This window comes from Cricetulus griseus, chromosome 9 (assembly GCF_003668045.3).
Source record: "Cricetulus griseus strain 17A/GY chromosome 9, alternate assembly CriGri-PICRH-1.0, whole genome shotgun sequence".
NCBI classification, from domain to species: Eukaryota; Metazoa; Chordata; class Mammalia; order Rodentia; family Cricetidae; genus Cricetulus; species Cricetulus griseus.
The window spans coordinates 5637695-5708514 of NC_048602.1; the positions used below are offsets into that span (position 1 = coordinate 5637695).

The window sequence follows — 70820 nt, forward strand, 5'->3', positions numbered from 1 at the left end:
TATATGTGTTGTCAGACTTTTTCGTTGGGACCGTTGGCTCCCCAATAATGACGCATGAGACTTGTTATTAATGGTTAGTAAAAGCTCAGTTGATAGCTTAGGCTTGTTTCTAACTAGTGCTTATAACTTAAATGAACCCATTTCTATTCATCTACATGCTGCCATGTGGATTGTGGCTTTTACCTCTCCTCCTGCATGGAAGGACTCTGCCTTCTTCCCATCGTTCTCTCTTCTCTGAAAATCCTGCTGACCATTTAGCTGTTTATTAAACCAAGCACAGTGACATAGCTTCACACAGTGTAAAAGAGCAGCTGTATTCACCACGCACATTCCTCGCCCACTTCTCTTCTGGAAGGTGTCCAGTGATTCTCACAGTCCTTCCTGAGTAATAAACTAGACAGACAGTAAGGCTATTCCACAACATTTATGATACTGCCCTTTTTTGTTGTTGTTGTTGTTTTGTTTTGAGACAGGGTTTCTCTCTGTGGCGTTGGATCTGTCCTAGAACTCACTTTGAAGACCAGGCTGGCCTTGAACTCACAGAGATCTGCCTGGCTCTGCCTCCCGATGCTGGAATTAAAGGCGTGCGCCACCACTGCCCGGCCGATGCTGCACTTTTTTTTTTTTTTTAAATAAACTTGCTTGACATAAGTTTTCATCAGTTCGTGCAAGACCTCTTGGTCCCAGCTGTTGTTTCTGTCCTTTTTTATTTTTTGTCTTCTTTATTTCTCATTGCCAGTCCTCCCACTCAGCACCTCACTGGTTGGAACCCCTGTTCCTGCCACTTCAGGTCGCATTGGCCAATCTTAACCACATATTTGGGACTATGGTAGTTCTGAAAATAGGGAGGGACTGCATTGTTAGCTGTCTCTGTCTGCTGCTTGTCTCCCTCTCCTTACACAGAGGGTGTAACCCCATGCTTTGCTGGTTAATTTTTGTCCACTTGACACAAGCTAGGGATACCTGGGAAGAGTTCCAGAAACTCAGTAGAGAACATGCTTCTGTTCCTTTGGAGCCTCCAGCCTGCCTGCGTGATGTGGAATTCCCCATTTCTCTTCTCTCTCCCTCCCCCCCTCTCTCTCAACCCTGCCCTCTCAGAGGATTGCCAACAAAGAAAAGGCACCAAAAAGTCCAAATTTCTGGCAACTACTGCAGCTTCCTCCCCTGTTGCCACCAAGCAGCCCAAGTCCCCACCTAAGCACTCAGCTTTTGACCATACTGGGGCACAAACCCAACGTGTGGTGGACAGGTCATTACTCCTCACCTACAGGCTATACAACCTTCCTGCTTTAGTTTGGGTGCTTGACTTCTCCGGCCTCCATCTCTGGGACTGGAGAACCCACCCGGGATTTGCTTTGCTCAAATAAACTTGTTCTACTTTTTCAATTCTGCTTGATCTGGCTTACTGCGTCAGCCGAGAAATCTGTTATTGGGGTATAATGTACTGGGCACTCCCACATTTATTATTATTATTATTATTATTATTATTATTATTATTATTCAAAAACAGGGTTTCTCTGTGGCTTTGGAGACTGTCCTGGAACTAGCTCTTGTAGACCAGGCTGGTCTCGGACTCACAGAGATCCTCCTGCCTCTGCCTCCCGAGTGCTGGGATTAAAGACGTGCGCTACCAACGCCCCGCATGGTTTTTTTTTTTTTTTTTTTTTTTTTTTGAGACAGGGTTTCTCTATGTAGCTTTGGAGCTTATCCTGGCACTCGCTCTGGAGACCAGGCTGAGTTTAGTTATTATTCAATAAATATGTGTTCAAGGAATAAAGGATGAAAAAAAAAACTTCTGCTGCTTTTAGATGATAGAATATTATACACACAGTGAAACAAACACTGCAACAGAACTCAGAATGATAGCAGAGTCAGTGCAATAGAATTCTACTTCTTTCTTCCACAGCAGCTAAAGCTTCAGCACCCTGGGACTGATGTTGAGGCTACTAGGCACCCAGCACTCAGACAGCTTCTGCCGATGGCCCTCCTACTCCAAGGCAGCAGCCTGGCCTGTGAGATCCAAGATGGCCCCACCACATCTGTGTTAGCTAGTGGGGGAAGAAAAAGGGCAGAGACACTGGCTTTGTTCCTCCTTCACAGCAAGCCGAAGGGAGAGATGAAGTCTTAGCCTTACTGTCTGTCTAGTTTATTACGCACGAAGGACTGTGAGAATCACTGGACACCTTCCAGAAGAGAAGTGGGCGAGGAATGTGCGTGGTGAATACAGCTGCTCTTTCTGGGGTAATAAAACATGCAAAAGACCATGGGCAGAATCAACATTTGCATTTTGAAGAGACCAGCCGGATGGCTCCTGGGTGCCAGGAGGACAAACTGAGTTCAGTCCTCAGATCTCGGAAGGAGGTCGGGGGAACTGACTCCTGAATTGTCCTCTGGTCCCCACAAATGACTGTGTCACATGCACACCGGCACACACACAAATACACTGTTTTACTTTGCAAGCCAAAATGCTCAGAAATCTAAAAATATTCTCAGGAAAAAGTCAGAAGTAAAACAAAATAAGCGGAGGCTGGGGCTGGGGCTGGAGTCCTTTTGTGACATTTCTCAGCTCACAAACTGGGCAGAGTGTACAGACGTATACTCCCAGAACTGAGGAGGTGGAGGCCGGAGGATCCCAAGGGGCCAGTGAGCTGGCTCAACAGGTAAAGGTGATTGCTGCCTGAAAGGGGTGAACTAAACTAAAGGCTCCACTACTAGGAATGAAGGGACCAGACCCTCTCTCAGCCCCTGCTTCAGAAGCCATGACAGGCTACAGAAAAGACATGTAGGCCTGTAACACAAGAAACTCCAGATCCTCTGGACTCCCAGAGCCTAGGGCCAAAACTGAACAGAAAGAAACTCCAACCCACCCCCACCCCACTTGGCCCTAACCTCCTTGGTACTTGGTTCCTGGGAACTGTTTGGTCACAAAAGAAACTCCAGGGGAGACCAAAACCTCCCCTGTAGTCTCCAGGATACAGTTCTGAAAACTATTGGTATCTATGAACAACAGCCCACCTACAAGTAACAAGACAAAGCCATAGAATAGAGACCACAGAATGTTCCCTCTCAGCACTGACCAATGAGAATACCTGGTACACAGGTATTTCATGCCAAAATATGACTTTGAGAAATTCCTGATTGTTCTCAAATGTCAACCAATCAGAAACCAACCCGTACCTACTGGTGTAATCCTGTATCTTTTGTCTTTAAAATCTAGCAGTACGGCTGGAGAGATGGCCCCTATCAAAATTAAGTGACTAGGGCTGGAGAGCTGGCTCAGAGGTTAAGAGCACTGGCTGCTCTTCCAGAGGACCTGAGTTCAATTCCCAGCAACCACATGGTGGCTCACAACCATCCCTTATGAGATCTGGTGCCCCCTTCTGGTGTGCAGATATACATGGAAGCAGAACATTGTATACATAATAAATAAAATCTTAAAAAAAAAAAAAACCCAAAACCTAGCAGTAGACAGGGAACTTCACCCTCTCTGGAGGCTGCTGGGTCAGCTTGCTAGACGGGGTCCCTCCCATGGTAGGATAGAACAGTCAATAAACTTGGTGCATTTGCATCGGTTCTCTGTCTCCCAGGTGTCTTTGGGGATCCTTGTGACTCAGGCACAACACTGCCGAGTCCAACAAGTTTGATCCCCAGACCCCACATGGTGGAAGGATGGAACCAACCTGTGCAAATTATCTTCCAACCTCCACAAGCACACTGTGGCTTGTATGCATGCGTGCAAGCTCAAGCAAGCGCATGCTCACACACACACACACACACACACACACACACACACACACACTCATCAAGATAAACAAAATAAAGCCGGGCATTGGTGGCGCACGCCTTTAATCCCAGCACTCGGGAGGCAGAGGCAGAGAGGCAGGAGTATCTCTGTGAGTTCGAAGCCAGCCTGGTCTCCAGAGTGAGTGCCAGGATAGGCTCCAAAGCTACACAGAGAAACCCTGTCTGGAAAAAAACCAAAAATAAAAAAAAGAAAAGAAGATAAACAAAATAAACATAACAATTGTTTACAGAGTATTATTTACTTACATGGCTTTTGTCTGTGTGAATATATTCCACTGTGTATGGGTACCTGAGGAGGCCAGAAGAGGGGTTTGGATGCCTTGGAACTAGAGTTATAAGTGGCTGTGATCACCCAACAGGGCTGATGGGAGTCACTCAGATTCTCTGATAGAGCAGCAGACTCTGAGCCATCTCTCCAGCCCGCCTACCTCCCTTTGTGGCTTTTGAGACAAGGTCCCATTAGTAGCCCCGACTGATCTGGAACTCAATATGTAGATCAGGCTCCTGCCAAAGTCTCCACTCCTGGCTTCTCCAAGAAAGAAAGAAAGAAAGAAAGAAAGAAAGAGAGAAAGAGAGAAAGAGAGAAAGAGAGAAAGAGAGAAAGAGAGAAAGAGAGAAAGAGAGAAAGAGAGAAAGAGAGAAAGAGAGAAAGAGAGAAAGAGAGAAGAAAGAGAGAAAGAGAGAAAGAGAGAAAGAGAGAAAGAGAGAAAGAGAGAAAGGAGAGAGAGAGAGAGAGAGAGAATCTCAAGGTTGTCGTCTGGTTCAAGGCCAGTCTGGGCTGCATGAACCTTCAAGGATGCTAGAGATCAAGGCAGGCCTACTTGTCGAGCCTGGGATAACTGGTGTGCAAACCTTCTCCAGGCTGAAAATGTATTCCTTGCTTTTACAAGTCAGCTGTGAAAGGACTGGGGGTAGAACTCATTGATAGAGCACTTGACTCCCAGCCCCAAGAGTCAGTGCTCAACACTGGTTGAAGGGTCTGAGGAAATGCTGACTCAAATAGTATGCAAGAACAAAGAGCATTTAATATTCTAGCATGCGGGCATGGACACCTGAATAAAATGGCAACAACCCTGAGAGGGCCATGCAGTTCCTTTTAATCACAGCTAGGGGGAGTTTCAGAGTCAGCTACATAATTGGCTAAGCCAGCATGAGTTACATTAGTGTGTTTCTAATTGGCTAAGGTTTAGCCTTATCATTTTTGCACACATCTGCACAAGCTTGGATGTGACCTAGAGAAGGGAGCTGCTGGGCTTGTTCTTGAGATACTGTGAGACTGTGAGGCCCTCTGTGTTTGTTCTCTCCCTCGACCCCGAATGTAAGGACCTTGTACGTAAATTGCCCTTGGTTGGAAAAGACACCTGTTTTGCCCTTCTCAGAGAGCAGCAACTTAAATTCAGTTGTAAAAAGTGGGAGAGTTTAACCCCTTCATGGTAAGAAAACACTGTTCTAGGAACTAGATACAGGTCTGTGATACAGGTCTGTGAACAAGTCAGAAACCGCCGTCTTCAGAGAGCTCACATTTTAGGGCTGACGACAGGCAAGAAACAGTATTGGACAGTACCTATATAGAGTATTAGTGGGGTATGAATGCTAAGATGGATGGTATAGCGCATGGCTAAAATCCCAGTCCTGGGGGGACAGAGGCAGGAGGTTCTCTCTGAGTTCCAGTCCAGCCTGGTCTACTGCATGAGTTCCAGGCCAGCCAGGGCTATATAATGAGATTGACTCATAAAAGAAAAAAACGAAAGTGGTGTGTGACGGAGTTAATTAGAGATCACACTATGAGGTGGCTCTAAGGGAGGGCCACAAGAGGCCTGGACCGTGGAGTCCCAGTGTCCCATGTACAGGAAAGGAGCTGTTTGGACATCACACAGGGGCAGAGCCTCCAAGACTTTTGTCCACAAGGCTTCAGCTGGAAACAGCCAGGTCCTAGAACTTGTTACATAGACCGGGCTGGCCTCGAACTCACAGAGAGCGTCCTGCCTCTGCCTCCTGAGTGAAGGGATTAAAGGCGTGTGTCACCATGCCTAGCCTCTTTGCATTGTCTCAAATGGTCAGGAGGTGACAGGATGGGTCAGTAAGGGCTTTGTGGCTTTGAGTGGTAAAAAAAAAATAACAAAAAAAATGATGCTACACGAATATCCGGCATGCACTCTACCACCAAGCTGCTCTCCCTGGGGAGAGAACTTTGAGGCTTTTGGAATGAGGTGTAGCGGGGACAGATTTTGAATCAGAGGGATCTGAGCCATGTGCCCAGGCTTTCCTTTGCGGGTGACTAAGGGGGAAGTCATTGAGATGGCATGGGGAGGGGACTAATTTAAGGCTGTGGGTGTGGGGACAGCACTGAGAGTCTGCAGAGGGAGCAGGTTAGATTTGCTGACAGCTTGGAGCATGGGGGGGGGTGTAACAGAGACAAGAGAGTTAGTTAGTTGGGGTTGGTGAAGCGAGATTGTAATCAGAACTAGGAGACCTTGTGTCAATAGCAAATAAACAAACAGCAAGGGGCTGGAGAGACCACTCAGTGGTTAAGAGCACTTGCTGCTCTTGCGGGGGATCTAGGTTTGAATCCCAGTACACACATGATAGGCACAGGCACACATGTGTAAACATGAAATAAAAATTTAAAATCAAAGACACTAAAGAAAAGAAAAAGCAAATAAACAAAAAAGGAGCCTTGTCCCCATCCCTAAGGAGGACTGTAGGAAGCAGGATGCAGGAACCTTGAGTCCTGGCCTTGCCCAGGTGAAAGATAGGGATCTGGAGATGGAACATAAGACTTGCAGGGCCAGGCACACACTGGCAACCCTGGAGCTGGGGAGGTGGAGGCAGGAAGGTCAGTTCAAGGCGTTCTCTGTTACACAGTGAGCTTGAGGCCAGCCTGGGCTATAGGAGACCACCCAGCCTGGGCTATGGGAGACCACCCAGCCTGGGCTATGGGAGACCACCTCACAAAATGTACACACAGGGGGAAAATCATTAAAAAGTACCTCAGGGTTGTACTGAATGGCACGGTAGGGTAGACAGGAGGGACCTAACACTCACCGATGCTGAGAATTGAGACAGGGTTAGAAGTTAGGGAGAGAAAGTTAGAGGACAACATGAATCACTTTGGGAGTGAGTGCTATGAAAAAAAATGACAAAAAGTGGTTCTATTTATTTATTTATTTATTTATTTATTTGGTTTTTCAAGACAGGGCTGGCTGTCCTGGCACTCGCTCTGTAGACCAGGCTGGCCTTGAACTCACAGAGATCCGCCTGCCTCTGCCTCCCGAGTGCTGGGACTAAAGGTGTGTGCCACAGGGGCTCCCTGAAAGGATTTTATTTATTTATTTATTTATTTATTTATTTATTTATTATGTATACAGTTTTCTATCTGCGTGCCAGCAGAGGGCACCAGATCTCAGTCAAGGTGGTTGTGAGCCACCATGTGGTTGCCTGGAATTGAACTCAGGTCCTCTGGAAGAACAGTCAGTGCTCTTAACCGCTGAGCCATCTCTCCAGCCCTGAAAGCATTTTTGTTTTTAAACTGTTGTTTCGAGATAGGGTCCTGCGGTGTAGCTCACCTGCCTCAGCCTTCTGAACCCTAGGATTGTAGACAGGTGTCATCATGTATACCACAGGAGGTTCTGAGAGCATGAAGCCTGCGGCCTCACCAGGCTTTGGATGGACAAAGAGGACTTCCTAAACGAGAGACACTTGAGCTCCCATCCAAAGCGGAGGACACGGGCCAACAGGCAAACCCAAACCCAGGAGTGTTTGTAGGTAGAGGACAGGGCTTGCGCAAAGGTCTGCCAGGGAGTTGAGCCTGAGGTCAGGACAGAGAGCTGAGGCTTCTCAGTAAGGCACGGAGGGTGTGACAGGAAGGGAATTCACATTAGTCACCGGCAAATGACTTACTGGCTAAGCCCAGGTTTAGACCTGGGTCACCACCTCCTGTTTGGCTCATGTTATATCTTGCCTCCCACACACAGGCTTGAGCAGCCATTGCCTGGCTTTGCCTGGCTTGGTCCCAACAAGCCCTCAGGTGACGTCAGGAGCAACTATAATTTTTGTCTGCTGTGCCCTTGTTATTTGAGTGATTATCGTATTAATTAAATTATTGGAGATGCTTTGCGCAAGGGTGACAGTGAAAGGAACAGGGAAGGCAGACTGGTTGTCCGAGCTTAACCTCAGTTTACTTATATGTGGAATGGGTATTATAAACAGCACCTATTCCACAGGGCTGCCACGAAGACACGCAAGCTGGTATGTGCAAAGTACTCAGGAACTGGCAGTTATCTGTCTATGTTATTTAAGGATGAGCAAGAGGAAATGAGCTAAGAGTTCCAAGTGGGCTCCAAGTTGAGGGAACAGTATGGTGACATGGGGACTAGCATAAGGGCTGCCATTTCCTATGTATTTAGTCACTTAATTTTTTAAAGATTTATTTATTAATTATGTATATAGAATTCTGCATCTAGGCCGGGTGGTGGTGGCGCACGCCTTTAATCCCAGCACTTGGGAGGCAGAGGCAGGCGGGTCTCTGTGAGTTCGAGGCCAGCCTGGTCTACAGAGCGAGTTCCAGGACAGCCTCCAAAGCCAAAGAAACCCTGTCTCCAAAAACCAAAAAAAAAAAAAAGAATTCTGCACCTATGTATACCTACACACCAGAAGAGGGCACCAGATCTCATAAGGGATGGTTGTGAGCCACCATGTGGTTGCTGGGACTTGAACTCAGGACCTCTGGAAGAGCAGTCAATGCTCTTAACCTCTGAGCCAGCTCTCCAACCCTAGTCACTTAATTTTGATAGGGGCTTACCCAGGGGGAACCCAAGTCTAACTTTGCCACTCTTCCCATTTTTTTTTTTTTCAAGGTAGGGTTTCTCTGTGTAGCCCTGGCTGTCCTGGAACTCGCTCTGGAGACCAGGCTGGCCTTGAATTCAGAGATCCGCCTGCCTCTGCCTCCCCAGTGCTGGGATTAAAGGTGTGCACCACCACCAGGCTATTTTTCTCCCCTTATGAGACAGGATCCTATATGGCCCAAGCTGGCCACAAACTTGGTATGTACTGAGAATGGCCTCCTGTCCCCACCTCCCAAGTGCTGTTGTTACAGGTATGTGCCATGATCTCTGGCTATGTTCCCATTTTACAGATGAAATCATTGCTCACAGACAGGTCACTGTTTTAAGGATGAGGAATGAAGATTCAAACTGAGGTTTATATAGTCCCCCCAGGAGTGGCCAGGGGCCAGACCGACAGACTTAGATGCCAAAAAGGGACCCGGGATGGAGGTACAAACCGATGGCCACCTAAAGATTCCCTGCAGTGTGTTTTCGCTAGTGAATACCTGTAATCCTAGCATCTGGGAAGCAGAGGCAGGAGGATTGCTTCAAGTTCGGGGTCAAACAGGGCGTTAGGGTGAGTTCAAGGTCAGTTTGGGACGCATCACAAACTTGCCTCAACGTGCAGAACGAACGAACGAATGAATGAATGAATGACAATAAAGATCGAAGTCCCTTTTGGAGCAGGCGGGTGGAGGACCTGAACCAAAACTCTAGTCCCCTCGGGGTTCCAGCCCCTGGTTGTTGGAATGGTTTGCTATTACTCGTAGGAGTGAAATCTGGACCGCGATGAACTTCGGGCAGCAGTTTGTTCGGGGGGCGGGTTAGCCAGGCGAGCAAGGGGCTCACACCCGGAACCCGCTACGTGGGGCGGGGCCCTCCCGCGCAGGCGCAGTCTGCTGCCGCGGCGGTTCTAGGACCGCGCGGAAGGCGACTGGGTGGCGGCGCACGGGCTCTAACCCGGGCGAGCCTCCTGAGTCACCCGCCCCGCCCTCGGGAGCCGGACACAGCGGGAGGCCCCGGAGCAGGAGGGGGACGATCGTGGACCGCCGGAACCGTAAGTGAGACCGGGCCCGGCACCCCTGCACCGCGCAGACCCGGGTTCGGCGGTCCTCAGACCTGGAGGGACCCTCAGGCCGCGCGCGGCCCCGGGGGTGGGGAGTGTGGGGGGGTCCTGGGACAAGCTTGGGTTCTCAGATCCCAACCACCGGGCCTGTCACACTCTGGTCACCCCCCTCCGGAGCACGCCGTGTCATCGCGGGTCTCACGATCAGAAATATGAGCCAGTTATTGGGGGCGCCCGGAACCACGCCCCGAGATGCTGGTCCCGGTTTGCAGCGGGAGGAACTCCGCTATCCGGGGTCCCCGGGGTGGGGGTGGGGAGCGCACAGCCGTGACTCCAGGCGGGACCCCACAGATCCATTGGGTCGGGAGCACTTAGGTGTCCTAATCCACATTAGGGACTTGCTGAGCCCAGCCCTGGGGTGCGGGCTGCGCCCCCTACCCGCCGCTACCCGATGCTCAGTTCCGGGGGGCCTTGATCTGGGACACACGCCCGGTGCGCTTTGCACAAACTGGGGGTCCCCGCGTGGAGAATCCACCCCGCAGCGCGCCCCGTAGCCCTGCTTTCCAGCTCCCCCGGGACAGCAGGGGGTCCACCTAGCCCAGGCTGGCTCGGTAGCCCAGGCTGGCCTTGAGCCGGTCCTCCAGCCTCCTCAGGCTCTGAATTTTGGGGTGACTGCTGTGTGCCACCACGCTCAGTTGCACCCCACTCTTCCTGACACCCACGCATGCAGCCGAGCCTGGGCCAGGGTGCTTTCTAGACCCTAGGGGGGTTCACCCCTGCCCGGGTCCCTTCCCTGCATCCCGTGTGCAGACCCCCCAGCCGGAGGCTCGCCCGCATCCCAGTCTAGCTGCCGGAAATGCTTGCATTTTTGCTTTTTATTTTTTTCCGGGAAGGGCCGGGCTCCGGACGCGGTGACTACCTGACCCCCCTACCCGTCCCCCTTTTCTCTCCAGGCCTCAGTTGCAGTCATGTTCCTGGTTAATTCGTTCCTGAAGGGCGGCGGCGGCGGCGCGGGGGGCGGGCGGTTTGACGGCGGTGGCGGCGCGCGGCGGCGGCCTGGGAATGGGAGGTGGCGGAGGAACTGCCATGCGTATCCTGGGCGGGGTCATTAGCGCCATCAGGTGAGGCCACCTGCGGGGCCGGGCTGTGCGAGCCATAACGGGACGCCGGTGGTGCAGTCCGACCCGGGGATCCTAATTAGGACCGGGAAGGAACTGAGCCTAGGGGAACCCTAGGGAGGCTGGTGCCACCCCTTAGGGCAGGGCTGGGCACGGGTGTCAACCTGCTCCTGTGGGATGCCGTCTCCCCCGGGGGACTCTTGTGCGTTTGGGGAGGACTCAGCAGGACTGGATCCGTCCCTGGGGAGTCTGAGGGCACTTCATGGCCGGCCCAGGACCTGACATAGGTGCGGCCTGCTGTTTGAGGAAAGTTGTTGGCCCAGGAATGACCAGAGCCTACTAGGAAGCAACAGTCCATCGAGGGTTGTGTGGGATCGGCAAGTGGCTGGTTTAGTGGGTAAAAATCCTTGGGAGTGGGGAGGAGGTTAGAGCTGGTGGTTGTCACCTAATTACCCTGGTCACCCATCAGTGATCCTTCAGATGGAGCTGGGGTAGGAAGTTAGAGAATGGGGAAAGGAGAAATGGGGCAAAGTTCTGCACAGAGACCAGAGAAAGATGAGGCCTAGCTAGGGACGCGGTGCAGACAGACCCCTTGCGAAGTGAGTTCTTCAAGGGGCGGGCGCTGCCCAGTGGTGGCATTTCAGGGACACTGATTGGGGCCAAGGTGATTCTGACATCTGCGATTGGTGGGTGTTCCTCGATTAGGTAAGGATTCTTCCGTGGGGGTGGGCCCGTGGGAGGGGTCGGCCTGATGGAGGAAGAGGAGGAGCAGCTCCAATTTACTGAGAGTGGGGATCTGTGAGGACCGGGGATATACAAGGGAGGAGGGACCACTTAAGAAAGGGGGGGCTGGAGTTTGAGGGGTTGGACTAACCGTTCTGCTGCCCGTTGGAGGCTCCGCCCCCATGCGCTAATTCCTCCTTGTCTCCCCTCAGCGAGGCTGCTGCGCAGTACAACCCGGAGCCCCCGGTAAGCCATCCTAGGTACTAGGGACCCTTTCACCCGAGGCTTGTTGTCCACCACCACCACCACCACCACCACCACCACCACCACCACCACCACCACCACCACCACCACCACCACCACCACCACCACCACCACCACCACCACCACATCCTCATCCCCATCCCTATAGAGAAGGCTCCCTTCCTTTCTTGGGAAATCCCCTGCTATTAAGAATGTCCCCTTTTGAAGTCCTGGGTCTCAGTCATGCTACATGCCACACTCACGTCAGGCTCCCTGACCCTCAAACCGCCCAGCCCTCTCTGACTTTCCCCTGGGATGTTGGGGTGTGAGATCTGCTCTGAGACCGCGTCTCTCCGCAGCCCCCACGTAGCCATTTCTCTAACACTGAGGCCAATGAGAGTGAGGAGGTCCGGCAGTTCCGGAGACTTTTTGCCCAGCTGGCTGGAGACGTGAGTATCGTGGGGCCGCTGGCCCTCCCCGACTGTGACAGCCCAGAAGCCCCCGTCCTCTTTTATGTTATCCCATCTCCCTTGAACTGTCCTTGCCCTCCGCCTGCAGGACATGGAGGTCAGCGCCACGGAACTCATGAATATCCTCAACAAGGTCGTGACCCGACGTGAGTGAACAGGGTCAGGGGGTGGGGAAGCCTTAGAGGTTTTAGGGACTGGGATGTCTGTGATCTCTGACCTCTGACCTTTGATCTGTCATACCCCCCCCCCCCAGACCCGGATCTGAAAACTGATGGTTTTGGCCTTGACACTTGTCGAAGCATGGTGGCTGTGATGGATGTATCCTTTGGGGCCAGTCTAGAGGAGGTCTTGGGTGAAGTTTTCCTTCCTTCCTTCCTTCCTTCCTTCCTTCCTTCCTTCCTTCCTTCCTTCCTTCCTTCCTTCCTTCCTCCCTCCTTCCCTCCCTCCCTTCCTGCCATTGTTACTTTTTTTCTCTCTCTCCTCTCCCTCTCTTTCTTTTTGGGTTTTGTAAACCAGGCTGGCCTCTAATTCACAGAGATCCGCCTGCCTCTGCCTCCCCAGCGTTGGGATTAAAGGCGTTCGCCACCACCATCACCACGGAGTGACGGGGAGTTTTCTGAGAGTGTGTTGAGAACAGCCAACTTTACCCAGGTTAACGGACCCAACCTTTACAGACACCTTGCTAGACAGAGGCACCTTAACAGGAAAGGAAACAGAGTCACAGTTGTTTTGTCTCTGGCCAGACCACCCAGAATTCACCTAATATTGATCTTTGAAGTTAATCAGGTTTGGGGCTGGTTGGGGCTTGGATAGCAGAAACAGTCATCTGAAGAATAAATAGCAGGATAGGAATTTGGACTTGGGAACTTCTGGCTTGAGAATCTAAGCTTGTTTTATTTATGTATTTACTTTAAAAGAATTTATTAATTAATTTTTTGAGGCAGAGTGTCTAGTCCTGGCTGTCTTGGAGTCTCTGAGTGCTGGGATTAAAGACATGCACCACCACCTCCTGGCTAACAATTTTGTTTTTTCGAGACAGGGTTTCTCTGTGTAGCTTTGGAGCCTATCCTGGAACTTGCTCTGTAGACCAGGCTGGCCTCGAACTCACAGAGATCCACTTGCCTCTGGGATTAAAAGCGTGCGCTGCCACCACCCAGCTCTGGCTAACAATTTTTAAAGATGCGTTTATTTTTCCCGTGTATGAGTGTTTTGCCTGAATGTAGTATGTACATTACGTGGGAGAGGACAGAAGAAGAATCAGACCGCTCAGAACTGGAGTTAGACAGCTGTGAGCTACCATGTTGGTGCTGGGAATTGAACCCAGGTCCTCTCTGCCAAAGCAACCCGTGCTCTTAACCACTGAGCCATCTCTCCAGCTCCAAATATCTACACTTCTAACAATCATATTTATACATATACCAACGGGCACAACTACATGCATTGGTACATGGGCACACATATTTTTTTTTCATTACTATACATTTATTTTATTTTTTTTTTATTTTTACTTAAATTAGAAACAAGCTTGTTTTACATGTCAATCCCAGTTCCTTCTCCCTCCCCTACCCCCTTCCCGCCACTGACTTCCTATCCCATTCCCTTTCTGCTCCCCAGGGAGGGTGAGGCCTTCCATGGGGGACCGTCAAAAGTCTGTCATATTTGCACACATATTTATATACATACCCAAGAGCATACCTACAGGTGTGTAGGAACACGCATGAACATTTGCACACTTGCTAGTTGTTAGTCAGTCGTGAGCCATGCACAGCTAGCACACTTTACCCACTGGGTCATCTTCTTAGCCCCCCGAGCCCAAGGCTCTGGCTGGCCTGGAACTTGCTGTGTAGACCAGATGGCTTTTGGAGTCCTGAGATCTGCCTGCTTCTGCTTCCTGTGTGCTGGATGGAAGGCCTGCACCACCATACCCAGCCCAACCTTGCTTTTGAGATAGGGTCTTGCTATAGATGCCAGGCTAATGATGAAACTCAATGCTTCTGCCTCTGCTGGGATTGCAGCGTAAGACCCTGTGTCAGGAAAACAAATTTTATCTGGGTGGTTGTAGCCCACTCGCCTTTAATCCCAGCAATTGGGAGACAGAGACAGGAGGATCTCTGTGAGTTTGAAGACAGGTTGGTCTACAAAGCAAGTTCCAGGAGACCCTGGACTGTTACACAGAGAAACCATGTCTCAAAAAACCAAAAAGAAAAAAAAAAGTTAAAGAAAACTAATTTTATTTTTATTTATTTATTTTTGTTTTGTTTTGAGACAGGGTTTCTCTGTGGCTTTGGAGGCTGTCCTGGAACTCACTCTTGTAGGCCAGGCTGGTCTCAAACTCAGATTCAGCTGCCTCTGCCTCCCGAGTGCTGGGACTAAAGGTGTGTGCCACCACCGCCCGGCTTATGTTTTTTAAAGGTAGGGTCTCACAGTGTAACCCGGGCTGGCCTCGAATTTACTATGTAGATCTTCTTGCCTTTGCCTTCTGAGTGTTGGGATTAAAGGTGTGTGCCACCATACTCAGCCAAAGCCTTTTGTTAAATAAATTAAACTATACCTTGGGTAACATGACTATAGTGTTGAATGGGAGTTGTGTGTTTGCCCAGATTCCCAGGATTGCTGTCATGTACCCAGTACATACAATATAGGATCTGGGTTAATTATCACATTGTGTGTGTGTGTGTGTGTGTGTGTGTGTGTGTATCTGTCTGTCTGTCTGTCTGTCTGTCTGCATGAGCATGCAGGTGTCCTCAGAGGCTGAGGGCATTGGGCCCCCTGGAGCTGGAAGTACAGGTGATTATAAGCTACATGATTTGGGTTCTGGGAACCAAACCCAAGAACAGTCTAGTGTTCCTGACTGGGGGGCCATCTATCCAGCCTTTCAAGCTTATTTTATTTTTATTAATTTTTTTTTTAAAAAAGTTAGCCTACAACACAATAATAGATTTCACTATGGCATTACACACACACACACACACACACACACACACACACACACACACACACACACACCCCCCATTGTATTTTGTCACATTGTCCTTAACAATGTCTTGCCAGAGCGACACCACAGGAAAGCTGGGCTTTGAGGAGTTCAAGTACCTCTGGAACAACATTAAAAACTGGCAGGTGTGTGGCGGCCTCTGAAAGTCCCAGCATCCAGATCCCCAAGCCATGGGGACACCGTGCTCCATGGTGCTTGGTGGAACCGTGTCTTCCATTTTCTACAGGCCATATACAAACGCTTTGATGTTGACCGATCGGGGACCATCACTGGCAACGAACTCCCAGGGGCCTTTGAGGCAGCAGGTGGGCTGGCAGGGCTGTGATGGGCTAGAGGCGGGGTGGGGATGGAGGAGGGTTGTGCGCGCCCCACCCTGAGACCCAGCCGTTTCCAGGGTTCCACCTGAACGAACATCTCTACAACATGATCATCCGGCGCTACTCGGATGAGAGTGGTAACATGGACTTCGATAACTTCATCAGCTGCTTGGTCAGGCTGGACGCCATGTTCCGTGAGTGACTCTCTAGGTTTCCCTGGGGCAAACCTTCATTGCAAACCTTCATTGCAAACCTTCATTGGCCAAGGTCTCCTCTAAGCCTGACTTTTACGTGAACAATGCTGGGGTCACCAAGCAGCGGCATCTGAGATGGGACTGGGTGGGATGGGATAGGCCAGTGAGAGCCACGTGGGCTGTGAGGGGAGGACCAAGGGATCATCTGACTCAGCCCGGGGAACCAGAGAGGGCTGCCTGGAGGAAGGGAAGTGTGAACTAAGTCGTGAGGCACGAGGAAGAGTGACCTAGAGGGCGCAAGGAAGGTGTTGCAAGCCAAGGGGACAGTCTGTGAAGCTCTAAAGAGGAAAGGGGAGATGGCACTTTTGTTGTTGTCTTAAGGTTTATTTATTAAGCTTGTATTTTACATAAAGAGGTCAGAGGACAATTGAGTTGGTTCTCTCTCTCTCTCTCTCTCTCTCTCTCTCTCTCTCTCTCTCTCTCTCTCTTGCCTTTTGAGACAGTGTCTCTCTGTGTAACCTGTCCTGGAACTCACTCTGAGACCAGCTGGCCTCAGACAAACCTACAGAGATCCACCTGCTTTTGCCTCCCGAGTGCTGGGGTTAAAGGCGTATGCTACCATGCCTAGGCTGGCTTTCTTTCTTTCTGACCTGTTTTTTGTTTGTTTTTAAAATTTTATTTATGTATATGAGTGTTTTGCCTGTATGGTATATATGCCTGTGCCTGATGTCAGATCCCCATAATTGGAGTCCAGACAGTTGCGAGTCACCATGTGGTTGCTGGGAATTGAACCCAGGACCTCTGAAAAGAGCAGCCAGTGCTCTTAATCTCTGAGCCATTATCTCTCGTCCCCGTCTGGCTTGGTTTTTTGAGACAGGTTTTCATGTAGCTCAGGTTGATTTCAGACTTAATTTGTAGCTGGGGGTGATCTTGAACTTGGGACCTTTGTGCCTGCAGTGACAGCTTTTTATAAGGGTTTGATGTAAGAGCCCTAAGACTCTCTTGCCCTCCTTACGGTGGAGGACCCTAAGGTTCCGGCAAAGTGCTTGCTCTTCGCCACTCAGCCAGGAAGTTGGAGAGTCGGAATTTGACTTTGTGCTTGTCTGAGAACTAACTTGAGTGATGAGAAGAAACAGGGGTGATGGTCATGGACATGCCATACAGTGCTATGAATGCCAAGTTCAGGGGGCCTCAGTCTGTGGTGGGCATTGAAGAGCCAGGGCAGGCTCTGGGTCAGCTTCGGCTTTCAAAGCTCCTTTGGAGTGGTGTGGAGTTGGGTGTGGTGGTGGTTCACCATGACCCTGGCGCTTAGGAAGCCTAGGTAAGAAGATGGTCAGGAGTTCAAGGTCATCCTTGACTACAGGGCAAATTTGAGGCAAGCCTGGGCTTTGTGAGATCTATTTCAAATTTAGTTACTTAGTTGAAAGGGTTATGCTATAGCTTTGTTGGTAGAGTACTTGCCTGGATTCCATGAAGCCCTGGGGTTGATACCATGCATCTGTGAGCCTGAGTGTGCTGCCCACACCTGTAATCCCAGCGCTCAGGAGGTAGAGGCAGGAAGATAAGAAATTCCAGGAGAAATGTCCCCTGGTCCCCTGGCCTATGGTAGCAGGAGCACCAGCGGCATCAAGGATACCCTGTGGCCACCTGAAGATAGTGACTCAGCCCTGGTTAGTGTGGGCAACTCTGGCTTGGTTTGGCTGTGGATGGGAAGCATGGAGTCAAGTTCCAGGGCGGGAGTGGGGGCCACACCAGACTCAAGTGCCCAGAAATAGATTGCCAAGTTACTTCCTTTTAGCAGACTCTTTGGGTTGCAACTGGAGAGGGTGGAGCATAGGTGTTGGGGAGGCCAGACCTGGATTCTAATCCAGTTTTCTGTCCTGTTTGGCTGTGTGAGCTGCAGCATGCCACTTGACTTTATCTACTTACTTACTGAGGTCGTCAGGGATCCAACCCTGTACCTTAAGCATGATAGGCAAGTACTCTATCATTGTGTTATAATACCCTAATTCTGTGTCTCATTTAAAAATGCACACGCCTACAAAATTAGATATTTTATTGATTTAATCTATTATTATTATTTTGGTTTTTCGAGACAGGGTTTCTCTGTGTAGCTTTGGAGCCTATCCTGGCACTCCCTCTGGAGACCAGGCTGGCCCTGAACTCACAGAGATCTGCCTGCCTCTGCCTTCTGAGTGCTGGGATTAAAGGCATGCGCCACCACGGCCCAGCTATTATTATTATTATTATTATTATTATTATTATTGAATCTCATGTAACCTGGCTGGCCTTCAACTCCCCTATGTAGCTAAGAATAACATTGAACTCAAGACCTTCCTTTTCCACAGCCAACAGAACAACAGAGTGCTGGGATTACAGCAGTGTGGACCACCACAGGCGCCTCCGAAGTTCTTTGTACAGGGCTTGCTTGACACAGAATAAAAAGATGATGAATGAAGGATTTACTATACTATCATCATCAACATTAGCCTATAGCCAGTCAGGGTGGCGCACGCTCTTACTCCCAGCACTCTGGAGGCAGAAGCAGGTATGTCTCTATGACTTTGAGGCCAGTCATGGGTTACTTGGTGAGACCCTATCTAGAAACAAAGCAACAATAACAACAACAACAAAAAAAATTAGGCAGGTATTAGTATAATATTATTATCCCAAAAGCAACCAATTCCGCCCTCCCTTTCACCTCTAGGTGCTTTCAAATCTCTTGACAAAAACGACACTGGGCAGATCGAAGTGAACATCCAGGAGGTAGGGTGACTTCTCTTGGGCGTGGCTGTTCCAGCCCCTCCCATCCTATCTGCCCAGCAGGCCCTGGGTGAGGTGTCTGGTTCTCCGGGGCTCTGTGCTCATCCGTGCCTTCCTCTTCCAGTGGCTGCAGCTGACAATGTATTCCTGAACAGAGCTGCCTCCTCACAGTTCACTATGGAGCCACCTCGAATCCTGTTCCTGTCTGCAGCCGTGTTTTTATAGTCATGTCCTGCTACCCACAGGCCTTCCTGTCTTGTACCCCAGCTTCCCAGTCAGCAGCCGGAGCTCAACACGCCCCAGCTTGCCATACCCGAGTTACCCCGGGCTCGAAGACAAGCTAGCTGCTCTCTCTGCTGAAGGGTCACCCCACCCCACACACTCCGTTACCTCCATCCTGTCTGTGTGCCAAGCCTAGCACTCCTGTTGCTTCCATGTCCCAAGGGCCCTGTGTCAGTTCTGGGAGGATCATGCCTGTCCCTACACACACCACGCCCCGTTATGCACTCATTCAGTTACCTCCCAGGCAGCCAAATGAACTCCAGGCCTTGGCAGGCCCACACACCCTAGTGCCTGCACTCTTTTTCCCCAGCTGTCAGGCCCAGGAGTAAATAAACTCTCTCCACTTGCTGCTTCCTATGGGCTCTGCCTCCTGAGTGTTGACAGGTGGCTCAGAGTCCCGGGAGGAGGAAGGCTTTCTGGGGGAACTTGGGCATTTGTTTATTTAATGTGTGTGATTATAATGTGCGCCATGCATTTGCCGTCCTCTGGAACTAGAGTATAAAGGGGTTGTGAGGCACCGGGGGAGATGCTGGGAGCCGAACCCAGATCCTCTGCAATAGCAGCAAAGCACCATCTCTCTAGCCCCAAGAGTGGTTGGGGTACCTATCTTGGGGACTGCATCTTTTTTTTCCCCTTATACTGTTCTAAGTTGAGACTTAGCTCCGATTTGCTGAGGCTTCTCCTGGGTCCCTCACAGGCTCAGGAGGGAACTCAGAATCCCCTGTAGCTTCCAAAGCTTCCAAGCTGCTACAAGATCCTGGGGACCCGATGTACTCTGTCCCTTGGAGCCATGTTTGTAGCTCTCTGAGCCTCCAGCTCTTGGGTTTTCTGATTGATTGCCTGATTGGTACAGAGTAAGGAACCCAGGGCTTTGCACATGCTAGGCAAGTGCTCTATCACACGCACGCACGCACGCACGCGCGCACACACGGATTCTATGCTCTTCCACTCAGCTATATTACCATCAAGCTTCAGTCTTGGCACCAATTTTTATCCTCTCTTGGCCCCCAGATCACGTACAGCATTCCCCCTCCTTTAGAAACAGGGTCTGTCTCTCTCTCTGTTATGCAGCCCTGTCTGTCCTGGAACTACCCTTTGAGGGAAGGGGATTCTGTCCCAGATTGTAAGGTCCCTGCTTCACTCAGCATCACCACTACAGCTCCTTGGTCCCCCAGTAGGCACCTAATGACTGTCCTAGGTATAGCATTGGTCCAGCGTGAGGGGCCAAGAGCTGGGGTAAGTTGCTTTCCACTGGGTAGACAACCCTGGATGACGGCAAGGTGGGTTGGGACATAGACATACGGGTCAGAGCCGAGTGGGGTTCTTAACAGGTTAGCATGTTTATTGATGTTTGTCCAAGTCCTCCAAGATTCCTGGGGTTACTTCTTGTGGGGGAAGGAGGCCCAGCCCAGGCAGTATAAGCAGTAAGCAGTGCCTAGGAAGGGATGCATAGCAAATGAGACCCCAATTCCTGCTCAACCAACCCCTCACAGGACCTCAGAGCCCCTCCTTGGTTCTCCCACCCCCACATGGATCAGCTGGGGAATCCCCACCCGCGCCTGTTTTGATATGTACCAGGTCGGGAACTTATTTTGGGGTGGGGTGGGCAGACCCATCACTAGCCCCAATTCCTCAGGGCAATAGGTGACCCATTGCTCCCCTCCTAAGCACTAGTCTGTGCACGGACCTTGTCTGCTCAGGACTTCCCCTCCTGAAGCTCTGTGACCCAGATCCCAGCTAGTCCACCACCCAAGTAACTGGGGAGGCGGCCCGCACTCACCCCCCAGAGTCAGGGTCATAGTCAGTCTGTACAGGGCGTTGTCCGTTCCTCCGCCTTTCAGGTGCACCGGGAGGTCATTGTCAGCCTGCATGTGAGGGGTGAGGATGACGACAGGGCTGCCGGCTCCTGTGTGTGCCACGCCACCGCCACCCCCACCCCCAGTGGGTCCAGAGACACTGTCCCCTCCCTACCTGGAAGAGTTTCTGCTTCTCTGCCACACGATTTTCTAAGTGGCTCCGGGCAGATGTGCTAAAAGAACGAACCAAAGCCTGGGAGACCTGGAGGGATAGGAGACGGGTGGGTTGGTTGGCACCTGGAGAGCTGCCTTCACGGGGGTCGGGCGGGAAGGGATGCAGGGACTGTGTCTCTGGTGAGCATCATCTATCTTTAAGGGCAAGGTACCAGCCACCACCAGTGAGAGTGGGGAAGAGCAATCCCAGCATTCAAGCAGGAAGACCAGGAGTTCAGGGCCAGCCTGGGCTACTCAGTAAGCCTTTTAAAAACGAGGGAAGGTGTCACACATGTCGTACTGGGGAGGTGGGGGCAGGAGGATTAGGAGTTCAAAGACATTCAGCTGCTATCAAGTTAGAGGCCAGCCTGAGCTACATGAGACCCTGTGTCAAAAATGAAAAAAAAAAATAACAGAAGGGGGAGAAAGGGGGGGTGGGTAGGGAATTGGTGCCGAGAGTACCCTGTGGAGTTAAGCTGAAGTTAAGCAGGCTGGGAGACTTCTGTGCTGGGAATATGAAACAGGTGTTTGGGGGATTGAAGGAAGGGGCTGGATTAATTAGAAAATCGGGTTCCAGGGATGTCAAGACTGACTTGGGAGTTCTATGGGAGTTTCCAGGCTGCCCAAGACCCCCCGGTTTGGTGTTAGGGCTCCCAGGCAGTCAGGGAGGGAGTCCCAGACTTCCAGGACTCCAGGTCCTGGCCTGTTTAGGGTAGGCATCTGGGTTGTGGGGTCCCCTCCACCCCGGCACAGCCCGGGGGGCCTCACCCGCAAGGCCCTCATTTTGCGTCCTCTGGAGCTCCAGTCACCTCCCCTCTGCCCAAGGACATGCGACACTTTATCCCCAGGGAATCCCAAGCCACGCCTGCCGCGCCTGACAGCTGGGGGCGCGGCTGAACCCGATTTGTCCAACAGGCTCAGCGGGAAGGCGCTGCGACCCGCCAGTCATCTGTTTCGGTGTTGGGGTCGGTTCCATCAGAATTTAGTTTTTGCAGAGATGGTGGCTCGGGGGACGCGCCCACCGCTCCCCGGCTCCATCCAGGGCTGCCCTGCTGGTATCTGGGAGGCGGCGAGGACAGAGGTAAAGCAACTCCTCTGTATACGGAATGAGTGATTGCATCTCGGAGCCTTGGTTCCCGTGTTTGCTTCCTGGGGGCCAAATCAGGATCTTCCCCAGTGTCCTTAGGGAAATAGGGAGGCACTGGGATAAAATTATTTACACGGCCAGAATTGATTTTAATAATAATAATAATAATAATAATAATAATAATAATAATAATAATGACTCAGCCTTTTTTAATTCGAGCGCAGAGGCAGAGGGAGGTGGGTCTCTGCGATTTCAAGGCAGAGTGGTCTACACTGTGAATTCCAGTCCTACGGGGGCTACATAGAGGGAACCTGTCTTAAAAAAAAAAAGTTTTAAGACTAGGCACTGGATGGGATGGGTGGGAGATGGGGCTGGAGAGATGGCTCAGAGGTTAGGAGCACTGGCTGTTCTTCCAGAGGACCTGGGTTCAATTCCCAGCACCCACATGGCAGCTCATAAATTAAACACTCTTACAGCGTCATACATGTGTGCAAAACACCAATGCACATAAAAAATAAATTATAAAGAATAACAGTGGTGGCAAGCACCTTTAATACCAGCACTCGGGGTGGTGGTGTGGGTGGGGGGCAAAGGCAGGTGTGAACTCTGTGAGTTCGAGGCCAGCCTGGTCTACAAAGCAAGTTCCAGGACAACCAGGGCTACACAGAGACATTCTGTCTGGAAAAAACAAAACCAACCTAAAACAAAGAAGAATAGAGACTGAACAGAAACACAAGAGCAAACTGAGAGGAAGGGAAGGAGGGAGGAGGAGGGGGAGAGAGAGAGAGTTCTTTTGAGAGAAAAAAAAAATGTGATTCCTTTGTAGCTGAAGTTAAGCTTCCTAGGCCTTTTGTGTGCGACCCAGCCTGAAGAGAGGTCAAGAGAGCAGCCCACTATTTTGTCATTCTTTAAGACCAGCCTTTGGGTGAGACACTAGGGACCATACGGAGTTAGGCTTAATTGTAGATACAAGACCATAGGTCACCAGGTCTAACTACTAGGGATTAGATGCTTTTGCTTTTGATTTATGATCTTTTTGTCTCTATAATCAGAGGTTTATTGAGGCAATGAAGTTGGGTTCAGAACATAATTCAGCTAGCACAATTTAAAAAAAAAAGACAGGCTATCTATCGAGCCAGCTCTGTGTGTAAGCATACTTGCTGCTCAACTTTGCAAGCTTGCCTACTGTGGCATTCGTGGCCTTCCCATTATATATAAATAGTAAACTTAATAAGATAAAGTAAACCGGGTGTTGGTGGCGCACGCCTTTAATCCCAGCACTCAGGAGGCAGAGACAGGTGTATCTCTGTGAGTTCGAGACCAGGAGCTGGTGTTCAAGGCTAGTCTTGGGTACAGAAAGTTCCAGGCAAGCTTGAGCTACCTGAGGCATTGTCTGAAAAGCACATCAAGAGGAGGAAAAGAAGAAACTAGTAGTGCAATTTTGAGAAAATCTAACAAAAGCCATTGTTTCTAGTGGGAACTCTGTATCTGTTTTGTGCAGAATCAAACCTGCCACCTAGCTAGTGCTGGGCAAGCACTCTGCCCCTGAGCCACACCCCAGCTCACAATGAAGAAAAAACCCTGGAGCTGGAGTCAAATATCTTTGCATTTAGTTCAGATTTACAGCCGGGCGTTGGTGGCGCACACCTTTAATCCCAGCACTTGGTAGGCAGAGGCAGGCGGATCTCTGTGAGTTCGAGGCCAGCCTGGTCTACAGAGCGAGTTCCAGGGCAGCCTCCAAAGCTACACAGAGAAACCCTGTCTCGAAAAACAAAACAAAAAAACAAACAACAACAAAACAACAAAACAAAAAACCAATGGCCAGAACAGATTTACCTGTGTGTAAACACACACAACACTGTATGCATATCACGTGTGCATACCCCCCCCAGAAATATGCACCCATACATACACACATGTAAACATCCATCGATGTATATATACATAGAGCAGAAAACTAAACATAGAGCAGAAAACTAAGAGTACTGAGTTGCAAGGGAGTGTCTATCTAGACTCCATTAAGGAGTTTGGGTTTTGACTCAGGGGTCCATCTCTTGCCTAGCTTGTGAAAAAGCCCTGGGTTCAATCTCTAGTGCTGTAGGGGGCGTGGGGGGGGGCGGGACGGGGACACAGAATAAGAGCAATCCTAGGACCCTGGCTGAGACGGGGATTTCACATTTGAGGCAACCCTGGGCTACATAGGACTGTGTCTCCATCCTTTGACCCTGTAAAATGTACCACAATGTGAGGCTTTCCCTTCCTCTCATGGCATCCCTCAACTCATCACAATAGACACGCAGGAAAAACATCCATACACATAAAACTAAACATCAAAAACCAAGGCAGGCAGTGGCGGCGCACGCTCAGGAGGCAGAGGCAGGTGGATCTCTCTGAGTTCAAAGCCAGCCTGGTTTACAGTGTGAGTTCCAGGACAGCCAGACTTACACAGCTTGATCCTGCCTCAAAAAACAAAAGAGCAGGCAAACAATGCACAGAAAGGTGCTGCGCGGGGCGGAAGTCAGCGCAAAACCTGTTTGGTAGCACTCTCCTGCCACCTTGTGGCCGAAGTATTCACCTGCTCTCCAACCTGAATCTTTCCACTTCCTAATTCTCTGATAATTTAGGATTTACTTTTTTAGCCGCACACCACCCACACCTCTTTTCTCCCCCGGACAGGGCCTTGCCACATAGTTCTAGCCTGTCTAGAACTTGTGATCCTGCTGACTACTGCGATTGGTGGTGTGTATCACCAAACCAGGCTTACAATTGCCGGTTTAAAGTCAATGTAGAAAGTAAATGCACCCCGCAGTGCTGTAAGCTATGTCGGAAGTGGGGGCCTGTAAACCTTTTGGGAGGCTGAGGCTAGAGGAGCTTGAGTTCAAGGATAGCCAGCCAAGGCTCCACAGAGAGACCCTGCCTCAAACAAAACCCATGAATATTTCTGCTTGAATGAAGGTACCAGATGCCCTGCCTCCACTTCCTGTCATTCTTTGAAGTCATCAGAGTGACTGACACGGTTCTTCATTTGCTGATGAGATGTTGGAGGCCCCCAGATTAGGCTGAAAGACCAAGGCATGAAGAAAAGGTTGGACTTGTAGTACTCCCAATATCCTTGGGTTTCTAGGGACGGGGATGATGGAATCACTTATGGTTGATGATCGAACACTTTATTATGTAACTCAATAGCCCCTTGGTGGGCTCCAAGATTGGGGCCGCGTTAAGGCATTAGGAAGATGGCAGATGGTTGGGCAGTGGTGGCGCACGCCTTCAACCCTAGCACTGAGAGACAGAGGCAGGCGGATCTCTGAGTTCAAGACGAGCAAGAATGAATTCCAGAACAGCGAGGATTACATAAAGAACTCTTGTTTTGAAAAAGGAGAGGTGGGAGGCAGATAGCAGACCCTGAAAGGGTAGAAGCTCTAGTCTGTGTACCCCTTGCCCCTCCTATGCTTCTCCTATGCATGGTGGAACGTTCCTTTACTCCATGTCAATATGTATTATTGTGACTGGTTTAATGAAGATGCTGACTGACCAATAGCCGGACAGGTAGAGGTTAGGTGAGACTGGCAGACAGAACGAGAGTTTCAAGAAGAGGGGGAGTCTTGAGGAGATGCAGAGCAAGCAGGACTTGCTGTACTGAGAAAAGACACCGAGCCATGTTGCATAGTGTAGATAGGAAATATGGGTTGACTTAAAATGGAAGAGTTAACTAGTAACAAGCCTGAGCTATTGGCTGAGCATTTATAATTAGTAATAAGTCTCTGTGTGGTTATTTGGGAACTGGCTGCCGGGAAAGAAAAGTCTGTTTATATGGGATCCTTGAGTTTCAGGCTTTGTAAGTAAATATAAGTTAAAAGTTGTGGCAAACACCTGTAATCTCAGCACTTGGGAGGTGGAGTCAGGAGAACTAGGAGTTCAACTTTATCCTGGTTATAGAGCAAATTTGAGGCCAGCCTGGGCTACATGAGAACCTGTCTTGTTCAGTTTTCCAATGCCCAAAGTAAGCATAAAGTGTCTTTCAAGTTCATTTGGGATTTTAAATTCATATTTTTTAAAAAATTAAAAACATTTAAATTAAAAAAAAAAACAAAAAAAAAAGTCTACACAAATTTGCACTACAAAAATGTGCACCAAGTACATGCTAGTGCCTGCAGAGACCAGAAGCGGGTGTTGGGTCCCCTGTAACTGGAGTTATGGATGTTTGTGAGCCACAATGCTGGGAACCAAACTCAGGTCTTCTGTAAGAGCCGAAGTCTTTGATTCCAAGTAACTTCTAAGCTATGGATAAAACCCTTCCCACAGACCTTACATTCCTAGGGCTTCTCCCCAGTGTGGATTTGCTGGTGTACAGTGAGCTGTGAGTGCTGTCTGAAGGCCTTTCCACATTCTTTCCACTGATAGGGTCTAACACCTGTAGGTGAAATGCTGGCTTAGAAATGACGAGTCCTGTTTATGGGAAAAGAAATGAGGCATGATCTAAATTTCAAACTCTGGTGTCTGGAGAGATGGTTCAGTGGTTAAGAGCACTGGTGGCTTTTCCAGGGGACCCGGGTTCAATTCCCAGCACCCACATGGCAGCTCACAGCTGTCTGTATCTCCAGTTCCAAAGGATCTGACAAGGACATACATGCAGACAAAACACCAACGCACATGAAATCAACAACAACAAACATTACATTTCAACTCTAACTAGGCATGGTGGTGTATATCTTTAATCATAGCATGGGGGGGGCGGCGGGGGCAGGGGCAGATGGATCTCTGTGAGTTTGAGGCCAGCCTGTTCTACAGAGCGAGTTCCAGTACAGTCAGGGCTATGTAGAGAGACCCTGTCTCAAAACAGACAGACAGACAGACAAACAAACCCAAAATAAAAGATAAAATGAAAGCAAACTCTGGGGCTGGTAGGATGGCTCAGCAGGGTTAAGGCGTTTGTTGTCAAATCTGACTGACAGCCTGAGTTGAATCCCGGGATCCACATGGCGGAAGGAGAGAACCAGCTCCTGCAAATTGTCCTCTGACCTCCAACTGCATGCTGGCACTGTTCCCATCATAAATAAACAAATGTAACAAAACATTAGAAATAAATAAAACCCGAACCCTGCCCCCTGGTCACCAAAGAATGAAAATAGTAACAATATTTACTCTTATTAATATTTATTGAGTGTGCCAGCCTAAGCATGTGATGGACCAGCCTGACTCCATATTAAGATTTTAAGCCAACTTCTTACATGGTCAAAATAAGTTCATTCCTGTTTTCTGTGACACCTCGATTTGACCAGGTCTTGAGTTTGACGTGTTCTACACCCTATACCCAGATCTCCACCCTGATAAGATGTTCTGTCAAGTTCCTACATTACCAAAAACCCTGGGGAACCCTCTAGCCGTGCAATTTTGGGGGCTATATAAGGCCCACTTTTTTCCTATGACTGCTATTTTCTCAAACGCAGCTTTAGGGAGACAATACTGTCTGACAGAAAATAAAGCTAGCATAACTTGACCAAAGAATCTGGGTATGGGCTGGAGAGATGGCTCAGGGGTTCAGAGCACCGGCTGCTCTTCCAGAGGTCCTGAGTTCAATTCCCAGCAACCACATGGTGGCTCACTACCATCCGTTATGAGATCTGCTGCCCTCTTCTGGTGTGCAGATATACATGGAAGCAGAATGTTGTATACATAATAAATAAATAAAGAAAGAAATAAAATCTTAAAAAAAAAAAAAGAATTTGGGTAACTTTGGGTAACAGCCTTTACTCTTGTTCAGCAGGATTAACACACGCTAAGGCCCCATGGAGGTCAGAAGGTAACTTTCGGGAGCAGGTTCTGTCCTCGTGATGGCACTCAGTAGTCAGCTTGGGAGCGAGGGCCTTTAGCTGCTGGACCTGATTGTTGGCCCTTTTTTTTTTTTTTAAACTGTGTGTGTGTGGATCCTCCTTCCCGCCACCATTGTGCACCATAGGACCCCCCCCCCACACACACACAATGCTTCTTGCCAAGTCTACTCACAAGAGTTTCAGAGCCAAGCGATTCCTGACCAAGAAACAAAGGTGAAATCGTCCTATTCCTCAATGGAGTCACATGAAAACTGGTAACAAAACCAGGTACAGCTCCAAGAGAAGGAGAATGAGGCTGGGCCTGCCAGGGTTCGCACAATGACAAAACTGAGGAGTTATACTGAGTCACGGTCACCGATCTGACCAGCTGGAGGTCAACATTTTTAACCCGGAGACTGGGTCATGTTTAAATTGGTGGTGGTGGTGGGGGGGCTTGTCCAGTAACAAAATGTAGAACCTTTGAAAAAAAATGTGTGCGTTGTGAGACCGAAATAGGAAAAATATACCTTTCAGGTTAAGGTTTGTAGTTAAAGAATACGTTTCTGTGTAAATTCCTTGCAAGTTAAGGTTTCTACTTGTAATTATGAATATAAGTTCCAAGCCAGGCGGTGGTGACACATGTCTTTAAATCCCAGCACTCAGGAGGCAGAGGCAGAGGCAGAGGCAGAGGCAGGTGGATCTTTGAGTTCGAGGCCAGCCTGGTTTACAGAATGAGTTCCAGGACAGCCAAGGCTACATACTGAGAAACCCTGTCTTGAAAAACAGAAACAAACTAACAAAAATAAAAGGAAGGAATATGTTGTTTCTTAGCTCTGATGTAAACTGCTTGCAACTCCATTCCCATTATGTACAGGGACATAGTGAACAAGAAGCCTTGTTCCATCCCTTTCACTGTATTTTTCTAACAATGTGTAACAGCCAACTCTCTCACCCCTGTGAATGTCTTATCTTTCCCATAAAAGGGACTTCAAGAGGCCAGCAGGGGCTGCCCTCTCAGATCTCAGTTTAGGATGAGACAGCTGGCTGGTCAGTCCTGAGTCACTCCAAAATATAGCTTGCTTTAATTGGACAATCCTGGATTTGGTCTTTTCTCCTTGCTTTAACACAGAGGACTATGACCTTCCTCCCTCTGCCTCCAAGTGCTGGGATTGTGGGTGTGGACCCAAATGAATGGAGACAAAAAGCACACACACACACACACACACACACACACACACACACACACACACACACACACACACACACACACACACACGATTCGAAGACTGTCCAAAGGACAGGGAGATGGAGGTGCCCAGTGGAATCACTCATCTGCAGCTTCACAAAGCCCAAAACCATTCTCTTTGGGAAAACAGAGAACAGACATTCAGTGAGACATTTGCCCAAGAATGTAAAAGAGAGATGGTTGAGCCTATAGCTCAGTGGCAGAATGTCTCACATAAGTAAGTAAGCTCTAGGATGATTCCTAGAATCTAAAAACAAATAAACAAATTCCCTAGAAATTTCAGACCATTAGTTTTGAACTGTGATTAGATTCCATTAACCTCGCCCCCTGCCTCCAATACTCCAAGTCAGCTCTATGCCTCGGGCTGCCCGCCCCTGGCTTGCTCGTGTTTGGCAGGACACAGGCCAAGGGCGGTGGACATGGAGACATTTCCTAGCCCTCTCCCTGACCTGGGAAATACATGGAGAGTTCTCACTGCTGCTGGTGCCTCCTTCTGTCCCCTTCTTTAGCCCTCAGGCCCCCACAGCAAACTTGCACTGTCTCTGACCTGGGGTGTCCCCTTTCCTGGGTGCTATCTAGGCCTAACCTAGTGACAGCAAGTAGCTGAAGTTCTCCAGAGTCATTTCTCCATACAAGTCCCTCTGAGCAGGTTCCATATTCTTCCTCAGAAAAGTTCATGACTGTCACCATTTTCTGAAACAATAGACTTACACATTACCAGTGTATTAAAGAATTTTGTTTTCTTTTTTTCTTTTTTCTTCTTTTTCGAGACAGGGTTTCTCTGTGTAGCTTTGGAGCCTATCCTGGCACTCACTCTGGAGACCAGGCTGGCCACGAACTCACAGAGATCCGCATGCTTCTGCCTCCCAAGTGCTGGGATTAAAGGCGAGCGCCACCAACGCCCGGCTTTTTTTTTTTTTTTTTTTTTTTTAAGAATTTTTTTCTTTTTTTTAAATTTTGAGACAGGATTTCTCTGTGTGGCCCTGACTGTCCTGGAACTCGCTCTGTAGACCAGGCTAGCCAGGAACTCACGGAGATCCACCTGCCTCTGCATCTCAAGTCCTGGGATTAAAGGCGAGCTCCTGCTCGACCACCACCAGCTTATGACAGATACAAGTTTTTGTACGTAGTTTCTGACAGCATGAAATATGGTTTCTAGTTTATATGTATGCTGTTTTGCCGGCACGTATGCCTGTACATCATCTGTGTGCTTGATGGCTGTGGAAGTCAGAACAGAGCTCCTGATACCCTGGAACCGCAGCTAGATGGTTGTGAGCCACCTTGTGGGAGATGGGAAGTGACTCCAGACCCCCTGGAAGAGCCAGCAGTGCTCTTAAGCATGGAGCCGTCTCTCCAGCTCCACGAAACATGTTTGTTAAGAGGGAGTGACGTCAAACAGTACAGGAAAGGAAACCACTGAAGAGGGTCACCTCATCTTCAGTCCCATTGATGGCTATGAGAAAGCTACCGTCTTCCTCAAGAGAACGTATTCCCATCCCTTTGGCACCCCATAAGATCACTGTAAATAGTGCCGAGAAGACAGGAGGTAGGGCCTCATCTTTTGCTTCCCGGCTTCCCGAGAGCAGGTCACAGAGGCATGCAGGCATAAAGAACACCGATGCTCCTATGTTCTGAGGGGCGAGAAGAAATGACAGGGCTGGTGAGATGCCCAGCAGGTAAGGGACCTGCTGCCAAATGAGTGAGCTCCATCCCTGGGACCCACAAGGTGGAAGGAGAGAACTGACTCCTTGGAGCTATCCTCAGACCTCCACATTTATACAGTAGCTTGGGTACCAACCACAAAGTAATTAACTAAATGTAAACAAAATAACTAACAATGTAAACAAAGTCTGGGTGTGGTGAGCTAAGCCTTTAATCTCAGCATTTGGGAGGCAGAGGCAGGTGGATCTGTTTGAGGCCAGCCTAGTCTAATAGTGAGTTCTAGGCTAGCCAGGACTATACAGTGAGACCCTACCTCAAATAAGTAAGCAAGTAAATAAATAAATAACCAAAAATATTTCAGAGGAAATTTCAACCCACCTGAAGGGCTGTGGCATTCAGAACTACCTGACCTACTCTGATTTCTCTTTTTGGATAATTGGAAAGTCCTAGAAAAGGAAAAATGGAGAGAAGCTTAAAACCTGGATGAATCATTGGGCGCACGCCTTTAGTCCCAGCACTTGGGAGGCAGAGGCAGGAGGATCTCTGTGAGTTCAAGACCAGCCTGGTCTACAAGAGCTAGTTCCAGGACAGCCTCCAAAGCCACAGAGAAACCCTGTCTTGAAAAACAAAAACAAACAAACAAACAAACAAACAACAAAAAACCTGTATGAAGCATCTGGTTTGCTTTTCTGGCCTCCTTGGCACCTGCATGTACTACGTGGTGTATGCACCATGTCAACTTGACCCAAACTAGAGTCACCTGGGAAAAGGGGACCTCAGGACCAGGCATGCACATGGTGCAGTTACACACAGGTAGACAAACACCTATACATATAATATCTAAATATTTAACAATAGAAAATGTGGAATTCTATCTTTGTAACATTTTCAAGTCTAAAACAATTCCAAAACTTGAGGAAAAAAATTTAACCCGCACTGGGGATGCAAGGACAAGAGAGAAACATGAGCCCTTCAACTTATGTTCAGGCCACTGTAGGGGACAGTAAGCCACGCCTGTTAGAGGCTGGCTACAGGTGTGCCTGACAGGCGTGGTCAAGGTGAGGTCAGGATGACTCGGGATGGCTCTTAAGGGGCTGCAGAGCACATGGGAAGCCTTCTCTCTCTAGCCTCGCTGCTCGGCTGCCCTGGGCACACTCTGGCTTGTCTACTGTGATCACGCTATAAGTGGCGCCCTGAAACCCACAGCCCATTCTGGTTTCCTGCGGCTCCCTAAGAGCCTGCTGGGCCCAGCCCAGAAACCGAGTGACACAAGGACATCAGATCACTTTGGGGTTGGTGATGTGATTCTGTTAAGAAAGCATGCCCAGAGAAGCATGAGTTTTGGGGAAAGGAGAATAAACCCTGATGCACTCTGAGCTTGACTTTCGGGTGTTTAATGGCTCACCACTGAGATAGTCTCAGCTCCTCATCACCTGCTTAGAATCGGGTGAGAAGAAAGGAATCATGAGTGACCGGGGAGGCTGTGGACTGTGCAAGGGATGGAGGTCAGAGAAGACTGGGCATTCAGTCCAAGCTCACTGTCACCCTGGCCAGGGCCAGAATGTGCCCAAGAGTCACAGGTCATAGACATGTCACACTGACACACTTGGCTGCTGCAAGATACGTCACATAAACACAACAAACAGCACATCAACTCTTTTCACTTTTTTTTTCCCCCTCAAGACAGGGTTTCTCTGTGTAACAGCTCTGGCTGTCCTGGAGTTCCCTCTATAGACCAGGTTGACCTCAAGCTCACAGAGATCCGCTGCCTCTGCCTCCCGAGTGCCGTTCTTTTTGCACCAATGCTAGCATAAAGCTGGAAGGGGGTTCTGCGTGGGGGATCATGGTGGATTCCATGGCAGGCGACGGTGACCGAGGCAGGGGACAAACACGCCAGGCAGTCAGAGCTTGAGTGAGAAGCTTTATTAGAAAGGGAAGGTAGAAAGGAAAGAGACACAGTGGGAAGACAAAAGAGGGAGACAGGAGCAGAAGGAGAGGAGAGCGGAGAGCGAGGAGAGCTGAAAAGAGAAACAGAGAGCAAGGGCAGTAAGAGGAGTAAGAGAGCGTGAGGGGCGGGGGTCTGTCTTTTAAAGGGTCCTTTGCACCTGCGTGCAGAGTGGTACTCATGGAGCCCTGAGTGCATTCTGCCAGGTGACAGGGGCAGGCCCGCATAATGCCTGAATCCTTACACCGAGTGCTGGGGCTAAAGGCCTCTTTTCACTTTTCAGCAAAGAACTTTTTATCTTTTTTGTGTGTGCATGTATAGAGGCACACGTGTGCCATGCCAGTTATGTGGAGGGCAGAGTGGAGTCTTGGGTGTTAGTCCGAGCCTTCTACCTTGCGGTCTGACGCAGTTACATTCTCCCTTTTCCCCAAGGGACACAGCCAGGATACCCACGCGGTGCTGATGCAGAGCCACAGACACACAAGGCTGCACACACACACACACACACACACACACACAGACGGACAGACAGACAGAGACAGACAGACACACACACAGAAACACATACACACAGAAGACTGCACACACACACACACACAGACAGAGAAGACTGCACACACACACACAGACACACACAGAAGACTGCACACACACAGAGAAGACTGCACACACACAGAGACACAGACACACACAGAGACACACACACACAGAGAAGACTGCACACACACAGACACACACAGAGACACACACACACACAGAAGACTGCACACACACAGAGACACACACACACACAGAAGACTGCACACACGCGCACACATACACACACACACACACACACAGACGGACAGACACACAGAGAGAGAGAGACGGACAGACAGACAGACACACACACACAGAGAGACACACACACACACACAGACACATACAGAGAGAGACAGACAGACACACACACACACAGAAACACACACACACACAGACACACACAGAAGACTGCACACACACAGAGACACAGACACACACAGACACACACAGCACTACAAAGGTCATTTAATCCAGAGGCACAAACTGCGGTTGCAGTTACAGCTGTATTACTCACTCCCCACCCAGAACAAAGGCTGCGGGGCACCTAACGCACCACCGGCCCATGCGGCACCACTGGCTCAGTCACAAGATCGCGGCAGCACGTGACACACAGCATCCCATGTCTTCACGGCGACAGCACACGTACACCCGGGAGAGAGGAGACTGCAGCCGCACACACAAACACCCACAAACGCTCACACGGCCACAGCCAAAGCCACGGCTAGAGTCCCGCAAGCCTCGCTGCTCCCGCGGGCACAGACGGCGGCGACCGAGGCTGGGACACGCCCGGCGTCCGCCCACGCCTCCCAGACCCTGCACCTCCGCTCCTCCAGAGGTCACCACGTCGACACGGAAAGCCCGCTCGCTATGGCCTCTGGGAAGTGTAGTCCAGGGCCACACCAGCGGCCGACAAGATGTCGTCCTCTTACCTTGGAGTCTGACTCGGTCTCTTCCTGAGACGACGCCCGCCAGGTATCCGAGAGGAAGTTCCCACCTCAGGCGTGAACTTATGTGGGTCCCGGTTATGACAAGCTAACCCGAAGAAACCCCAAAACACAAGAGGAGGCCGCCTAGTTTGCGCGAGGGAGACCGAAAAGCGGTCCGCAATGCCCCATGGGAAATGTAGTCCGAGGCGGGGAGTAGGCGGGATTAGCGCCCAGTCCGGAAAGCCCCGTGGGACGGAGAAGCGGTCCGCAATGCCCCATGGGAAATGTAGTCCGAGGTGTGTGGGGGAGAACACGATCCGCGCGAGGGAGCCGAAGAAGCGGTCCGCACTGCCCCGTGGGAAATGTAGTCCGAGGCGGGACGTAGGAGGTAGAGGAGCGCAGTCCGTAATGCCCCGTGGGAAATGTAGTCCAAGGCCGGGGCTGGCGGAGGAGCGGGGGAGCGGCGCCGCGGACGACAGACGACCGGCGGGCCTGGCTTGGCAGCGTCGCGGAGACTTCTGGGAGCGCTCGCCGGTTCGCCCGCTCGCTGGCTGGCTGGTTGGCTGGCTCGCAGGCTCGCCCTCGAGTGCGCAGACGCGGGGCCGCCAGTGGACATTTTGGTCTTTGTCCGCGGGTCAGCGCGGCCTCGGGTCCACGTGGCGCGGCAGGCGGAGGTGGGCCGTGGGCGTCCGGGCCGCTGGGGCCGAGCCGGAGGGAGGGGTGCGAGGGCCGGGGGGCGCGGCGGGCCGGGGCCGCGGTGGCGGGCGGCGGCGGCGGGGGCCGGGCCGGCGGGTGACGCGGGGCCGGGCGGGGCCGGTGTCCGAGCGTCCGTCCGTCCGTCCGCGCCCATGCTCGCAGATGCTCGCAGCGGGCCGTCTTCCCCGAGGGCATCGCGTCGGCGAACCCCACTGCGAGCCGGGCGATGGGCTCGGCAGGGGGCCGCTTCCGAACCGCGCTGGCTGGGAGCGAGCGAGCTTGATGATTCGTAGCCAGGCAGCAGCTGAATCCGGTAATGCGCTCAGTGAAAACCGTAGTAAGAAAATGTCTGCCCTTGGAGACCCGGTTTGTAAAGGCGGCTGCTGCAGGGAGGGAGGATGTCGATGGCTCTGACATGCTTAAATATATATATAAATATATATATATAAATATATATATATACACATACATACATATATATATATACACACACATATATAAATATACACACATTATACATATATATATAAATATACACACACATATATATATACACACACATATATACGCACACATATATACACACATTATACATATATGTATAAATATACACACACATACACATATATACACACACATATATAAATATACACACATATATATACACACACATTATACATTCACATATATATATACACACACATACATACACATATATACACACACACATATATAAATATACACACACATATATATATATACACATTATACATATACATATATATAAATATACACATACACACACACATATATATATACACACACATATATATACACACATATACACATATATATACACATACATACACATATATATACACACACATACGTACACACATATATATACACACACACACACACACACACACACACACACGTATATATATATATATATATATATATATATATATATATATATATATGACGTTTGGAAGTTTTTTCTTTCCGGGGACGCCTGTCGCAGGAGACTCTCAGGCTTTCTGGTTTTTGAGGTACTTGAATGGCGCTGCCAGGCAAATTTGCATTTCATTTTGAGGAGCGTGGTGCCGCTGAAGACCCAGGAGTAGTAAGTAGAGAGAGTCAAGGTTTAGGTTGGGCGCAGTTCTCGTTTCAGTCATGTTATAAACGCGCATTCACGCGGACACGCTTGCCCATATACGCACGTGTGGAGGTCTGAGGACAGTTTTGGAATTGGTTTTGTCTTCCCAATTTGGGAAGGTCGGATTTTGGGAAGGCGGATTTGGGGGTCGGATTCAGGTTGTTGCCAGCCTTGGAAGCAAACGCCTTTACCCGCTGAGCCCCCTCACAGGCCCAAGTTCCTCGGTTTTTGAAGAAAATGTAGTTGTTGCTGTTCCTTCATGAGTCTAGGTTTGTGAACATGTGGCATAGGAAAAAAAAATACTTGTGCTTGCTGTTGTGGTCGTGGAAGACATTGCCTTTCTTTACATGGTAAAAGTGAAGCAATTGAGTACCTAATTAAGATTTGCAAGTCTTTAAATTTAGCAGTGGTAGAGTCCTTATCTCTCGTGCACAAGGTCCTGAGTCAGTCCACAGCACCACCAAGAAAATTGTAAACAGTGAACCCTCGCCTTCTAGCTGCTTTTCTTCGGGGGATTTCTTTTGTTGTTAGTGTTTGCTTTTTCGAGACTGGGTTTCTGTGTATTCCTATAGACCAGGCTGTCTTCGAACTAAAATCCTCCTGCCTCTGTTCCCTAGTGCTGGGGTTAAAGGTGTGTACCATCATTGCCCAGCTCCTATCTTTTAAATGTCACTTTTTTTTTTTTTTTGAGATTTTATTTTTATTTTCATGTGTAGTTTGCCTGCAAGTATGACTTGCACTCACCGCACGCATGCCTGTACTGCACTGCCTGCAGAGGCCAGAAAAGGGCATCAGATCCCCTGGGACTGGAGTTAGATAAAGTACTTTCTTTTTTTTGTTTGTTTGTTTTGTTTTGTTTTGTTTTTCCAGACAGGGTTTCTCTGTGTAGTCTCTTTGTTCACTCTCTAGAACAGGCTGGCTTTGAACTCACAGAGATCCTGCTTGCCTTTGCCTCCTGAGTGCTGGGATTAAAGGTTTGTACCATCATTGCATGGCTATTTTTAAATCTTAAAGGGCAGTTGTGCATATATGTGAAAGACAGAGACAGACAGAATCTTTTTTCTTTTTTTTAAATTTTTAGATTTTATTTATTATGTATACAACATGCTGCTTCCATGTATATCTGCACACCAGAAGAGAGCACCAGATCTCATAATGGATGGTTGTGTATGTGGTTGCTGGGAATTGAACTCAGGACCTGTGGAAGAGCAGGCAGTGCTCTTAGCCTCTGAGCCATCTCTCCAGCCCGACAGACAGAATCTTACGTAGCCCAGTCCTGATCTACCTTTTAGCGCTTAAGTGCTCGGATTACAGACTTGTAATCAGACCTGCCTTTGTTGTTTTAAATTCTTTTTTTAAAAATAGGGTCTTACTAGCCGGGTGGCGGTGGCCTCTGCCTCCTGAGTGGTGGGATTAAAGGCATGTGCAACCAATGCCCGGCCTCTTTTTCTTCTTTTAAGCATCATTTACATTTTAAAGTTGTGTAGTTTTAGTATGTGTCTTAGTTTTTATTGCTGAGATAAAGTATCATGCCCAAGGGGGCTGGAGAGATGGCTCAGAGGTTAAGAGCACTGACTGCTCTTCCAGAGGTCCTGAGTTCAATTCCCAGCAACCACATGGTGGCTCACAACCACCTTGAATGAGATCTGGTGCCCTCTGCTGGCGTGCAGGCACAAGACTGTATACATAATAAATAAATAAAATCTTTTTAAAAATATCATGTTCAAGGCAACTTGTAAAAGAATGTTTAACTAGGCTTATGATTTCAGAGGACTAGAGTCCTATGATGGCAGAGCAAAGGAGCAGCAGAAAACTCACATGTTGATCCACAATCAAAAGTTGAAACTTCAGAACCCTCCCCTAGTGATACACCTCCTCAACAAGACCACATCTCCTAATCCTTCCTAATAATTCTACCAGTTTTTCACATATCTGAGCCCATGAAGGCTGTTTTCATTCCAGCCACCACAGGGGGTTTTAGTCTGCTGCACTGATTGTGTTTTATACTATCTTGTTACACTTAGCCAGAGAATGTTGATTCAGCCAATTTACCGTATTTTCACTTTTTGAGATTGGCTCACCTTGTCATCCTGCTTGCCCTATATAACTTACTAAGCAGACCAGATTGGCCTTGAACTTGTGGCAGTCCTTCTTAGCAAGCAGTCTTAAGTGTTTACATTTAAAAAAAGATTACTGTGTGTGCATGGTGTGTAAGTGGTGCACTGGTGCCGTGGTGAACTTGTGAAGGTCAGAGTAAAATTGGTTCTCTTCTTCCACATTTATGTGGGTTCTGGGTATTCTTTCTTTTCTTTTTCTTTTTGTTTTGTTTTCAGACAGGATTTCTTTGTGTAGCCTTAGCTGCCCTGGAACTCGCTCTGTAGACCAGGCTAGCCTCAAACTCACAGAGATCCATCCACCTGCCTCTGTCTCCCGAGTGCCGGGATTAAAGGTGTGCGCCACAATGAACCATCTCAACAGCCCTTAAATTTTTTTCGTAGGTTCTATTTGATTACTATTATTTGAGACACAGTCTTAATGTATATAGCCCAGGTGACTTTGAATTTACACTTCCTACTTCAGGACCATACGAGCTTTAAATGTTTGAAAAATATCTTACAATGTTTAACTCTTAAGAGTTTTTTCCCCGGGTGCTAGTGGCACATGCCTTTAATCCTAGCTATAGGGAGGCAGAGGCAGGCGGATCTCTGGTTAGAGGGCAGCCTGATTGAGTTCCAGGACAGGCTCCAAAACCACAGAGAAACTGTCTTGAAAAACCATTTAAAAAAAAAAAAGTATTTTATTCTGAGTTACTACAGTAAATGTAGTAAAAGTTGTTGGAATATTTGAAGCTTCATAGTTTCTATGTATTTATTCTTAGCTTAACTTACTATGTTATTGTTTATATTAAATAATATTGAGATGGGGACATGATTGTGTTTATTTAGAATTTAACATAAATAGCTCCTGCATTGTCATTTTTTAAGAATTATTCTGGTGCTGGAGATTGACTTCAGAGTTGCTAGACCACACTGCCATTGAGCCACATTGGCAGCCACCTGTTTTTGTTTTCTCCAAGTCAAGGTTTCTCTGTGTAGCCCTGGCTGTTCTGAAACTTGGTCTGTAGACCAGGCTGGCCTCGAATTCAACTCTGCCTACCTCTTCCTCTGAAGTGCTGGTATTAAATCTTGGGCTACCACTGCATTGCAGTACAACATGGCTTTCTTGTTCAGTGTGGATCATGATTTCCATCTTAGTTACTTTCCTGTTGCTGTGAAGAGACTTAGTTACTTTCCTGTTGCTGTGAATGACCAAGAAATCATTTAGTTGGGAGCTTTCTTACAGTTTTCTAGGTTGAGTCCATGGCCATCATGGTGGAGAATGTGTCTGCAAGCCGCAGGCATGGAGAGCTGAGAGCTTATATACAAATATGTATATGTATATATGCACATATGTTTTTTTTTTAATTATGCTGATTGGTGTTTTGCCAGTATGAGGGTGTCAGGTACCCTGAACTAGGGTTAACAGACAGTTATGAGCTGCCATGTGGGTGCTGGGAATTGAACCCAGGTCCCTACTGAGCCCTCTTACCAGCCTTCAGATTTCTTGGTCATTTCATGCCATTCTGAGTTCTGTTTCATTCAGTGATAACATGTTACTTTCTGAAAATACAATTTCTGTTACAATTATGTCATGAGTTACATGATTATATTGTAAAATGATTATGAAAAATGTCATAGTATCCAGAGAATCAGGAGTTCAAGTACAGCTTGAGATATATAAGACTGTATCCATAAAGCCAAAATCATAACTTTTTTTAATAAAAGATCATAGTCATAAGTTATATGTATGTAGGTTATTTATTGTTCAAGTACCAAGTGGGTCTTTTAAATTAGATACAGTGTTGCATACCTGAACTGGGAAGGCAGGGACAGAAGGATCCAGAGGTCAAGGCCAGCCCTTACTATGTAACCAAGTTAGAAGTCATCTTTGGCTACAAGAGAACCTGCCTTCCCTGCCCTTCCAACATTGGCTGGTTGTGATGACACATGTCCATAATGTGTGAGACACAGGCAAAAATATCCATGCACGTTCAAGGCCACCATGGTCTACATGGTAAGTTCTCTATCAGTCAGAACTACATGGTCAAAAAAGACCCCATCTCAGAAAAAAAACAAGAAACAAAGATAAGTTTTATCTCTTTTTTGAGATTTCTTTTAGTCCACTATTATGTTTCCTTGGTATAGTGTCTGAATGTTGTTAAGCTTCTACCGGCAAATGACAAGGTAGAATCCATTGTGAGTAGAGACCTTGTTCTTGATCATTTGTAATGTAATCTAGCTCATCTCCCTTTTACCCTTCAGTCCTCACAGCATACACAGGGTTGCTCTGTGTGCCCTTGGCTATCCTGGAACTCTGTAGACCAGGGTGGCCTTTAACTCAGAGATCCCCTTACGTCTGTCTCCCTGAGCACTAGGATTAAATGTGGGTGCCACCACCCCACTCTAGTCCTCACACTTGTTGTTTTGTTTTATTTTGGTTTTTTTGAGACAGGGTTTCCCTGTGTAGTCCTGGCTGTCATGGAACTTGCCCTGTAGATCAGACCAGCGTCAAACTCACAGGGATCTGCCCGCCTCTGTCTACCGAGTGCTGGAATTAAAGGTGTGTGCCACCACTGCCCTTCCCTGGCAGTCCTTACTCTCTTAATTGCTTTTTTTTTTTTTTTTTGCAAACAGTATCACATAGCCCTGACTGGCCTCAAAATTACTTACCTAACTGGAATGACCTGAAACTCAGTCCTTCAGCCTTGCCCCCCCACTTTCCTATGTGGTGGGACTCTAAGCCTGTGCCACCACACTCAGAATCCTTCAGAGGAGTGGTGCTCAACTTATGGGTCATCACCCCTTTGGGGTCTGGACACCCTTTCACAGTGGTTGCATATCGGGTATCCTGAATACCATATTTACATTATATGATTCATAACAGCAAAATTACAGTTATGAAGAGCAGCAAAAATAATTGTATAGCCAGGCAGTGGTGGCACATACCTTTAACCCCAGCACTGGGGAGGTAGAGACAGGCGGATCTCTGTGAGTTTGAGGCCAGGCTCCGAAGCTACAGAGAAACCCTCTCTGGAAAAACAGAAATGGAGGGGCGTGGAGAAAGGAGAGAGAAAGGAAAAAAAAAAAGAATTGTATGATTAGGAGTCCCCACAACATTTTAATAGAGGAACTGTATTAAAGAGTCACAGTGTTAGGAAGGTGGGAACCACATCTTTAGAGATTTGGTGTTTTTTATACTATATCTTTTCTGCCATCTTTCATTCCACTTTTTTTAGATACTTGAGTCCCTTTTTTTTTCCCCTGGTATTTTGTGGTACAAACCAGTTTGATTGTTGGACATTTGCATCTTGGTAGTTACATTTTATGTTTCCTTTAATAAAGCCCTTTATGCTGTGAAAATCTACCATATAGTTTGCATTTTTAAAAAAGTCAGAACCAATGAGGTAGCTTAGTGGGTAAAGGCACTTGCCATCAAGCTTAATAACTTGAGTTCTATCCATAGAAGGAAAGAACCAACTTCTGCACATTGTTTTCTATGAACTTGTGTTACTTGAGTGATAATTACCTTATTTTTGTGTAGTCATTTTATCGTGTTGAATAATTTCTCATTGTCATACAATTAACTAATTTCTAAAACGGAAAACTTGTTTTTTTTCCAGGAGTATTCTCATGAACATCAGTTTTTATTTTATTTTTATTTTTATTTTTTTTCTGAGACAGGGTTTCTCTGTATTGCTTTGGATGCTGTCCTGGAACTAGTTCTTGTAGACCAGGCTGGCCTCGAACTCACAGAGATCCACCTGCCTCTGCCTTCCAAGTACTGGGATTAAAGTTGTGCGCCACCAACACCAGGCTCAGGGTTTTTTTGGTTTTTGTTTTCACCCATATTTTCTCTATACAGGTTCTCTTCTCAAAATTTAGAGATAATGATTGCATGGGTTTTCTTCATTCTGGAATATGGGCTATCACAATTAATTTCTGTAAGCACAATCCTTATACCCAGAGTTTTGTTTTTGTATCTTGTACTCTCAGGGTAGTTATGGACTCATTATGCATGCAAAGGTGGCTTGAGTTTATAATCCTGCCACTACCTCCTAGTTGTTGAGTTGCAGGACCTTAGAACCTTATGAATGCTAGGCAAACATGCCTCTGAAGTTTTATTGTTCATATTGGGGAATATATATATATGTATGTATGTATGTATATATATGTATATTTCTCCCCTTTCTTCGTCCCCTCTCATTTCTTCCCCGTTCCCTCTCAGATTCACAGTCTCTTTTTCGTGTGTGTGTGTGTGTGTGTGTGTGTGTGTGTGTGTGTGTGTGTGTGTGTGCGCGCGCGCGCGCGCACGCGTGCGATCAGTCCATTTATACTGTTACTTGTATGTATATGATTTCAGGGGTGGACAGTGGGAATTGGATAACCAATAAGAGGGGTTTATCCCTGGGAAAGATGATTGTCCCTCTTTTCAGAACTCCTTAGTTGCTTGTAGTTCTTTGTTTAGGGTGGGGTCAGATGAGATTTCTCCCTTTGATTTTCACATGTCTGTTGGTGTTTTATTTGTTCAAGTTCTATTCAGGCAGCCTTTGTTGAGTATCAAAGGTAAAGCTTCCCTGTCATTTCTAGGAGACACAATCCTGCAGTAGTTTTCCTGATCCTCAGTTGTTACCGTCTTCCCACCTCCTCTTCCACGATGTTCCTGGAGCCTTAGGTGCAAGAGTTGTGACTATTGGGGCCGGATATTCCACGACCAGTTGTGGTTTTCTGTGATGGTCTCTTTCTGTTGTAAAGAGTTTATTTGGTGATGGGTGAGAGCCACACTTAACTGTGGATATAAGGATAAATATTTAGAATATAGTTAGGGACAGGGCTGATTTAGTAGGTTTTAAGACCCCGGGTAGTTGGCCAGGTTAGCAGTTCCAGACATAGTTTTCCTCCTGTTAGCATGCCTTAAGTCCAGTTAGACAGCTGCTGGTTACTACCAAGGTACGAGTGCCACGATTGTACCCTTAGGGATATCTTGTCATGGTGATTGTTAGGATTCACAGGTGTCATAGCTGCGTGCAATTATTGGTTGCTTCCCTCTCTTGGAAGGTTTCGTAGCACCTTCTAATACTGTGTACACTGGCATTAGATAATGGGGGAATGTTTAGGTGATACTAACTAACTTGCAGGAAGTATTTGTTGAGTGCTTACCATATATTACCAATGTTCCTTTAAATGATTCTTTGTGATCTGTTGTAGAAGCAGCTGACAAGTACATAGAGCCACAGCAAGATCTGGGAGGTCAGTAGAATCCACCAAGGAAAGCGTGAATGCAAGAAAATTGGGATCATCTTTGCTCACAGACTTCATTTCTTTTCTTTCTGTTTTTCAGAACAGACTTAGGCAAAACATTTTTCAAAGCTTCAAGTTTTGAGCTTGAAACAATTTAGATTTTAACAGGAAGTTGTATGGGAAAGAATCATGCATTTTTGTAGAGTATGGAAATCCTCTGCCATAGCCTCCTGGTGAGAATACTCCTGGTAAGAATATCTTATAAGAGTCCAGTGTCGAAATGCCTGCAGTTTAAACACTGCCCCATTTGTTAGTGGAGCACACAGACTAGAGGAAAAGCCTATGAATTTACCAACTGCGGGGAAGCTTTTACTCAAATGTCACATCTCACTGAACAAAGAAGTCATGCTGAGAGGAAGCCCTGTGTTTCTAAGGAATATTGAAAAGCCTTTAGCTAGATGACAGACCTCAACATCAGAAAATTCATGCTGGAGAAAAGCAAGTGGAATTTGCAGAAGCGTCATTGACTCTTAGAAAACTTAGACTGGGAAGAAAGGTTTGTGCTATCAACGTTCCTTAAACCTTGTCCCTTACCGTGCATCTGCACGAGAGGTCAGACACAGCAGCCTTAGAACTTCGGGAGATGTGGAAATACCCTCAACCAAGAGTAATCCCTCGGTTCTCAAAGACTTCGTAATTGGAGATAAACCTTGTGAATGTGATAAAGCTTCCATTCAGATGTCACACGTCAGTCAGCAGAGGGTTTTAAGTGGGGGAAGCCCCTTTGCCTGTAAGGTATGTGGGAAACTCTTTAGCCACAAATCAAATCTTACAGAGCACGAACATTTTCATAATAGAGAGAAACCTTTTGAATGTAACGAATGTGGAAAAGCCTTTAGCCAAAAGCAGTATGTCATTAAGCATCAGAACACTCATACTGGAGAGAAGCTTTTTGAGTGTAGTGATTGTGGAAAGTCCTTTAGCCAGAAGGAAAACTTGCTTACCCATCAGAAAATTCACACTGGAGAGAAACCTTTTGAGTGCAAAGACTGTGGGAAAGCTTTCATTCAGAAGTCAAACCTCATCAGACATCAGAGAACTCACACAGGAGAGAAACCCTTCATATGTAAGGAGTGTGGGAAAACCTTCAGTGGCAAGTCAAACCTCACTGAGCATGAGAAAATTCATATTGGTGAGAAACCCTTTAAATGTAATGAATGCGGAACAGCTTTTGGTCAGAAAAAGTACCTCATAAAGCATCAAAACATTCACACTGGAGAGAAGCCCTATGAATGCAATGAATGTGGGAAAGCCTTCTCTCAGCGAACGTCACTTATTGTGCATGTGAGAATTCATTCAGGTGATAAGCCTTATGAATGCAATGTCTGTGGGAAAGCCTTCTCTCAGAGTTCATCTCTAACAGTGCATGTGAGGAGCCACACCGGTGAGAAGCCCTACGGTTGTAATGAATGTGGGAAGGCCTTTTCTCAGTTCTCAACCCTGGCCCTGCATTTGAGAATACACACCGGTAAAAAGCCTTACCAGTGCAGTGAGTGTGGGAAAGCTTTCAGCCAGAAGTCACACCACATCAGACACCAGAAAATCCATACCCATTAAAAACTCTGTGGGTATCTTCAGTATGGGGAAGTGTTCAGTAAGAGGCTCAGCACCACAAATCAGCCAAATGTTGAACAGAAAATGCCATGAACACCAGAGAATCCATACTGAAGGGGAAGAAGTTTGTATGATTAAAGCCTGCATTCCATGAACGAAACAGAAAACAAAACCAATGCTGAAACTTTACAAGTTCTCTGTAATTGAAAGAGGAGAACAGGGCTGTGGCTGCTATCAGCATAGATCTGGACGTCTTCACCAGTCTAATAAGTAAGCTGTATTAGAAGAAGCAAAATAAACTATATGACCATGCAGTAATATGTAATTTAATTTCAAGAGGACAGAAATTATAGAATGATAACTATGCATTTACCAAGATTTAGAATATGAAGAGAATTGCTTCAGATGAACACCAAGACTGTTTGGAGGCAGAGTGTTGTCTGAGGAGCAAAGCTACATGCCACAAACTATAAACAGTAGAAGTAAAATATATGGAAATTGAAAGCAGAAGTGTAAAAACAAGGTTATGATGACCTTGGGAGTGGGAAAACATTCCTTGTGACATTTGAAAATACTTAGTAATTCTCATGAGTAACTATGCTCAGGAGATAGGTACCAGGACATGTATCAGTTATAGTAGCCAAACATTAGACCTGAACTACTTGTTAGGAATGGAGTGGGAAGTTTTTAGGGGGACTACTATGCAGACATCTGGCAGATGCAACAGATGAGGAGTGCTTAACTGGAAGGATTCTGGGAGCGGTGTGACGGAAACTCAAGTTGCAGAGTGACGCTTATAGTACAGTGACTTTCTGTCACATTAAAGTTTCCTTCTTGACACTCAGCTTAACGTGGTTTAAATGCGTAATTATGTAAATGCCATGCACCAGAAGGATGCAGACCAACTCCTGAGTAAGAGTGAAGACGGGGAGGGGGTGGGGAGGGCGTCAGCTTTTTATATAAGCATTCATTCTCTTAAAGACTGCAGTACATATAAAGACACTGGCTAACTTTCAGTTGTGTTATATGGACATCATGTCTTATTTTTTGTACTTTTCTGTATTTTTCAAAATAAGGATGGAGGTAAAGGTGGGAATGCTGTACCTGTAGAAATGTTACAGTTGATTAATTCCCTATCAAATACCAAGCTTTTATAGAAGATGTTTCTAAAACTAACAATGAGTGGATGGACTTGACACTCTATGTAATGAAATTATCTATTTTATTAAAATTTAAAATGACAACATATGTTTGAATCTTTCAACTTTATTTTGCTGTGTTGAGTATGGCCCTGTTACATTTCTAGTATTTTTGCAAGGTCATTTGAACGTAGGACATCTAAAGAACTTTACGTTTAGGTGCAAGGGCATCATTTGACATTCAGTGTTTCATTCCTCTGTTTTGACAGACGCTTGTTTCTTTTCCCAAGGGGGGGTAGGGTGAGTGGCTCAGACCTTCTGGGCCTTCCTGACGATTGTTAAAATCCCATCTTCATCATCACAATGTAATCTGGCACAAAATACTAAATAGTGTGTAGGTTGGGTGCATGTGTATTGCATACAGAGGTGCATGTTTATTGAAGCCAGAGCAAAACCTCATGTGCGTGTGCTCTGTCCACATCCCACTGGCCTAGACCTAAGCTGACTGACAGCAAGCCCAGGAGTCAGCCCATCTGCAGCCTCACCAAAGCTGGACCACAAATGCACAGCTTCTTTCTTTCTTACATTTTCCTTTTTTTCCTTTTTTTTCTTCTTCTCCCTAGCATTGTTTCATGGAATGGGATTTAGGTCCTATGCTTTTGAGGCAAGTACTTTACTGACAGCTAGCTCCCAGTGCCTGGGGCTTTTTACATCTTGTTTGGTGGGTGGGTGGGTGGGTGGTATGCATGCTGGGTTAGGGGAATCTTGTAGAATTTGGTTCACTACTTCCACCATGTGGGTCCCAGGGGGTCAAACTCAGGTCTTTGGGTTTGATGGCAAGCCCCTTTATAAGCTGAGCCATCTCAGAGCTTTTTAAAAGACATTCATTCATGTGGCTGGCTACATTACCATGTATCTTTTCTTACTCTGGTAGCATAACCATGAATTGTATGCCTAGGTACATACATGAATTCTTGTTATTCCAAATATGAAGTCTCTGTCCCCCTTTACTTGCCCTGCTTAGCTGTGTATAACTTAACAATTTTAAGGTATTCTTTGTTTTTTTTTGGGGGGGAGGTTTCAAGGCAGCATTTCTCTGTGGCTTTGGAGGTTGTCCTAGAACTACCTCTTGTAGACCAGGCTGGTCTCGAACTCACAGATCTGCCTACCTCTGCCTCCTGAGTGCTGGAACTAAACGCATGTGCCACCACTGCCTGGGGGTATTCTTACAATATTATGAACTGGCACAATGAAAAATTGGTCTCAATTTTACATTAATTCCTGACCATAATTTTTGTGGTGTTAGGTCTGAAAGCTAGGACCTGATACTTGTTAAGGGAGTGTATTGAGTTGTATTACAGGCCTATATGATTTCTGACATGCAAAGTTACTCATAACTGTAATAACTGTAGTAGTGTGTGTATTGTGTATGTAGTGATCACATAGCCACAATTTAGCTTAACTCCCTCCTAGTTTTTTTTTTTTTTTTTTTTTTTTTTTTCAGATGCTCAACTTCAGTGTACATTAGAATCACTGCTGGGCTTGTCACTGTCCTCTGGCTTACAATTCATTAAGTTTTGTGTTCTGGGTATCTGCATTGCTAACAATTTCCCAAGGTATTCTGATGCTCTTCTAGAGAAACATTAGAAATCACCAGTCTAACCATTTCTATCTGTGGGATTGCTTTGTCATTTACTCTGTGTGTGTGTAGGGGGGGAGGGAAGGACTGCACATCTATTTAATGGAGAACAAATTTTGACTTATGACTAGAGCAAGAGATAGAAAGCTTTTCAAAAATTGGATATTTGTGTGTTCCTCTAGGTCAGAGAGATACAGATCAGTGGCAGAATTCCTGACTAGTACATATGAGATCTTGGGGTGGATATGACCATGTGGCCAGGGGACAGCCTGCATGTATCGTATCAGTTGTATTCCACCATGTGTGTACCAGGGATCAAACTGAAGCCATGAAGCTTGGCGGGTTAGCCACCTCACTCATCTCATTTCTAAATAATTTTATTAACAAAACTAAGCATCCCAAAACAGTCTTTCTGGTAAGAACTTCAGGGTTCTGTTCTGAGGTTGTGTTAAAACTAGGGGCTGAGACGTATTTAGAGGAAAGGTGAGCTACACTGCCATGTTGGCAGTAGCCAGCTTTCAGATTCATCCAGAGGAAGAAACAGCTGTCTTCAATGTTGATGTAGTCAGAGGTTTGTAGTTTCCAGAAACCAAGAGAACAAAATGTGTGATTGTACCAATGAGTGTCTTCAAGGCCAGCCTGGTCTACAGGATAACCAGAGCTACATAGACTATCTGAAAGAAAAGAAAGGAAAAGGTAAGTGTTACATCTGGCAGTACACGATTCTTGCTGGAGTTTATCTCGTATCTCATTTCAATGGCTGGATTAAATTTTTATGTAAATCTTAAGCAGCGCTCTCTTGCATCATACACAGTAAATGTTTGTTGCTATTAACAGCCAGCAGTAGTGGCACATGCCTTTAATCCCGGCACTTGGGTGGATCTCTGTGAGTTCAAGGCCAGCCTGGTCTACAGAGTGACTTCCAGGACAGCTAGGATTACACAGAGAAACCCTGTCTCAAAAAAGCAAAAGAAAAAAAAATTAAATATGCAAATGTACTTACAGGAAAAGCAACAACTGCTTTTTAGTAATATAGAGTACAATGAGACAGTTTATTCTTTTATGGAAATTAATGCTGATAATAGCCATTTGTTGTAACATGTTCTTACATGAATTATACAATTTTTTTGTTTTGATATGGTCTCTTCCATGTAGCCCTGACTGGAATGAAAGCTGGTATGTAGGTCAAGTTGCTCTAAAACTATGACCTTGGCTTTGCCACCATAGTGCTGGCATCAATAACTGTGCACTACAATGCACAATTGGAAGTATATTTTAATAAAGTATTCAAAGTCAGCAGAACAGTGCAAAAGTTACAAATGATCCCCACAGCTGACTCAGTTTAACAATGACTGTAATTATTTCATATACTAGGAAGCAGTAAACAGCAATGTGGCCTGCAATTATAATGTGATAGGTGTAAGCATGTTTTTCTTTTCGAAATTTCAGGTTCACAAGCTGCAATGGCATCACTTTCCTCGTTTAATCTATTTCCATATTTTCTCTATGAACCCTTTGATGGACAATGAGGTTTCTCTTATAGCTAAAGCACTTGCCACAGTCATCACACGAGTAGGGTTTCTCTCCCGTGTGAGTTCTTTGATGAACAATGAGATTTGTTTTCTGGCGGAAGCACTTGCCACAGTCACTGCATTTGTAGGGTTTCTCTCCTGTATGAGTTCTTTGATGGTGAATGAGGTAGGACTTCCTGCTAAAAGCTTTCCCACACTGAGGACACTCATAGGACTTCTGCCCTGTATGTATTTTTTGATGGACAGTGAGGGTTGCTTTTTGGCGAAAGGATTTCCCACACTCATTACAGACGTAGGGTTTCTCCCCAGTATGAATCCTCTGGTGTAGATTGAGATTTGTTTTCTGACTGAACGATTTCCCACACTTGTTGCATTCATATGGTTTTTCCCCTGTATGAGTTCTGTGATGATCAATGAGGTATGATTTCATTCTAAACGCCTTCCCACAACGAGGACATTCATAAGATTTCTCCCCTGTATGCGTCCTCTGATGGGCCACGAGAGTTGTTTTCTGGCGGAAAGACTTTCCACATTCATTACACAGATAGGGTTTCTCCTCATTATGAGTTTTCTCATGAAGAGCAAGTGTTGTTTTCTGGGAGAAGGATTTACCACATTCCTTACAAACATAGGGCTTCTCCCCTGTGTGAGTCCTCTGGTGGACAGTGAGGTTTGCTTTCTGGTGGAAAGATTTCCCACATTCTTTACAAATATAAGGCTTCTCCCCTGTATGGATTCTCTGATGGAGGGAGAGTGTTGTCTTTTGGCGGAAAGACTTCCCACAGTCATTACACTCGTACGGTTTTTCTCCTGTGTGAGTTCTCTGATGACGAATAAGGTGGGACTTCAATCGGAAGGCATTCTTACACTGTGGACACTCATATGACTTCTCCCCAGTGTGTGTTCTCTGGTGATCAGTGAGGGCTGTCTTTAGGCGGAAGGACTTACCACACTCACTACAAACAAAGGGTTTTTCTCCTGTGTGAGTTCTCTGATGGTCGATGAGGTATGACCTCCTTCTAAATTTATTTCCACATTGATGGCATTGATAAGGCTTTTCCTCTGTGTGAATTGCCAGATGCAGAACCAATACTGACTTCCTGCAGAAGGACTTCCCACATTCTGTGCATATGTGGTTTTTTTCACTATTTGTTGCTTTTCCCTTTTTGTTACATACAGATGGATTTCCCCCTCTGTATCCTCTGTTGTGTATACTTGAGCTTCCCTTTCTAAGAAATGACTTTTCACAGTCAGAATGTGCTGGAAAGTCTTCTTTCTCATGTTGTACCTGTACATCACTGTGACTGCAAACCTTGCCTCTCTGAGTATGGAATTTGGTTTCAGGATGTCCCATGTCTTGCATGGAATTTGGGCATGATTTCAAATATCCATCATACTCATTAAGTCTCTTTCTTGCAGGGCTTAGATTACAGTTGATGAATTCTGAAACATTTTCTAAAATATTTCCACAAGTGTCATATTCAGGAGGTAGATCTTTGGAATTAACAGGATTGTTCACTAGGGTAAATGTCTTTTGATACATATTAGTCTTCTTTTTAGTCAGTTCTTTATAATTAATATATAGAAATGATCTAGAGGACTTATCTTCCTTGAATTTCATTAAAAATTCTCTTGATCTCCAGTTTTCTTCTAGAAAAGAATAACAACTAGTGAATTTCCTCAAATTTGGTAGGAAAAAGAATTATAAAACAGTCTAACATGTGAAAAACCTATACCAAACCACTTCCAGGCCAGAAAGCCAAACAAAAATAGAAAACCTACTGACAATCATAAATACAAAATCTGCTTCAGTGTGAAAAAGAATGAAATAAATAAAACCAGTCAATACTTCTGAACCATAAATAGTTACATACAGAAAGTAATACAAACCAAGTAAGGAAAGGTATAAGAATTCATGGCTGGAAAGATTTGTTTTTTAAGATTTATTTATTATGTATACAGTGTTTTGCCTGCATTTATGTCTGCATACTAGAAGAGGGCACCAGACCTCATTATAGATGATTCTGAGCCACTTTGTGGTTGCTGGGAATTGAACTCAGGACCTCTGAAGAGCAGCCAGTGCTCTTAAGCTCTGAGCCATCTCTCCAGCCACTGGAAAGAGTCTTAAATGATGAAATGAATCTATCAAGGGAATCAAAGTAATACAAGTTGAACAACACAGCAGAAATGCTTGTTCAGAGAAGTCATAGGAAAGGTAACTTTGCAGGAAACAGATCACCCACATTTTTATACACAAGTCTCTCAATTACTGTGGTTAAACAATGCCAGTTATTTTACCCAGCCCTCTTCACATGAAGCACCACAGGCTCACTAATCTTTTAATGTATTACTTTCTTGAAATCCAGAAAAGCAATCCTATAATTTAGCTTTGAGGCCACTGAAGAGCTAGAACTATTTTTTCACGTAATGGGAAAACTAGAAATACCTCTCACAAGAATTTTAAAACAGCCAGGCAATAGTGGCACACACCTTTAATTCTAGCACTCGAGAGGTAGAGGCATAAAGCTGTAACTAGCCTCAAAATCACTATGAGCCTCTGTGAGTCCCAGGCCAGCCTGGTCTACAAAGTGAGTTCCAATATGGCCAGCAATGCTGTTACACAGAGAAAAAGAACTTTAAAACAGACTTACATGTACAACTGTTCTACTCACCCCACTAAACTGACTCCAGAATTCCTGGGATAACTGACTTGTTTTCAGAAGCTTATCTTTTTATCTTAATGCATAATCAAGACTTGAGCATGTAAAAAGGTTTCTAGCTGGTAAGAAGGCCAAGGCAGAGGGTAAATTACATCCTCTATGATATTGGGTCTCCTGAGCCAAGTGAACACAGCCTACGTTTGTAGTTTTAATCAATTTTCAGCCTTATTTTTACTCATATTTAAAGGATTTTCAAGTAACCCCTACTGTTCTATGACTTTAAAAGTCTTTCATATAGCCAAACATAGGGTGCACATGCGTTATCCCAGCACTTGTGGGGCCAAGGCAAGGGGCTTGAGTGTTTGATATCAGTCTAGGCTATATGGTGAGAAGTACATATATCCACTACAAGGTGCCTGTCCAGCATGTGCTAGGCTCTGGGGTCTATCCTCAACCTTGAATGCACACACACACACACACACACACACACACACACACACACACACACACACCAGCAAAACACTCATAAAATAAAAATAAATCTAGGTTAAAAATAATAATGTTTGGTTGGGTAGGGTGGCTTCCACCCTGTTTTTCTAGCACTGAGGCAGAAAAACTTCTATGAGTACCAGCACAGCCTAGGCTACAGTGACGTATATTGCTATCTTTTTGAATGCCCGAGTTTACAATATTACTGTGCATCTTAGAGAGATGATGTTTTATGGGATTACACCACTTTGGACAGAACAGGCTCAAAGCCTAAGCAGGTGTATTTGAAAAGGGTTTAGAAGTCCATGCTTTCTGACGGATGAGAAGGTATCTCTTACACATATTTCCTCCCAGTGCTGGGAACTGAACCTATGCCTCAGGCTCCATGTATAGCTGTTTACTTAATGAATATTCAACCCATTAAACACCAGATTTACCTTCACTAGATCTTGTCTTTGGAAGAAAGGATCTTGAGTCGTCAAGTATTTGTAAGCAGACAAGTTCTATAGCTGTGTGTCCATATGAATGTGCATAGCACCGGAAGCAGATAAATGTAACATCAAGCAAGCAGTTGATGGAAAAGAAACGTTGCAACAACATGAAAGAAATACAGCACAGGAGAGTGCTGGTAAGAAGGGACTTTGGGAGCCCATCCCACATGGAGGATGCTCTCTCAGCCTGCACACACGGGGGAGGTCCTAGGCCCTGCCTAGGAGGATATGACAGACTTGGGGGAATAGGGCCCTGGGGAGCAGAGAGGGGGATGAGGTGTGGGGCTGGTGGGGGGTTGGGGGAGGGTAGGGGGAGGGAGAGGGGATTGATTTGTGAAGCAGCCTTGTTTCTAATTTGAACTAGTAAAAAATAATCTCTGGGGGCGGGTGGAGAGTGTGCTGGTGTATGGCTTAACTGTCCCAGCAGCTGGAAGGCTGAGGCCTCTTAGTTACAAGCAAGTACAGGGAGAAATAATATTTAGTTCTTAGGGGTTTTTTTGTGGTGTTGGGGATGAGTGCAGGCTCTACCACACTGCTCATTCCTTTATTTAGACATGCTCCCCTGATGGCCTCGAACTCCTTCCCTGTTTATTCACTTATTGTTTGTTACATTCACAGATCTCCACGGAACCAGCAATGTTAAGCACCCAGGATTGTCCTTCCAAAGGGAAGGATATACAACCTGTTTTCCAGAAGGCTTAGAACTGTAGGTGACATCAGCCTTGTGATATCTGTTGGGCTAGGCCACCTCAAACCCCTACAACCAGGACCAGAGGTGGCTAGTAATTTATGTGACGCTTACATTACCTGTCCAGCCAGGGGTTCACCCGAGCTTCTGCAGCCAGAACCTGAGATGGCTGGTAGACAAAATGACCTCTGTGCCATCTATATGACCATCCCTAAGCCCCTGCATTAATATCGGCAGTCTACCTCTAGAACCCATCTTCCGGGAAGAAATAACATGTACCCTGAGTTGAGTTTCAATGTAACTATGCCTCCTCATCTACCAGGGTTTGTGTTACTCCAGAAAATTTTTCCAAATTGTCCTGTCCTTAAATATACTGGCAACAGACCACTTGGACCAGACTCTCGAAGCTTGATCCAGGCTGGGCAACTAAGTCCTCATTCTCACCTCTTTGCAGATAATTTCCCTGCCTGGTATGACACCTGGAAGGACCCATTCATTCATTTGTTCATTTGTTCGTTCATTCATTCATTCATTCATTCATTCATGCTCTCCTTTTGGCATTCATTCATGCTCTCCTGTTGGCCGTGAGCTCCTGGACTCAGTTTCTAGGACTCTAGTTGTGTCCACTGTGCCTGGATCAGAATTTAGGTTTACGTTTTATAGATGAGGCTGTCATTCTGTAAGATAAGAATTTTAAAGAACATCTAAAACATTTCAGTGATATTCCCCGATACCTGCTTCCTTCAGATTTACTTTCCGTTCTCTTTCATGTGTCTGGAAGTCAGAAACTTACCCAAGCAGACATGACCTGCAAATGATGTCCATGGCTCTTCCCCCCTCTCCAACCTGAGGATGACATCAGGTTTAGACGTGTCACACCCTGAGAAAAAGAAGTAACAGTGAGTAAGGAAGCTGGGGATGGAACTTAGTGAGGAGCACCCGCCTCACCCTCAGGAGCGTAGGTGTGGGGACATGAGAGGGAACATGTTCAACATGTAATCCCACTCGCACAGAGGCCTGAAAGATACTAAGATGTCTCTCACTCGCATAACAGTAAACTTAGCTCCTTCCACTAGGAGCTGAAGAGCAAACATCCCTCCTGCAAATCTAAAGGGTTTCTTGGCCTCTCTTACTGGAATTCGGGGGCACATCTACTTAGGCGCTCCGAGAGGACCCCCACACACAGCACACAGAGCATCGAGGCTTTCCATACCTACGGAGAGGAGGTGGCCATAGTTCTCCAACATGACATCCATATACAGAGTCTTCTGAGCCGAGTCTAGGTGCTGCCACTCCTCCTGACTAAAGTCCACCGTCACATCCTTGAATGACACGGATCCCTGCAGTGCGGAATTTGGAAGGGTGACTGGCACAGGTTATCTAGATATCAGGAATGACTCCTTTTGAAATATTTTTAAATTTTATTATTTATTTTTGTTTTTTTTTTTTGAGGCAGGGTTTCTCTGTAGCTTTGGAAGCTGCCCTGGAACTAGCTCTTCTGACCAGGCTGGTCTCGAACTCACAGAGATCTGCCTGCCTCTTCCTCCCGAGTGCTGGGACTAAAGGCATGTGCCACCAACGCCCGGCTTGAAATATTTTTTAAAGACTTATTATATGTATGGGTATTTTGCTTGCATGTATGTCTGTGCACATGTGTGCCTGGTCCCCTTGGAGGTTAGAAGATAGTGTCAGATTTCCAGCAACTGGAGTTACAGATAGTTATAAGACACCATGTGACCGGGCTTTGGTAGCACATGCCTTTAATCCTAGCACTCCGGAGGCAGAGGCAGGTGATCTCTGTGAGTTCGAGACCAGCCTGGTCTACTGAGCGAGTTCCAGGATAGGCTCCAAAGCTACACAGAGAAACCCTGTCTCGAAAAACCAAAAAAAAAAAAAAAAAAAAAAAAAGACACCATGTGGGTGCTGAACCTGGAACCCCTGGAAGAGTAACAAGTGTTTGAGCATCTCTCCAGTGCCGGGAACTCCTCTCATCCCTGTTTCTCTATGACAGTCATATAAACTTTGTAATAGAATGACTACTCTTTTCCTCGTTTTGATTTAAATTGTAACTGCACTCCCAAGATAACTCAGCAGGTAAAGGCACCTGTTGCCAAGCCTGATGGTGGGACCCACACGGTAAAAGGGGAGAACCAACTCCTGTAAGTTGCCCTGACATCCACACGAATGCCGTGGTATTCGCATGTTCGCATACATACAGACACAGGTTAACATTAAGAAAAAAATAAAACTGTAACTAAACTGTGACTTACTGTGAAGATGCTCTATGCCTGTAATGTGCACTTGTTTACTGGGAACCCGAATCTAACACATGTGCTCTCTGGTCGTGAACACAAGAAAGTACATATGAATATAAACCCACAGCCCACTGGAGTACACACATAAGGCACAGTGTCTCACAAGACAGAAAATTTACCTGGCTTCACCAATGATATAATTTTTTTTCACTTCAAAAAGAATGGTTTCATCAGGCTCTGGTGGCACAGACCTGTAATCCCAGCTATCTGCAAGGGTGGATCTCACGAGACGCACAAACTTAAGGCCTGCCTGAGCCACAGTGAGTCCAGAGCCACTTAGTAAGATGCTGCCCAAAATAAAAAGTATGGCAGGCTTTAGTAGCTAGCAATAAAAGAATAAACTGACTAAGAATATGCACCCAGCTGATCACTGTAAGATTTGGATACAGTGCATAATACACAACTAAAAGAATGTACTGGAAAAATGTCTAAACCAGCGAGGAAACAGAGAACTTATTGCTTGGAAGACAATTTCTAGCCCTTTGCCCGAGGGCTCCTGAAACCCTGCAGGTCTCAAGTAAGAAAATGGCTTATTTCCTGCAGGTGACAGAGGCCAAGGCCTTAGCGCTGGCATGGTTCCAGGCCTACCAGGGCTACATAGTGAGACCCTGTCTAAAACAACAACAAAAACTCTAAAATGCATAAAGATGCATTTTCAGAGTCAAACAGAAAAGAGCAGGTCTTTGAGAATGGAGTCGAGTATTGTGAGTGACGTTCCAGTTCAGCACCGTGACCTGTGTATAGATATTTACTTCTGTATCCAAATACAAAATTAGAACAGTTTTTCTTTGTTTTGGAGACAGGGTCTGACTCTGTAGCCTTGGTTGGCCCAAGGCTCAGGGATCCATTGCCTCTGCCTCCCAAATGCTGGAATTAAAGGCGTGCACCACCATGCCTGGCTAGAACAAATTTGGAAAGAGTGAGTCTATAATGTCATTAATACTCTAGGAAAGATGTTACGGGAACAGCCCAAGCTCTTAGGACTTGAGGGCATCTCGGAAGGAGCATATGGGAGACACAGGGCTCTTAATCTGCAGTCATCCGGTCTTTCCTCTGGCATTTAAGACAATGCTTTTGCCACTTATCAGAAATATTACTCTATCATACCTTCATCTTTACTCAGGCATGTAGATAAGGCAACAGGTTTGCATAAACATTATTTTTCTGCATGTAGAGTCAGGGGTGTCTGTGTATCAGGGTGCATCTGTGGGGGTCTTGCATGAGTCAGTGTTTCCCTTCCACCATGTGGGGCCTGGAGATCAAACTCAGGTCATCAGGTTTGGCACAGAGTGCCTCAGCCTGATGAGCTGTCTCCGTTAGGGTCCTGTGTAGCTCAGGCTGGCCTCAAACTTGCTATGTAACCAAGGATGACCCTGAACCTCTGACCCTCCCAGGTGTATGAGTGTGTACCACCACCCACAGGCTGGGAATCAGATCGAGCTTCCACGCATGCTAGGCAAGCCCTCCATCAACGTGGGAGATCCCAACACTGTATCTTTTTGATAAAGACAAAGGCATTTTTGTCCCAGCACAGCTTCTGGGAGACTAAAGGAGACACATTCCCTGCAGGGAAAGACCGATGGGAGGATTTACACAGAAAAGGACAACACCCCAATATCCTCAAAAAAAAAAAAAAAAAAAAAAAAAAAACAAGTACTCAGCCACAGTGCTCTTGACTGGCATGCGCTAGGACCAGGGTTAATCCCTAGCACTTCAAAAATAAGGGGGTGGGCTTGGGGTGGGGTCAGTTGTTGACAGGGTAGAACAAAACAAGCAACTTCCCAAGGAGCAGGAACCATCACCTCACCTGAGCCATGGTTTTGAGATCCGGGCTCCTCTTCAGGGAAGTGTTAGGGTAGTTCCTAAAATAGCAAAGCCAAGAAGGGCTAAGGGTAGGCACTTACTCACCTTACAGCTAGCTTGCTTGGCTTACATTAATAAATTAAAGCCATCTCTATGTGTTGGGTTCTTATCCCCTTTGCATATCCTAAACGAATGTAATATATTGGAGCTAATGAGCTATTTCATTCCCATATCCAAAGACACAGGCTTTTGGAACATGATGGAGCTAGGGCAAGAAGCACCCCACCCCAAACAGCCTACTGTTATGGGTGGCTTCAGGCCTCTCCCTAACAAGGCCAAACCATGTATAACAGTATATGGGAATACCCATCACCCCACATGGACACAAATCTTTTATGACTATCAGGTGTCAATTCTAGTTACAGTTTGAGTTCTCTACATATCGGTGAAGAAAAGATCAAGCTTAAAAACAAGTTTCTTTCTGCAAACTTGCTCTTATAATTCATTACATTTTCCTTTTTTTTTTTTTTTTTTGGTTTTTTGAGACAGGGTTTTCTCTGTGTAGCTTTGGAGCCTATCCTGGCACTCGCTCTGGAGACCAGGCTGACCTTGAACTCACAGAGATCCTCTGCCTCTGTCTCCCGAGAGCTGGGATTAAAGGCATGCGCCACCAACGTCCAGCGGGTAAGTTGTTTTGAGAATACAATTTTCCTGGGGGAAGAGAAATGTATGCTTATAAGCAAACGGCTTCTTATAGGTGCCACTAGGAACTAAAGTTGTGAGAGAATGTTTGACAAGAACGCATGTGACCGGAAGGCAGTAATTCTCACCTTAACACCCCAAGGTGATGACCCCAAGGGTGGTGGCTGCTTGGGTTGTGTTGAATCCTACCCAAGGGGACTCATGGGACAAACAAGGTCTACCCAGACAAACGGCCCCTGCATGTAAAGACGAACAGGAGGCAGCAGCTAAGGAAGAGCTGTACACCTGAGAACGGAGGCCCAGAAGCAGCGTTTCTTGGGAAATAAGAGAAGATATATACTGCATTACGGTTACCAGCTACACTGGCCTCCTATTGTCCTTTGACCTCTGATTTCTTTTTCCAGCTCCTAATCCATTTGAGCTGGAGACTTCTCACCTGTAGAAGTAAAGAGACAAAACGGAAGTTGGAGATTTGGGGGAGGGGCATCATTATGTTCCTTTCACTGTGTAGGCTTTCAAAACCAGGAAGATTTTGCCTTAAAAAAATAAAACAAAGCCTGGTGGTGGTAGTGCATAACTTTAATCCCAGCACTTGGGGGGCAGAGGCAGGAAGATCTCTGACTTTGAGGCCAGCCTGGTCTATAGAGTGAGTTCTAGGACAGCCAGGGCTGTTACACAGAGAAACCCTGTCTCAAAAAAACAGTAAGTAAATAAAGAGCAAGAGCTTCAGTGGCTGGAGAGATGGGGGGGGTGGTTGGTGCTCATTTTTGGGGGTGGGGGGGCTTAAGACTGGGTTTCTCTGTGGCTTTGGAGCCTATCCTGGAGCTCTTGTAGACCAGGCTGGTCTCGAACTTACAGAGGCTGCCTCTGCCTCCTGAGTGCTGGGACTAAAGGTGTGCACCCCCCACCCCCCCCACCCCGGTGTTTGGTGCTCTTGCAAAGGACCTGAGTTCGGTTCCCAGCACCCACAGTGGGCAGTTCACAGTTGCCCAAACTGTTTTAATTGCAGATCCAGGGACCTGATGTTCTCGTCTGGCCTCTAAGGGAACACACTTACGCACACACAAAAAGCTTAAGCAAGTTTGATTGGCTAAATGACTACTATGAAACTGATATGTATTTAAATGCTCAACAATTATTTTGTGTCTTAGGAATGCCTGGAGGTGGTGACACTCAGTATTCTGTGGCTCCCGAGTGCCAGAATCCACCCCTGTCCATCCCATCCATCGTAAAGCTCACAGCAACTCTTCAGAAAAGTTTCAACAATGTTAGGTAGCCAAGACTTGAGGTTTTCTCAAGTCCCATAATGGGCAACTTAACGAGTCCTCACGGGACTTGGAACACAAAAACACTTCAAAATTAGACTTAATCAAACTCATTGTAGTCAACACTCCAGAGGTCCCCAAGGCAAGCACAATCTCAGAGCCTTCGCACCGTTAACTCTGCAAAGTGCTACAATCTCAAACAAATGGACTCACTTTAAAACCCAGACACGGGACTGGAGAGATGGCTCAGAGGTGAAGAGCACTGTCTGCTCTTCCAGAGGACCCGAGTTCAGTTCCCAGCACCCACATGGTGGCTCACAACTATCCAAATGAGATCTGGTGCCCTCATCTGGTGTGCAGATAGATATACATGGAAGCAGAATGTTGTACACATAAAAAATAAAATTAAAAAACTAAACCCAGACACACGCATTTCCCCCTTCCATTCTAATCGGTAGAACATTAAGGACAGGCGGATCCTGCCCCCCGGGGGCGCCGGCCTCGCCTCCCTCCTGCCTCGCTGCATCCCTCTGGCTCGCCGCCTTTGACTCTCTTGCCGAATCCAGACTCGCGCCTTCGCCTTGAGCATCCCCAGCAGGGCATCCCCAGCAGGGCTCGCCCATCACCCGCCCATTGCACACGCACCAGGCTCACCACCAGGCTCACCTCCGACCCCGGCTAGCCGTGCGCGCCTGCGCGGTCCGGCCGGCGCTGCTGCTCTCTCCCAGGGGTCTCTGCGGCGCCTTCCCGGGGACCCGGGCTGCATCCTTGCCTGCATCCGGGTTTTGCGGATGCTTGAACTACATTTCCCACAAACCATCGCGCCACGTTAGAGGTTTGCAGAACTGGGGGCTCTCTGACTCTGGCGTCTCCCAGGGTGTGCAGGGCCTGGAGCTCAGGCTTGAGTGTGCATGTGTACGTGTGTGCATGCGTGCATGGTTGCGCTCTGATGTGGGACCTTTTGAGTGGCCGTGATGTGGGCTGTGATGGATTTGAAGTCAGTCATCCATCCTAGGACGGTGCTGCCTTGATTTAGTGTGACTGCGTCATGGGGCAGAGCTTCAATTTCTGCAGTTCCAGGTTGTTTTAGAGGCTGTTGGAACACTCCCTAAGGACTATAAACAGTCGGCTTCAGTGAAGCAGGGTCTGACTGCTTTCCTCGAAAGACTCCCGGCCTCCAGTGCCTGACAATACAGCCAGCTGTCAGTAGAATGAGTGCCCACTTAGATGCCAATGTTTGGTTTTTGAGACTGCTCTCTCCATTATGTAGCCATGGCTGCCCTGGAACTCCCTGTGGATTAAAAAACATGTCAATAAATCAGGCCTGCTAACACACGCTTTTAGTCCCAGCACTCAGGAGGCAGAGCCAGGCAGATTTCTTGAGTTTGAGGACAGCCAGGGTTACTCAGAGAAGCCCTGTCTCTGAAAATTAAAAAAAAAAAAAATTAAAATATGCCGTCTGTTACCAATTTGCTTCAAGTCCTCTTTTTCCTGCCTTGCAATATTGAAACTGGGCTCCATAAATATTCCTCCTGAGCCAGCTGGGACAGTGGTGAGCTTTTGTAGAATGATGGACAGACAGTAGAGTCTGTGTCTCCTTCCTGTTTCCTTGCACTCTTCCACAGCATAGCCGCCAGAAACTCACTCTGACACACACTCGGAGGCTGTACAGTAGGCTCCGAGAAACCAGTGGTAAGCTCTCTGAAGACAGCTTCTCCTCTCTACTCCCTGGGTTAGCTTCAAGCAAGTCCTCTTGAAGGTTCCACAAACCCCACTCCCACCCTGAGTGCAGTAAATGCTGGAAACCAAGAGTTCAGACACATGGACTTGTTGGGGCACATTTACAACCAAACCAAACTTGAGATCCCAAGGCAAGAGATTTTTGAAGGCAGTCTAGGCTGAATGAGTTGTTGACACAAAATACACTAAAAGAGAATCTCAAAGGATATGTGCTGCCAGGATAGAATATAACCCTCTAGGATGCAGGATACACATATAACCAGAGGCTTTTGAAAACGAAAAGTTTTTTTAAAAGATTTATTTATTTATAATGTGTACAGTGTTCTGCCTGCATGTATCCCTGCAGGCCAGAAAAGGGCACCAGATCTTATTACAGATGGTTGTGAGCCACCATGTGGTTGCTGGTAATTGAACTCATGACCTCTAGAAAAACAGCCAGTGCTCTTAACCTCTGAGTGGTCTCTCCAGCCCGAAAACGAAAACTTTTAATTATATTTGTGGGTATGTATGTGTGGGAGCATGCATGGAAGTCAAGAAGTTAGCCTGAAGCGGTCAGTTGTCTCAATCCATGCTGTAGGTTCCAGGGTTCCAACTCAGGTCTTCTGGCTTGACAGCAAGGGCCTTAACAAGGTGGGTCATCTCCCTGTTCCCCCCCCAAATTTATTTATATAACACTGTGTCACAAATAATACTGCCAGGAACCAAGGGTGAAAACAGATTACACACAACCACACACCCACACACTTTGTGTAATTCTCAGTGATGTAATGTACACTAGTGGTCGTGTACTGCCTCCTAGATCTGCCTCTGTGTTCTGTTATAAAGAATGCCCCACAGAACACACAGCCCATCATGTTATCACACACCGGTGTGTGTGTGTGTGTGTGTGTGTGTGACAACTTTTGCCACTGCACAAATGATACAAAATCTTTTATGTCTAAATTTGCTCTCTCCGCTTCTATTTCTTCCTGTCTACATTTGTCTGGGGTAGCTCTTCTATACAGATGTTTATTGTCCAAAAGACTCTCACCTCTAACCATAGCCCATCCCAATAGAGTCAGAAATTGCTCTATATTAGGCTGTCAAAGGCTGATTTGGTCCTGTACAACTCTCTTTGTCCATCTCTCCTTCACTGGGGCTTATCTCCCCCCCCCCCGTGTCTGTTTTCTCTATGACCAAAACGAAGATTTTCACTCAGCCCCTGCTTTAGCAGCCATGACAGGCTACAGAAAAGACATGTAGGCCTCTGACACATGGAAACGCCAGATCCTCTGGCCTCCTGGAGCCCAGGGACAAAACTAAACACAAAGAAACTCCAGACGGCCCACACCCTGCCCCAGCCTCCTAGGTACTTGGTTCCTGGAAACTGTTTGGCCACAAAAGAAACTCCAGGGTAGACCAAAACCTTCCCTGTAGTCTCCAGGATACAGTTCTGAAAACTATTGGTATCTATGAGCAACAACCCACCTGCAAGTAACAAGACAAAGCCATAGAGACCACAGAATGTTCCCTCTCATCACTGACCAATGACCTGGTACCCAGGTATTTCATGCCAAAATATGACTTTGAGAAATTTCTGGATTGTTCCCCAAATGTCAACCAATCAGAAACCAACCCGTACCTACTGATGTAATCCTGTAACTTTTGTCTTTAAAACCAAGCAATAGACAGGGGACTTCACCCGCTCTGGAGGCTGCTGTGTCAGCTTGCTAGAAGGGGTCCGTCCCGCGGTGTAGGATAGACAGTTTAATAAACCTTGTGCATTTGCATCGGTGGTCTGTCTCCCTGGTCTCTTTGGGGACCCCTGTGGCTCACACACATCTACAAATACCGTGGGACAAACTTGGGCCATCCTGGTTGCACGCCAGCTACTGAGTAACCCTCTGCCTGGTTGCTTTGGAGAATGCGGTTTTGTGTCCCTCCTAGGTCAAAAGTATCATCCATAGCCTCGCCCACTGGACTATTAGACTCTGTCACCTTGCCTCTAATGAGCCGCTCCCAGCTAAATAACATTACCACCTCTTAGTCTCTTTGCGGACTGTTTTGATTCCCCGGGACATACTTTGTGGGCACACTGGATCCCGAAGACTGTAATACTTACCACCCAGACCTTATGACTGAACATCCACAATGCCTCTGTCCTCTGGCACTCTGGCTTACCACTGCCTACCTGCTGGGTGGTCTGGGACTTGTATCGTGGTGTTCCTTTTTCCAAAATGAGGACTGGTACCTGGTGAAGACTGGCATTCCCATCACCGGGTTTATACTGGCATGGCATGACAAATAGTTGATCCTACCCTTTCTTGAAGTCCTGGATATAGCTGGAGAGACGGGACTTAACTACTTCCTGAACTATTTACCATCCGGTTTCCTCTCAGTTCATCCAGGGTCTCCAGCAAGTGGCTCAGACCATCCTTACACTCTAGAGCCAAATAGACTCACTGGTTGCCAGAGTGCTACAAAAGCAGCAAGGATTAGATTTACTACCAGCAGAGAGAGGTGGCCTTTGTCTCTTCCTCAGGGAGAAATGGTGCTTCTTCATTAATTGGATATAGCAAAAGGCAGGATCCAACAAGTCCAGATGGATCTCTAAAAAAACGCAAGAAACAGCTCAATGCCTCTGTTAGTGGATCATTGACAGTCCAATATAGAACTTAAACTCCTCCTCTCCCTTTCTATTTTTTTTTCTTTTCTGGTTTTTGAGACAGGCTTTCTCTGTGTAGCCCTGGTTGTCCTGGAACTCGCTCTTTTCTTTGTTTTTTTGAGACAGAGTTTCTCTGTGTAGCTTTGGAGCCTATCCTGGCACTCGCTCTGCAGACCAGGTTGGCCTCAAACTCACAGAGATCCCACTGCCTCTGCCTCCTGAGTGCTGGGATTAAAGGTGTCTGCCATGACAGCCTGGCTCTCTCCTCCTGATATTTTCCTGTTGGCTTAATGGCCACACATGAATCTACTGATATTTTAATTATCGTCTGCTGTCCGCAGCTCATCACTCAGCTCCCTGCCAGTCACTCAGGTGGCAGCCTGGCAGGGCTTTTGGTCCTGTGGCCCAGGCTCTGCAGGGCCATGATGTTCAGGTTTAAATTAAGTCTCTGTCATTCTATTTATCAATAAGACTCAGAAGTCAAAGGCTGGGGTGAAAACCTGCTAGCTCAGAGAGGCTGAGTAGCAACAAGTTGACCCTTTTTTTTTTTTGGCCAGAGACACCCCAAGTGACAAGCCTCTTCCCTTGCCCCAGAACCACGAGGAAGCTCAAACTCCAGTCCCAGCCCTTTCCTTCTTGTGTGTCTTCTCCATCCATTGGGCAGTCTCTGGAGTGTCAGAGTGCAACCAAAAAAATCTCACCACACCTTTTCTTTTTTTTTTTTTAAAAGCCACACACCTTTTTTTTTAGATTTTATGTAGTCTTCTGCCTGCATGCCAGCAGAGGGCATCAGATCTCGTTCAAGGTGGTTGTGAGCCATGTGGTTGCTGGGAATTGAACTCAGAACTTACGGAAGAACAGTCAGTCAGTGCTCTTAACCGCTGAGCCATCTCTCCAGCCCCCTCCTTTTCTTAATCCTGCTAGTTGAACCCTATCTTATAAACTTCTTGTCTAGATTTCAACAACAGATCGAAAAGTTTTTTTTTTTTTTTTTTTTTTTTTTTTTTTTTTTTTTTTTTTTTTTTTTTAAGACACGGCTTCTCTGTGTAGCTTTGTAGACTAGGCTGGCCTCGAACTCACAGACATCTACCTGCCTCTGCCTCCCAAGTGCTGGGATTAAAGGCGTGTGCCACCATTGCCCAGCTCCAAGATTTTTTTTTTCTTTCTTTTTTCCAGCTCCAAAAGATTTTTAACCAGACCTTTTTTTTTTTTTTTTGGTTTTTCAAGACAGGCTTTCTCTGTGTTTAATCAGACTTTTAATCAATTACAGAATTACAAGCCCCAGCTATGAAGGCAGAGGCCTGCAGCTCCCAATTATACCCTGATGATGGTCAAATTTGGCCAAAGGACTTAGATGTTCCTGTTCAACAGGAAGTAGTCTATTCTTGCCTCTTTTCCTACCCCTTAGTGTTTATCAATAATAAACAAAAGGGGGAATGTAAGCTCCTTGCAGCACATGAGTGACCAGGCCCTGCCCGAGGCCCTCCAACCATCAGGTTCCACCCACACAACACTCTGTCTTGAGAGCCATACCCAGCCCCTGCCCTACAGAGTAAAAAAGCCCAGGCTCAGGAATTGAAATCCCACGGATGCCCTGTGGCTGGGGAGATAGTTCAGTTGATAAAGTGCTTGTATGAGGACTTGAGTTACATCCCAGAAGTCCTGTGAAAAAGCCAGGTGTGATGGCACAAGCTTGTAAGCCCCATGGTTGGGAGGTGGAGACATGTGGGCTTCCCTGGCCAGGCAGCCTAGCTACTTGGTGAACTCCAATCTGTAGAGACCCCTTCTTCATAAAACAAGATGGTCAGCTTCTGAGAGCTGAGGTTGTTCTCTGGAATACAGCATAGAGTGCGCGCGCGCACACACACACACACACTTTGCCATTTGAGTTTAGTACAATCTATAGGTCTTGGATAAAAGCTGTATTTTTCCTCCCTCTTCCAATTTCAACAATCTTGTTGGCTTTTCCAGTGTTGATCAAAGGGAATGCTGAGTGCTTCTCTTTCCTCAGCACGTTTGATATTAACTGTGGCTAAAGGCAACCCCAAGTTTCGTATTATATTAAGATTTGTGCTGTGACTAAAAGCCTTTGTACATGCTTCTCTTCCACGTTCCCGTTTTTTCCACCGTAATACTGTTACCTCCTAACATGAATTCTGCTTTTCCTGCTTGTCTGTATATGCTCCTCACAAATGCCTGGTGCCTGCAGAAGCCAGAGCAGAGTATTGGATCCTCTGGAACTCCAGTCACAGGCTCTTGTGAGGCACTAAGTGGGTGCTGGGAATTAACCCGAGTCCCCTGCGAGAGCAAGTGCTGCTGAACCATCTCTCCAGACCAGAATTCTGTCATCTGAACTGTTGCCATATTGGGGATATTTGTAGTTGTTTTCTTCTGAGTAAAGTTACCTCATGTTATCAAAGTTCAGAATTATTGGCAGTATCTACTAAAACTGACTGAATCCTAAGACACAGCGATTCCACGCCATGAATATACACAGAGAAGTGCATACGTGGCCATTTTTATTATGACCCCAAGCAGCAAACACTGCAAAGTCCATTGGTAGCAGAGTGGGTAAAAGGAATATACTTATATATTGGAATTCTATACAGAATAAAAGAAACGAACTTCTGCCTCGTGCACTGACGGCTGGGCTCAGAGACGATGAGAGAAACAAGCTGTGAAGAAAAAGAACAAGGAAAACGATCCAATTTTATATGAAGGTTTATACTGTGTGGAACCCAAGTGACAACGTTTTCAGTGGGAACTGTGGTTAAGGTTGAGGAGGTAACACGTTTCGTTTCATGCCGACAAGTTGCATTTGGCCATCGGTCTGTGACTGATGTAATTTGTAAGACTGAAATGTAATTTGTGAGACTGAAAATGAGCCAATTTGCATGTTTATGGTAGTCCATCAGGTCAGTGGAACCTGCTGGATCCAGTAAAACAAAAATGAAGCCTTTATTTTCAATTTTTTTGGTCGTTTAACTTACCCAATGGTATTTGTGTGTGTGTGTGTGTGGTGTATGTGGTGTGTGTGTGTGTGCGCGTGTGTGCGCGCGTGTGTGGTGTGTGTGTGTGTGTGTGTGTGTGTGTGTGTGTGTGTGGTGTATGTGTGTGTGTGCGCGTGTGTGTGCGCGCGTGTGTGGTGTGTGTGTGTGTGTGTGTGATGGGTTACCAAGTAGCAAATGTAAGGCATAGAACCTGAAAACACTCAGTACCAGACTTCAATAAAGAAAAACCCCGCAGGGCATGGTGGCGCACGCCTGTGATCCCAGCCCTGGGGAGGCAGAGGCAGAGGCAGGTGGACCTCTGTGCGTTCGAGGCCAGCCAGGTCTCCAGAGCGAGTCCCTGTGTGCAAAACCTAGAAAAACAAGCAAGCACACAAACAAGCAAGCGGACAGACGGACAGACGGACGGACGGACGGACCGGCCCCGGCGCTCACGGGACCCGGCCGCCGTCCGCCGCCCGGTGCGTCTTGTGGTGGGCCGCCAGGTTGGACTTGCAGCTGAAGGCCTTGCCGCAGTGCTGGCAGCCGTAGGGCTTCTCGCCGGTGTGCGTCTTCTGGTGGCGGAGGAGGTTGGACTTGCGGCTGAAGGCCTTGCCGCACTGCGGGCAGCCGTTGGCCTTCTCGCCGGTGTGCGTGCGCCGGTGCACCGTCAGGATGGCCTTCTGGCGGAAGGCGCGGCCGCAGTCGGCGCAGGCGTAGGGCTTCTCGCCGGTGTGGATGCGCCGGTGCAGCGTGAGCGTGGTCTTCTGGCAGAAGGCCTTGCCGCAGTCGGCGCACAGGTAGGGCTTCTCGCCGGTGTGCGTGCGCCGGTGCACGGTGAGCGTGGTCTTCTGCACGAAGGCCTTGCCGCACTCGGCGCAGGCGTACGGCTTCTCGCCGGTGTGCGTGCGCTGGTGGTCCACCAGGTACGACTTCTTGCGGAAGGCGCTGCCGCACTGGCCGCAGCCGTACGCCTTCTCGCCCGTGTGCGTCTTGTGGTGGCGGCTGAGGGTGGCCTTCTGGCGGAAGGCCTTGCCGCAGTCGGCGCACAGGTACGGCCGGCCCTCGGCGTGCGTGCGCTCGTGCAGCGTCAGCGCCGTCTTCTGGCGGAAGGCGCGCCCGCACTGGCCGCACGCGTACGGCTTCTCGCCCGTGTGGATGCGCTGGTGCTCCAGCAGGTACGACTTCCGGCGGAAGGCGTTGCCGCAGTACGGGCACTGGAAGGGCTTCTCCTTCCCGTCCGCCGCGGCGACCGGCGCTGGCGTCGTCGCAGTCGCCGTCGCCGGAGGAGGTCGCGGGTGCGTGAGGAAGAGCGGCGGCTTCCTGCCCAGGAGCTTCCCGTATTTGCTGCACGCCGCCGCCGAGGGCCTCCTCTCCGGCGGACCCAGCGGCCCGACGCCGGAAGCCAGCCCGTCTCCGTGGTAACCGAGGCCGCCGTCTCCGTGGTAACCCAGGCCGCCGCCGTCTCCGTGGTAACCCAGGCCGCCTGGGAACGCTGCGGCTCCCGGAAGCAGGCCGGGGCCGTCGCAGGCGTCCCCCGCGAGGAGGAAGGGCTGCCCGGGGACCTGGATCGGGGCCTGGGCCGCCTGGTGCCGAGGCAGCCGCTCGGGACTGGGCCCCCGCGGCCTTTGCTTACCCGGCGGGGCGCTTGGGGCCTGAGCTTCCCCGCGCGGGGAGTCCAGCGTCCGCGTCCCCCACCCGCCGTCCCCGAATCTATCCCGCGCCGGGTTTAAATCCCCACCGATGATGAATTCTGAAATGGTTTTCGAGGCTTTGCCGCGGGATGTATAATCGCACAGTGTTTTGGAAATCGCATGGCTCTTGCCCGGTGTCCTCCGGTAAAGGCTGCTTCTCTCCTGGATGAGTTTCTTGTGGTTGATGAGGACAGTGGATTCGGGGTGCTTGTCTAGACAGTCTTTGAACTTCACCGGCACGTCTTCGTCTTCTAGGAAAGAATAAGGTTAATTAGTAATACTTTTGAAGGGACCAGCTCCCCATTTCGGCAGCCATAACAGCCAAACACATACTTGCCTGACCTTCTCTTGGTCACTAAGGTCAAATGCCTGCCCATTTCGGCAGCCATGACAGTAACACGTGCTTGTCTGACCTTGCCTTAGTCACTAGGTCAGATGCCTGCCTCGTGGCAAGAAACCAATCAGAAGTTAGCTGGTGGGGCTATGCTTTAGGGCTCTGGGTGTGCTTTACGGACAAGTGCACAGCAATGACACGCAGAGCACAGCAACCGCCCTGGGAGGGCCTATGGGCCATAACAACCAGTTGACCAATGAACACAGGGCAAGCCCTCCAAGCCTGGAGGCACACCAGTCCTGAGCCTGTGCGTACCCCTAGACACTCCCCTTATACTGCCCTAGAAGATCTGTCCTGTGGTTTCTCAGGGCCTTTTCCCAGCCATGGTGGATGGATGGAAGGCCGGAGCTAACATGGGGTTAGCTCGTTAAACAACTGCAATAAAAGACTCATTGCTTTTGCATCGAAATGGGTTTCTTGGTGATTTGGAGATTCAGAATTTGAGCACACCAGAATAAACCTTTTTTGTTTGTTTGTTTTTGAGATAAGGTCTCTCACGTAGATGTTGATCTTGAACTTGCTATGTAGCCAAGGTGGGTGACTTTGATTTCTGATCCTTCTCTTCACACACACATGGAAAGTGCCAAGATTAAAGACATATGTCAACACTCTCCAGTTTGTGTAGGGCTGGGTATTCAAGACAGGGCTTCAACCATGGCAGGCAAGCATTCCAACCGTTCTACATTCTTGCCCCTTAGAGTGTCTCCTAATGTGGACAACCAACAAAACACAGTCCCAGTATGCCATTAAATTAGGAAAAATCCCTTTAGAAACAAAGTCACATTTTTATATTGCAACTATAAGCTGCACAGAAAAAGTATAATACATGTAAGGATAGAGAAACAGAAAACAAAGGATGGTGACAGAAGACTTTAAAATGGGAAGATTCATACAGAATAAAATAGACCCAGCAAGGGTATTAAATAGTTTTTTGTTTCATTTTGTTTTTTGAAAGAAAGGTAGAGGTAAGGTAAACTACAGTATAAAATGAGAGCTCCCATATTATTTAGAGAGTAAAACGTATGCAAGTATAATTCCACTTAGCTGTACTTCTAAAAACTGAAAATTTGTTCATATTAGCATGTGGACTTATATTGCCTCCCTAAGAACCTCAAACAACTCCAGGGACATGCTGCTACCCACAAAGTCTAATTGTTCTGAGGATGGAACAGATGATCTGAAATTGGAAAAAAAATCAGAGAAGTATTTTTTTCTCTTTTTTTTTGGTTTTTCGAGACAGTGTTTCTCTGTGTAGCTTTGGAGCCTATCCTGGCACTCTCTCTTGAGACCAGGCTGGCCTCAAACTCACAGAGACCCTCCTGCCTCTGCCTCCTGAGTGCTGGGATTAAAGGCGTGCCCAACGCCCAGCCAGAGAAGTATTTCTTGAAGTTGGAATAAAATTATTGTTCATTTCAAGAAATATTTCAAATGCCTATTATTATTATTTCCTTTTTTTTTTTTTGAGACAGGGTTTCTCTGTGTAGCCCTGGCTGTCCTGGAACTCACTTTGTAGACCAGGCTGGCCTTGAACTTACAGAGATCTGCCTGCTTCTGCCTCCCCAGTATTAGGGTCAAAGGCGTGTGCCACCATGCCTGGCTCCTGTTATTTATTTTAAATATTCTCATATGTGCTCTCTCTCTCTCTCTCTCTCTCTCTCTCTCTCTCTCTCTCTCTGTGTGTGTGTGTGTGTGTGTGTGTGTGTGTCTGTGTCTGTGTGTCTGTGTATGTACACATGAACACAAGGGATCAAGGAAGTCAGAGGCATC

General features: G+C 47.3%; 5 protein-coding genes and 1 pseudogene across 33 annotated transcripts in view; 3 read left to right on the top strand and 3 right to left on the bottom strand.

Moving 5' to 3' along the window:
- The first annotated feature begins 9540 nt into the window (after positions 1–9540).
- Positions 9541–19220, top strand: Capns1 (calpain small subunit 1). The gene is given in 12 exon segments (XM_027432573.2): positions 9541–9684; positions 10647–10738; positions 10740–10814; positions 11747–11780; positions 12137–12226; positions 12336–12393; positions 12501–12565; positions 15299–15367; positions 15469–15547; positions 15637–15753; positions 18461–18519; positions 18641–19220. Coding segments are annotated over 11 exon segments (750 nt in total). The 5' UTR covers positions 9541–9684; positions 10647–10661; the 3' UTR covers positions 18668–19220.
- An 894-nt stretch (positions 19221–20114) lies between these two features.
- LOC113837643 (cytochrome c oxidase subunit 7A1, mitochondrial) lies at positions 20115–34131 on the bottom strand (the record flags this gene model as incomplete). The annotated part of the gene is made up of 4 exons (XM_035449485.1): positions 20115–20233; positions 20579–20663; positions 20770–20856; positions 34069–34131. Coding segments are annotated over 4 exons (291 nt in total), but the record flags the coding sequence as incomplete, so codon positions are not given.
- Positions 26705–28974, top strand: LOC103161445 (annotated as a pseudogene).
- On the top strand, positions 33577–46119 carry Znf146 (zinc finger protein 146). 16 transcript variants are annotated; one of them, XM_035449281.1, is made up of 3 exons: positions 33577–34453; positions 43225–43266; positions 43358–43948. In XM_035449281.1, the coding sequence occupies exons 1-3, from the start codon at positions 34246–34248 to the stop codon at positions 43366–43368; spliced, it is 261 nt and encodes an 86-aa protein (XP_035305172.1). In that variant the 5' UTR covers positions 33577–34245; the 3' UTR covers positions 43369–43948. The 16 variants fall into 16 exon arrangements, with proteins under 16 accessions (XP_035305172.1, XP_035305169.1, XP_027288366.1 ...); XM_035449278.1 differs by having other exon boundaries at positions 33600–34453; positions 43363–43948; XM_027432565.2 differs by having other exon boundaries at positions 34359–34453; positions 43358–46119.
- Positions 46120–49131: 3012 nt separating this feature from the next.
- LOC118237622 (zinc finger protein 567-like) lies at positions 49132–50805 on the bottom strand. Its single transcript, XM_035449276.1, has one exon. The coding sequence runs from the start codon at positions 50800–50802 to the stop codon at positions 49132–49134; it is 1671 nt and encodes a 556-aa protein (XP_035305167.1). The 5' UTR covers positions 50803–50805.
- A 16467-nt stretch (positions 50806–67272) lies between these two features.
- LOC103161319 (zinc finger protein 383) overlaps positions 67273–70820 on the bottom strand; it is a 326635-nt gene continuing 323087 nt past the window's right edge. For 11 of the 14 annotated variants that reach the window (XM_035449252.1, XM_035449251.1, XM_035449248.1 and 8 more), the window contains one exon: positions 67273–68910. In XM_035449252.1, the coding sequence (XP_035305143.1) occupies positions 67418–68910 (1493 nt within the window). In that variant the 3' untranslated portion in view covers positions 67273–67417. The remainder of the gene's footprint in view (positions 68911–70820) is intronic. The other 3 variants (XM_035449254.1, XM_035449243.1, XM_035449241.1) reach the window with 2 other exon arrangements.

Excerpts from the sequence above, each read along its gene's own strand:
- Znf146 (XM_027432565.2), top strand. The coding sequence starts at position 43,996 with ATGTCACACGTCAGTCAGCAGAGGGTTTTAAGTGGGGGAAGCCCCTTT.
- LOC118237622 (XM_035449276.1), bottom strand. The coding sequence starts at position 50,802 with ATGAAATTCAAGGAAGATAAGTCCTCTAGATCATTTCTATATATTAAT.